This window comes from Ictidomys tridecemlineatus, chromosome 3 (genome assembly GCF_052094955.1).
Source record: "Ictidomys tridecemlineatus isolate mIctTri1 chromosome 3, mIctTri1.hap1, whole genome shotgun sequence".
NCBI lineage: Eukaryota > Metazoa > Chordata > Mammalia > Rodentia > Sciuridae > Ictidomys > Ictidomys tridecemlineatus.
This window is the reverse complement of record NC_135479.1, coordinates 5,568,036-5,623,926: the sequence shown is the minus strand read 5'-3', so window position 1 is coordinate 5,623,926 and position 55,891 is coordinate 5,568,036. Positions and strand designations below refer to the sequence as shown.

General features: G+C 52.6%; 3 protein-coding genes across 8 annotated transcripts; 1 reads left to right on the top strand and 2 right to left on the bottom strand.

Moving 5' to 3' along the window:
- Nucleotides 1–3,642: 3,642 nt before the first annotated feature.
- Nucleotides 3,643–36,456, top strand: Itgb4 (integrin subunit beta 4). 4 transcript variants are annotated; one of them, XM_021731222.3, is made up of 41 exons: nucleotides 3,643–3,996; nucleotides 6,995–7,083; nucleotides 8,677–8,759; nucleotides 9,004–9,105; nucleotides 9,255–9,459; nucleotides 9,975–10,071; nucleotides 10,215–10,386; nucleotides 11,339–11,602; nucleotides 11,835–11,924; nucleotides 12,218–12,340; nucleotides 12,739–12,903; nucleotides 13,085–13,161; nucleotides 14,184–14,386; nucleotides 16,213–16,316; nucleotides 16,449–16,547; nucleotides 16,694–16,823; nucleotides 17,511–17,633; nucleotides 17,724–17,827; nucleotides 19,315–19,348; nucleotides 19,492–19,683; nucleotides 19,956–20,059; nucleotides 20,319–20,377; nucleotides 20,574–20,597; nucleotides 21,689–21,837; nucleotides 21,912–22,091; nucleotides 22,636–22,784; nucleotides 26,147–26,351; nucleotides 27,332–27,489; nucleotides 27,852–28,032; nucleotides 28,167–28,304; nucleotides 31,221–31,403; nucleotides 31,489–31,620; nucleotides 32,655–32,846; nucleotides 33,437–33,673; nucleotides 33,807–33,965; nucleotides 34,385–34,534; nucleotides 35,038–35,226; nucleotides 35,300–35,455; nucleotides 35,537–35,701; nucleotides 35,786–35,896; nucleotides 35,983–36,456. In XM_021731222.3, exons 2-41 carry the CDS (start codon nucleotides 7,005–7,007, stop codon nucleotides 36,120–36,122), a joined length of 5,607 nt encoding a protein of 1,868 aa, XP_021586897.1. In that variant the 5' UTR covers nucleotides 3,643–3,996; nucleotides 6,995–7,004; the 3' UTR covers nucleotides 36,123–36,456. The 4 variants fall into 4 exon arrangements, with proteins under 4 accessions (XP_021586897.1, XP_021586899.1, XP_005332626.1 ...); XM_021731224.3 differs by lacking the exon at nucleotides 32,655–32,846 and having other exon boundaries at nucleotides 3,648–3,996; XM_005332569.5 differs by lacking the exon at nucleotides 33,807–33,965 and having other exon boundaries at nucleotides 3,648–3,996.
- Nucleotides 36,457–36,575: 119 nt separating this feature from the next.
- Galk1 (galactokinase 1) lies at nucleotides 36,576–43,424 on the bottom strand. 3 transcript variants are annotated; one of them, XM_078041674.1, is made up of 8 exons: nucleotides 40,938–43,424; nucleotides 39,811–40,000; nucleotides 39,223–39,342; nucleotides 38,894–39,029; nucleotides 38,587–38,678; nucleotides 37,084–37,234; nucleotides 36,847–37,009; nucleotides 36,576–36,761 (listed from the first exon to the last, which is right to left on the bottom strand). In XM_078041674.1, exons 1-8 carry the CDS (start codon nucleotides 41,100–41,102, stop codon nucleotides 36,690–36,692), a joined length of 1,089 nt encoding a protein of 362 aa, XP_077897800.1. In that variant the 5' UTR covers nucleotides 41,103–43,424; the 3' UTR covers nucleotides 36,576–36,689. The 3 variants fall into 3 exon arrangements, with proteins under 3 accessions (XP_077897800.1, XP_005332629.2, XP_021586901.2); XM_005332572.5 differs by having other exon boundaries at nucleotides 38,587–38,768; nucleotides 40,938–43,402; XM_021731226.3 differs by lacking the exon at nucleotides 39,223–39,342 and having other exon boundaries at nucleotides 38,587–38,768; nucleotides 40,938–43,408.
- A 7,149-nt stretch (nucleotides 43,425–50,573) lies between these two features.
- On the bottom strand, nucleotides 50,574–52,947 carry H3-3b (H3.3 histone B). Its single transcript, XM_005332573.5, has 4 exons — nucleotides 52,796–52,947; nucleotides 52,207–52,344; nucleotides 51,942–52,095; nucleotides 50,574–51,855 (listed from the first exon to the last, which is right to left on the bottom strand). Exons 2-4 carry the CDS (start codon nucleotides 52,332–52,334, stop codon nucleotides 51,727–51,729), a joined length of 411 nt encoding a protein of 136 aa, XP_005332630.1. The 5' UTR covers nucleotides 52,335–52,344; nucleotides 52,796–52,947; the 3' UTR covers nucleotides 50,574–51,726.
- Nucleotides 52,948–55,891: the final 2,944 nt, after the last annotated feature.

The following is a 55,891-nucleotide window of genomic DNA, read 5'->3' as shown; positions in this document are numbered from 1 at the left end:
TTAGGTGATATCACAGTTCTTGAGCTTGTGTGATGTTTTGGGCTGTTCTAGAGGGTTCTAGAGGCTGTTCTAGAGTGTGGAAAGATGAAATGTCAGGATATATACAACTTAAATCCAAATTAAAAATATGAACCTGTGGGCTGGGATTGTGGCTCAGCGGTAGAGCTCGGGCGAGACCCGGGTTCGATCCTCAGCACCACATAAAAATAAAGGCATTATGTTGTGTCCATCTGTACCTAAAAAATAAATATTTAAAAAAATATATGAACCTATAATGAATATATAAATACAGCAAATGTGGCAAATGTCACTCTTGAATCCAGGTGGTAAAAATAAAATTGATTTTTGTAACTTTCAATATTTTTGTATGATTGAAAAATACTCAAAGTAAAAAGTTAAGGAATCAGAACTCCCAAGGAGGCCTATAGGGGCTAGGATTGCAGGTTAGTGGTAGAGCACTTGCCTAGCATGTTCAAGGCCCATGTTCAAGGTTCCATCCCCAGCCCAGCAAATAAATCAGTACATAAATACATACATGCATAAATGAAAGAAGGGCCTAGTGAGCAAGCCCATACATCTCTGTGGAGAAAACAAACTCAGTGACTATCCCCTCTACCAATAGGTGATGTACATTAGCAAGCCTAGCACATGGCCTGGGAAGTTATTAAATGCATGTAAAATAAACAAGTGACTGAACTAATGACAACAACTCTGGCCTACTGGAGTCCACAGGGGAGTTGGCAGTAGCAGTAGCAAGGATTTGTGGTATTTGTTGTGTTTCATAGGCCTCACCTGCTTATCTTGTAGAGCCTTGAGAGGGAAGCCCCCACTCTGGCCTTAAGGCTGTAGAATGAGTCAGTGGAGTTTTATTTCATTTTTATAAAATTAACATGTAGGAGGCTGGGGATGCAGCTCAGTGGTAGAGCACTTGCCAAACATATGTGAAGTCTTAGGTTCAACCCCTAGTACCACACTACAACAAAATTAGCAGGTCATATAGTGAATGATTCTTTTTTTTTAATATTTATTTTTTAGTTGTAGGTGGACATAATATCTTTATTTCATTTTTATGTGGTGCTGAGGTTTGAACCCAGTGCCTCACGTATGCTAGGCGAGCACTCTACCACTGAACCACAATCCCAGCCCTAGTGAATGATTCTTAACGTTTTGTGGGTCTGTGACCTATTTGGGAATCCAATGTAAGCTCAGCATCCCCTTCTCACAAACTCATATTCCTATATCAAATATACCATGAATTTTTCACACAATCTCAGATGGCCCGCGGACCTTCCCTGACCACAAGTTCACGTTCAGCTCCAGGTAATGAATCCCTGCACTCCAAGAAGCCTGAAGAACCTCATGGCCCATCCTAAAAAACTGCCCCAGAGTGGATATCTCATGACACTCAGCTGCTGCAGGGTAGGGCTCCAGCCCCAAAGGCATTTTCAGAAGGCAGGAAAACGAAAAGGCTTCTGAGCCCCATGGAGTCTGGGGCATTGCCATCTCTGGGCCTGGGTCCTCTTCTCTAAGAAGATGCCTCAGTCCCCCACCTACAGTGGGATGTATATGCACCCCAGCCTCCAATGGAGGATGCTGATAGACACAGGCCCCTTGGCCAGGCTGAGTTTGGCTGCTCTGAGCCACTGCTCTGTTCTCCTATTTTCCAGGGTGATTGGATGCCTGATAGAGGGGCTCACATCCACAGGGAGGGCACTGTGCTGGCCCGGTACATACAGACATGAGTGCTACAGCCACACTGGGGCTCCTTCCACAGTGTTTCCATATTCCAGGAGCCAGCCCTCTCTGAGCACCTTGCCTGTGCAGAACAGTTCTCAAGATAACCTGGCAAGGGGGCTGGGGATGTGGCTCAAGCAGTAGCGCGCTCGCCTGGCATGCGGCCCGGGTTCGATCCTCCAGCACCACATACAAACAAAGATGTTGTGTCCACAAATAACTAAAAAATAAATTTAAAAAAAAAAGATAACCTGGCAAGGCAGGTGATGCACAAGGACGGTGACTGTGGCTCATGCATTTGCAACAAGCATTTCCTCAATCCCGCTGGGAGCTGGCAGCACATGGATCTGTTCATAGCTGAGGTTCAGGGAGGTTGACAGTCCCATACAGTTCAACTACGCTTTTATTGAGTACCTGCTATGTTCCAAGCACTGTGCTAGGTGCCAGGGAGCATCTGATCTTGAGGGGTACACTCATTTCAAAACAACATGGCAAATGCATGAAAAAGCCACAAGCTGGGCTGAGAGTGCAGTTCAGTGGTAGAGTGCATGCTTAGCATGCACCAGGCCCTGGATTTGATCCCCAGCACACATTAAAAATAAATACTATGTGCTGGGGTTGTAGCTCAGTGGTAGAGTGCTTACCTAGCATGTGTAAGGCACTGGGTTTGATCCTTAGCACCACATAAAAATAAACAAACAAAAGCATGCTGTTTACCTATAACTACAAAAAATGATTGAGAGTAAAAAAAAAATAATAAATACTTGGGCAGGTATCACAAGCCTGTAATCCCAGGGTGATTACATGGCCAGACTCTCCTGAGGCTGAGGCAGGAGGATCCTAAGTTCAAAGCCAGCCTCAGCAACTTACTGAGACCCTAGGTAACTTAGTGAGAACTTGTCTCAAAATAAAAAATAAAGGCTGGGGATGTGGCTCAAGGGTTAAGAGCTCCTGGGTTCAATTGCCAGTACCAACCCCAATAAATAAAGGCATGCCCCCCAAACTATGGGGACACATGACCCAACCCAGGGTGTGGGGAGGTCAAGAGAGGCTCCAGGGAACATGTGACATCAGCACAGTATCTTCAAGAATAAGGATAAATCAGGGCTGGGGTTGTAGCTCAGTGGTAGAGCGCTTGCCTAGCATATACAAGGTAAGGTACTGGGTTCAATCCCCAGCATAACATAAATAAATAAAATGAACAAAATAAAAGTTAATAAGGATAAATCAGCCAGGTGCGTTGACCCACATCTATAACCCCAGCAATTTAACAAGACTCTATGGGGGGAAATGGTAAATAAAAGACTGGGAATGTAGATCAGTGATAAAGGGTTTTAGATCTGAGACCTGTGAAGCCACAGGCTTTAGGGAAGCAGGTGCCAGCAGTCCCTGCTGTCTGGCAGAAAAATATAGACAGTTGGGGTCTTGGAGGCCCTGGCACTCTCAGCGTTGAACATGTGCTCCTGGTAACCAGCCTCAAAAGATTATCACTAGAGGGACATATATATGGACAATCACTAGAGACGACAGATTTGTGACAGCCCATGAGGTGCCTACCCCATGCCAGGCAATGCTGGCCTCTTGCTGGCCTCTATTATTCACATTTTAAGGGGATTTAAGTAATTGTCTGGAGGAGGCACAAGGACCCAGCCCTTGCTCCATGCTCGCTCTGGACACATCTGGGGGACCCAGTGAATAGCAGAGCAGGGACTTGGGGTCCAGGTCTCCCGACCGGCTGCACCAATCCCTGGGCCCATCCCTCGCGCTGGCACCGGGAGAAGGGAGGGCGGTGCGCTCCCCTGACGGCCGTCGGGGCCGTGGCTCACTGCCCAGGGTCTGGGAGGAGGGCGCCAGTCTGAGCTTGCGGCTGAGAGGCCGCCTCCGCCGGGGCAGCCCGGGCGCCCACCGGGAGCCGGAGGGGTGGAGAGGCCGGGCCGGGCCGCGCGGCAGGACGGGTGGCTCCTCCCCCGGTCCCGCCGCCGGGGCTCTGGGCGCGGGGCCGGCGCCGCGGGTGCCGCAGCCCTTTCCGGGGGGCGGGCCTGACGGCAGCGGCCACAGCGGCTCCTGCCCCGACAGGTGCGCGCTGCGCGCAGGAATGCGGCCCGCCTGACTCACCAGCGCCTCCTTCCCACCTGCGCCGCCGCCGCATAAAGCGCGCCCCTCTCTCCCCGCCACCGCCGCCCTCCCGACAGTCTCGGCCCCAGACGCCCCAGCCCGACCGCTGAGCCCGGCCAGGCGCGGAGGGCGCAAGGTAGCGCCGAGGTAGGTGCACTCGGCCCCTCGGGGCAGGCGCCGGGAACCCAGGCGCTGGGCGGGAGGGCAGGGGCGCCGGGGCTGGCCGGGAGAAAGTGAGTGCCCACCCCATCCCGGGCGATCGCGCTGAGGAGCTGCTGAACTTTTGTTTCCCCTTCTCCTCCCTGAAGTCTGGCAGACCCTGGTTCTCTCTGCCCAAGCTGCTCAGGGCAGGTGCCGGCGGCCCGAGTGTGCCCAAGGCACTGCCAGGAGCAAAGGGTAGGGGCAACTGGAGAAGGATGGTGGCCAGCAGATCTCCCGCTAGAGGAGGGAATTGGATGGATGTGCGAAATAGGTGGACAGAAGCCCCCGGCTGGCAGGCCTCTGGGTTGCACCCCTCTAGGGTTTGCAGAGAGAGTGGGAAAGCAGGCGCGCTGAGAGGCAGTCGCCCTCCCTGTTCCTTCGGGGTGTGGGGAGTCCCTGACTTTCCTCCTCTTGGCCAGCCACCTGCCTGCTCTCTTCCCAAAGTCGGTTGCAGATGTCTTTCCTCTGGGCAGCTCTCCTGACCTCACCCAGCAGCCCTGGGGTCGTGCCACCCTCATAAACCTCTTCCCCACAGCCTCTGGGGTGGCTCTTGGGCTGTCACTGTGGTTCAGGGGCTCCAGATTTCTCCCACGGACAGGGACAGGGTTCTTCTCCTCCCTCACACCCTTGCCACACCCTGAGTACAAGGAGGGGGCTGGGGTGGCATGGCTGTTGCTCTCCCCTAGACAGCTGGAAGTGAAGGCTGAGTCTTCAAGGGGGGTTGGAAGAGAGGGAGGATAGCTGCAGGGTCAGCAGGGAAGGGGTGTCCGTCTCCTTAGCCCTGATTTCCCAGGACCCCCAGGCTTCTAAGGGTGAAGGCCTAGGCCCTCCAGACCGAAGAGCTATGGTGGGCAGCAACGGGCTGCTTGGGTGGTCCCATGGGCAGGAGGAAGAAGAGGCACTGGAGACTCTAAGCCTGTGCTTCTGCAGTGTACTCCATTCAGGGGGGCAGCCCTATACTCCATGGACAGAGCTCATACAGGAAGTCCCAGCAGTACTGGGCCCCGGGGTGGCCTGTAGAACAGTACCCTGCGTGATGGGCCCTGCTTGCCATGGCCAATAAACCCATGATCCTAACTTACGTGAAATCTCCTTGTTTCCACAATTGGCAACTACTTTAAAAATTTTTTAAATGCAAGTTGAGTCAAACAAAACAGTGCCTAACCCCCGACTGCCATTTTATAGTCTCTGAGTATAACATGGAGGATCAGTGTGAGGTCTGCACTGCCTGGGCCCCGAGGGAAGCGCTGCCACCTTTTGTGCCTCATCTATGGCCTCAGAAATGGGCACATGCAAGCCTCTCCCTCTGGGGTCCTGAGTAGATTCGACAGTGATCCTGTAGATGAAGTGCTGGGTGCATGTTGCTGGTGTAAGTCAGCCCTGTGTGCCAGGTCTGTGGACACGTGGTGGGTGAGTGCAGGCTGGGCTTGGGCCTCCAGTGCCTGTACCTGCCTGTATAGTGGTGCCCCAGGGAGGCTGAGGCCGAAGCCTGTATTGTTTAGCATGTGGGTGTGGTGCCTATACCCCGAGGCCGCAAGAAATCATATCCCGGCTGACTCAGGGCTCCCTTCTGAGCCACTACCCTGGTAGGGCGGCACCTCCCCTGCAGCTCTGTCTGGAGCTGCTGTGCCTTGGGGTGGGGGGGCAGTGCCTTCCTGCAGTTTACCTGAAGGGCCTCTGCAGCACTGCAGGGGCTTTAGTCTCCCCCCCCATGCCCTGGGGCTGCCCCTGCCCCACAAGAGGAGGGCTGAGAAGGGATTCAAGGAGGGTAAGTGGGCATGGTGTCCTCTGGGCCCCTGGGAGATCTGACCCTAGAGAAAGAGGTGTGGCCCTGGCCTTTGTCCTCTGTTCTGCAGGCCCAAGTGTTCATATGGCTAGCTTCTTTCCTTCCCAAAACTTCAGGCTACCATTCAGGCCTTTGGATGCCTGAGCCTACCCTGAAGGTCACTGATGAGTTGAGATAGTTTAATAGTGGGGTTACACTGTTCAGGGGTCCTGACAAGTCAACTCTGAGGCCAGGGGAGGTATTTGGAAGGGCAAAAGGGCTTAGACCTGTGGGCTGGCTGTAACTCAGTGGTAGAGCACTGGCCACCTTGTATGCGTGAGGACTGGGTTGGATCCTCAGCACCACGTGAAAATAAACACATAAGACATGTGCAGTGGCACACACCTGTAATCCCAGCAGCTTAGGGGGCTGAGACAGGAGGATCGTGAGCCAGCCTCAGCAACAGTGAGGCGCTGAGCATCTCAGTGAGACCCTATCTCTAAATAAAAATCAAGATAGGGCTGGGTAAGTGGCTCTGTGATTGAGTACCCAGTTCTGAGTTCAATATCCAGTATCCAGAAATTAAATAAATAAATACGTAAAATAAAGATATTGTGTCTATGCACACCTAAAAACAAATAATTTTACAAAGGGGAGCTTAGACCCCACTCTGATGGGTCAGCAGCCAGCACAGAATTCGGCAATGTAGAGAAAGCCGTCTCACCCTATCCCTGGCCCCAGATACTGGGAAGGGCTCCTCTTCTGTTCCTGAGCTAGAACAGAGGGGGCAAAGGGTAGATCCATCCTAAGGAGGGCTTCTTTATTGGGTGACCCTGTCCTTGCCAAGCCTGACCAGGCCCACTGAAGAACAAAGGCAGAATAAGCCCTGCCCTGCTCTTGGGGAGACCAGTACCAAGAATCCTGGCACGGACATAAGCTTGGAGCCCAAAGTCTTAAAGACCAGAGAGAACCTTTCTGTGCAGGAAGGGGGCAGTGGAGAAGATGGGAGTGACATCCCTGGGCCTTTGGTGATCACAACAGCTCTCAGAGCCTCAATTTCCACACCTGCACTTTGGGGTGGTCTTGCCTGCTCTGAGGAGCTATGATGGAGATCCAGTGCACTGAAGGCACCAACCAAGGATGAAGAGGTGTCATGTGTCCATTGTTGTGGTTTTGTAGGAGGAAGAAGATGGCAGGGCCACATCCCAATCCGTGGGTCAGGCTGCTGCTGGCAGCTCTACTGAGTGTCAGCTTTCCTGGGAGCACAGGTGAGTCTACATGGTCCTGCAGCCCCCTCTGGGGGAGGAGCACCGCTCATGGGGCCTCTCCGGACTCTTGGCTGTCCAACAGCTGACCACTGCGCCCCTCCAGGCCTGGAGAACTTGAGGCTTTGTGCCCTGCATCAGAGAGAGTCGTGAGCCCTGCTGGGTGGCCTGGCACTGAGGGAAAGGAGCCTGTAGAGGAGAGAAAAGCTGCCTGCTCCGAGGAGGAACTGAGGCTCCCTGCTGGAGCTGAGGTTTCCCAGGGATTTCAGGGAGAGAGACTGCTAAATATCACCCGCTGTCTGAGTGTCCCCGTTGGCAAATGATGCGAGCCATCCCCTGCCAATCAAACTTCCCCCATTAAGCCAGGTATATTGGTGGCCCCCATAGCCCCAGCTCCCTGGAAGGCTGAGTGAGGTAGGAGGATCACTCGAGCCCAGGAATTCAGAGTCAGCCTGGGCCACATGGTGAAACCCCATCTCACACAAGCCCCCATCTCAAAAATAAATACACCAGCAGGGCGCAATGACACATGCCTGTAATCCCAGCAGCTGGGGAGGCTGAGACAGGAGGATTTCGAGTTCAAAGTAATTTAGCGAGGCCCTCAGCAACTCAGTTGAGACCCTGTCTCTAAATAAAATATAAAAAAGGGCTGGGAACGTGGCTCAGTAGTTGAGTACCACTGAGTTTAATCCCCGGTACCAAAAAATAAATAAATAAATACACAAATAAATTTTCAGTTGAGGTTGTATTGATAGCTTGAAATAAGCTTGAAATAGACCGCAGTAGGAACACTTACACCACAGAAATTGGCAAACAGCAAGTCAGGGCTTCCTCTCCCTGTTCAACAATGTTCCTCCCAATGTTCAGCAATGTTCAGTGTTGAACACTGACCAACACTGACCAACACACCATAGCCTGGAGTCCAGGAGACCACCAACTATATACACGGGTGCACATAGTAGGCCTCAGTGTTTTCTAACTGAACAGACCCAAGGGGAACCTCAATGCCCTTTGGGAGAACTCTGGAGTTTTCCTTACTGAGGACCTACTGTGTGTTGGGTTTTGTGTTAGGTGATAAACTTGACAGAACTGGTCCCCTGGACCCCAGAGGAGGCTCAAAATACAGATGAGTCCCATGGGAATTATTGTGTGGGAGAGCATGAACTACGATGGGAGAAACCCACAAAGGACAGTGGGTGTGGCTCACAGAAGGTGTTGGGGAAGATGGAAGTATCTCCGGGACCTGGGGAGTTAGTGGCAAGGGGGACAACCAGGCCCTGCCAGCCAGCAAATGATGGCCAGCACCTTCGTCCCAGCTGTGTCCTCCTTCCCATCAGACTTGAGTGGAGCGTCCAGGCTTGAGATCTGGCTCAGAGAAGAGCTGCCTGCTCCGAGGAGGAACTGAGGCTCCCTGCTGGAGCTGAGGTTTTATTTTCTGCAGAGCTCTGCAGCCAGCTGCTGCACCTCGGGTGACCATTTCCCCCTCCATAGAGTTGGGAGGGCATCCCCATTCCTGGTGGAGGGTGCAGGCTGGAGAGGGTGTGGTAACCAGAGAAGCCCTCTCCATGCGCTTGCCTCTCGCCCCTCTGCCCCCAGCCAACCTCTGCAAGAAGGCTCAGGTGAAGAGCTGCACGGAGTGCATCCGTGTGCACCCGGACTGCGCCTACTGCACGGACGAGGTAAGCTGCTGTGCAGGGCTCTGCGGGGCCAGCCCAGGGCCACTTCTCCAACCTGCACACACCCCTTGCCACACCCTGACTCTGGCTGTGGCCAACTCCACCCTTGCCACCCCCGCAGCCTGACCCTGGGCCGGGTGGGTGTGGAGAAGAGGCAAGGGTCAGGAACAGCAGGGGAAAATGAATTCAGGGTTGGGACAGCCAGGGGATGGGCACTACCCCCATGGACCCCTCTGCTTCTGGCCAGATGTTCAAGGAGCGGCGCTGCAACACCCAGATGGAGCTGCTGGCCGCAGGCTGCCGGCAGGAAAGCATAGTGGTCATGGAGAGCAGCTTGGAGATCACAGAGGTGCCTGGAGCAGGGCGGGGGCTGGGCTCTCCTGGCACAAGGCTTGCTGGTTGTGGGGGCCATGGTGCCCCCTAGCAAGGCTGAGAGGCTCCCCTCAGGTCTTCCAACCAGCTTTCCCCTTGACACTCAGTTCCTTTCCCTTTATACAGGAGACCCAGATCGATACCACCCTCCGCCGCAGCCAGGTGTCCCCCCAGCGCCTACAGGCCCGCCTGCGACCCGGCGAAGAGCGGCACTTTGCACTGGAGGTGTTTGAGCCCCTGGAGAGCCCTGTGGACCTGTATATCCTCATGGACTTCTCCAACTCCATGTCCGACGACTTGGACAACCTTAAGAAGATGGGGCAGGACCTGGGTACATCTGGGCCAGTGTGCAGGACAGTGGAGATGGGGGGCAGATCTCACCCAGCTGGCTCAGGACAGCAGCACCCACCTCACAAGGAAAGATGGGACATCTGATCCCCGGAGAAATATGTCTCCCCCCATTCTCAGGGGAGGGTCCCGACCAGATCCCTCACCACTCGACTTCAGACAGGTCTGGTGGGCAGCAGAGCCCTCTGGCCTTGACTAGGAAGGGCACCCCCTGCCACAGCTGTGGATAAGCCTCAGCGCTACAGAGGGAGCTGGGCTCAGTTCCCCTGCCAATCCCCTGCTTACTAGATACATTGTCCCAGGTCCCAAATTCCGTTTCCCTCAACTGTAACTAGGGACAAAAGCTACTGAGAGTACCAGGAAACGTCCAGTGTACAAAGGGCTAAGAGGTGGTGGCTCCTGTCCAGCTCCCCTCTTCCTGAGCCAGCCCAGGTGCCCCTGTGTCCATGGGGCGGGTACTAGGGCTCACTGTCCTCTCTTTTTCTGGTGCATGCCCAGCCCAGGTCCTGAGCCAGCTCACCAGTGATTACACTATTGGATTTGGCAAGTTTGTGGACAAAGTCAGCGTCCCTCAGACAGACATGAGGCCCGAGAAGTGAGTGACTGAACAGGCCCCGGGTGGGCAGCGGTGCTGGCTGGGTGATTCACTGCCTTCCCGCTGGCACTTATAGGGGCAGAGCGTGGAGGAGTACAGGGTCTCCCCCTCCCTAACGCTCTCTCCTTCCCACCTCTGCCCAGGCTGAAGGAACCCTGGCCCAACAGTGACCCTCCGTTCTCCTTTAAGAACGTCATCAGCTTGACGGAGGATGTGAACGAATTCCGGAGTAAGCTGCAGGGAGAGCGGATCTCAGGCAACCTGGACGCTCCTGAAGGTGGCTTTGATGCCATCCTGCAGACGGCGGTGTGCACGGTGAGCTCAGGGAGGGGCCCTGCTGGCCTCAGCCAGGGCCGCTGCTTCTTGGCGGGGGAATGAGCCGCCCACCAGCGTGTGCGGGTGTCCTGGAGCCTGTGATCCCATGTCCTGAGACAAATTCCGACCCTTTGGGTGGCCCTCATTTCTAGTCCAGGTTTGGATGGGCTGGGACCAAGGTCCCCCCTACCTAAGCAGTCACAGCCTGGTTCTGTGCGGGCCTTGGAGTTCCGGAATCTTCAGTGAACCTTCAGGCCAGCCTCCCAGTGAATCTTGCAGGCCCCACGGGCTGCCAGTCTCCAACTGTGCTGGCGGCCGAAATGGCGACTTCTTTCTATGTGAACAGTAATTTTTTCATTTTGAAAATAACATATCCACATTGAAGGCAATTTAGAAAACAAAGAACAGAAATTGCTCATTATCTTACCACGGTAGCCAGCCACTCCGTGTCCCGTCAGTATTTTGTCTCTTTTCCTTATTTCTCACACTCGGCTTGGCGTACTTATAATTCTGAAACTTGCTCTTTTTTTCCCCACTTAATGCTCTCATAAACATTTTCTCTTGCAATACACAGTTTTCAAAATCTTCAGAATCACCCCCCCCCCCCGTGTTTTTCTGACAGAGAGCTAATACACTGCTGTGCCTATTTCAACTGGCCTTTTGCATTTACCGTTTACCACTGATGAGGTTAACACACTCTTGCAGGGTGGTTAAGAGCTTGGGGGAGGGGGAGTCCCACAAGCCTGGTTGAATCTGCCCACTGTGTGCCCACACTGCAGCCAGTGCCCTCCCCCATCAGCACTTCCGGTTTTCCTCTGTCGTTGCATGCTGTCACAGGCTCTTCTCATGTGCCTTAAACCCGGCCCCGTGTTGGGACCTGCTTCCCCTGCCCTACATGGCACTAGGATGCAGGTCCTCAACAAGCAGCCCATGCCCTTCCTGCCTTCCCCAGGGGGCCATCGGCTGGCGCCCCGACAGCACCCATCTGCTGGTGTTCTCCACTGAGTCAGCCTTCCACTATGAGGCCGATGGTGCCAACGTGCTGGCTGGCATCATGAGCCGCAATGATGAGAAGTGCCACCTGGATGCCACGGGCACCTACACCCAGTACAATATGCAAGACTACCCTTCAGTGCCCACGCTTGTGCGCCTGCTCGCCAAGCACAACATTATCCCCATCTTCGCTGTTACCAACTACTCCTATAGCTACTATGAGGTACAGGCCTGGGCCCCACCGGGCAAGAGGGACAGGGCAGGGAGTCCCCGGAACTTCCCAGCCACCCATCCCTCTCCTTCTTCCCTCCCAAAGCTGTGGGCCCCTGGAGGGAAGGTCATGTGCCCGTCCCCTATCCCAGCTCCCAAGGAGGTGGGGGCTGAGAGGGAAATTCTGGAACATGCTGTCAGGTTCAAAGAGACGCTTAGTCTGAGGCTGGCCCTCTCTCCTACAGAAGCTTCATACATACTTCCCGGTCTCCTCGCTGGGGGTGCTGCAACAGGACTCATCCAACATTGTGGACCTGCTAGAGGAAGCCTTCAATGTGAGGCACAGCGCCCGCTGCAGATTCTGAGCCCTCCTGGGGCTGGGCTAGGAAGAGGGTAGAGTGGGCGAGGGGTGGAATAGGCCAGTAAGGAAGGGTCTCTGGCAGTCCCTGGGAGCTTGAGGGTCATCCGGATCTGGTGCCAAGCTCCTGGAAGCTCTGCCGCTGTGATCCCACACATATGCCCACACATGCCCTCCATCTGGATGATGCAGAGCTCAGCCAGACCAGGCCAGGCCAAGGTGGGAGAGCCCAGGCTGCCCCCAGACCACTGATTGTCTGCCTTCCCTTAGCGCATTCGCTCCAACCTTGACATCCGGGCCCTAGACAGCCCACGAGGGCTGCGGACAGAGGTCACCTCCAAGATGTACCAGAAGACAAAGACAGGGTCCTTTCACATCAGGCGGGGAGAAGTGGTATGTTCCTGTGGGTGCAGTGGGACAGGGATGGACGTGGCACCCTGCGAGGAATGGAGTCCTCTAACTGGGTGTGAGCTTGGTGCTGGGGTCAGGTGGGCCTGGGTTCAGGTCCGCAGGGTCTGCCCTTGGGGAGCTTGGCACATGCCTGGACTCGTCTGTACCCTTGTCCACACTGTGGGGATGAATCAGAGCATCAAGCTGAGACATGGCTTTTCTTATTGTCCTGTGGTTGTGACTGACCAGAAGGAAGGGGTCCCCAGCCCCAAGGAAGGATGAGCAGGGACCTGGGGGTCAGGAATTCAGGCCCATCCTGAGAGCCAAGGACCCCCAGGCACAAACAGCCCCCTGGTCTATGCGGCAGGGGCCTGCCGTGGGTGACCTTGGGATCCCTGCAGGGAACTTATGATGTGCAACTGCGGGCCGTGGAAGACGTGGATGGAACACACGTGTGCCAGCTGGCGGAAGAGGACCAGAGGGGAAACATCCACCTGAAGCCCTCCTTCTCCGACGGCCTCTGGATGGACGTGGGCATCATCTGTGACGTGTGCACCTGCGAGCTGGTACAAGGCAGCCCCCTGGGTGGGAGAGCAGAGCTGAGCTGAGCACTGGGCCCTGACTCAGGGAGCAGAGCCTCCTGGGCCACACCTCCCTTGCAGGCTGTCCCAAGGCACAGAAGGCAGCAGAAGTGCCCAGTGGCTCTGGACCCCCTCCCTGCACACACTCCCCATGGTCTTGTTCTAGCAAAAAGAGGTGCGGTCAGCTCGCTGCGACTACCACGGAGACTTCATGTGTGGACACTGTGTGTGCAACGAGGGCTGGTGAGTGGGGGAGGGCAGCCCAGCCCCCAGGATCTCCCCTGCAGGCCCTGACCCTGGGCACACCTTGTACACTGAGCTGTGGCGGGGGGCGGGGGCAGATCTCAGAAAGAGCTGGAAGAGGGGTACACTTTTACCAGTTGTTGGGTGAATCCAGTTCAGAGCATTTAGAATGTCACAATTTAGGATTTTTCAGGTTGCTTTTTTCGCTCCACACACATGGGATTAGTCCCAGATTGACCACTGAGCTACCTCCCTAGGGTTTTTTTTTTTTTTTTTTTTTGAGCAAGTTCTCACTAAATTGCTGAGGGTCTCACTAAATTGCTGAGGGTCTCCCTAAATTGTGGAGGCTGACCTCAAACTTGGATTCCTCCTACCTCAACCTCCCCAGTCGCTGGGACTGCATCACACTAAGCAGGAAGAGCTTTCAAAGCTGCAAGATACTGGCAAAAACGAAAACAAGAGGCAGGTACACACGCTGGTAATCTCAGCGACTCAGGAGGCAGAGGCAGGAGCAGCTCAGCAACTTAGTGAGACCCTCAGAAACTTAATGAGACTAAGACCCATCTCAAAATAAAAAATAAAATAAAATAAAAATAAAAAAGGACTGGGGGTGTAGTACAGTGAAAGAGTGCCCCTGGGGTCAATCTCCAATACAAAAAAAAAAAAAAAAAAAAGCTTTAAGACACGGGCTCTGAATGATGACATGGACCCATTGTCCCAGTTACTCTGGAGGACAAGGTAGGGAGAGTAACTTCAGCCTGGGAAACATAGCAATATTTTATCTCAAAAAATTAAAAATAAAAGCTTTGAGACGTTGAACAAGTCTGTCATGACTCGAGGTAGACAAATAGCAAGGAAGGGACTCTGTGGGGGTAAGGAAGCCCGGAGGCTCATTCACTGTTCTCTGGGTGACTTGGACTGCCTCAGCCCTCTCAGAACATCAGTCTCTTCATCTGTAAAATGGGGCAGTCAAAGCCCAGCTGTCTTCCCAGGCTCAGGAAAAGTGTCGATTCCTCCCCCAGGAGTGGCAAGACCTGCAACTGCTCCACCGGCTCGCTGAGTGACACTGAGCCCTGCATCCGCGAGGGTGAGGACAAGCCATGCTCAGGCCGCGGGGAGTGCCAGTGCGGGCGTTGCGTGTGCTACGGTGAAGGCCGCTATGAGGGTCACTTCTGCGAGTATGACAACTTCCAGTGTCCCCGCACCTCCGGGTTCCTCTGCAACGGTGAGTTCAGCAGCTTCCACCAGTGCCAAGGACAGTGACCCTCCCTTCAGTACCCAGGCTGGGGAACCAGGCCAGGGGCCAAGATCTGCAATTCAGACCAGGCCCACTCCCAACTCCATGAGGGACTCTCCCAAGTCCTGCCCCAACCTGGACCTCACCTCCCTCACCTGCAAGGTCCATGCCCAAGGGCCCTGTCAGGATGACGTGCCTCCTGTTTTTAAACCCTGATTCACCTGGATTAGTGGCCATGTCTACAATCCCCTGCTGAGTCAGGAGGATCCAAGTTCAAGGGCAGTCTCAGCAACTTAGCAAGACCCTGTCTCAAAGTAAAAAGGAAACAAGGCTGGGGATGGAGCTCAGGGGTGAAGGGCTTGCCTCACGTCATTGCCACCTCTCCACCCTCTCAACTCATCCTAGGGTAGGGACCACCCAGTTCAACACTCTGGTTGGCAGGCATGTAAGAAGGCAATCTTTCCTCTCCCCATAGACGCTCAATTTCTAGAGTTAGGCCTCCTCTGCATCTCCACAGGGCCTACACACTCGGGCCCAGGCCATGTGCACATAGTCTGCCCAGGGCTGTCAGAGCTGAGCCGAGGGCACACAGAAGCACTGGTCCTGAATGGAGGAGGTGGATAGTTAAGCCCCGCTGCTCGCTTGCCACTGCAGGTCGAGGGCCCTCCTTCTGACCCCTTCTCCATTTTTGTTTTTCCTCCGTTTCTTCTCTTGAACTGTCCATCCCAGAGTGTGGTCAGAGGAACAGAAGGGGAACCAGGTTCAGCTAGAGAATGGCAGGCACTGGGCACAAGTGGAAGGGTCAGAGAAGACGAGAGGAGATGCCTCTAGGAAGGGGCCAGACTGCACGGAGCTTGGGTTCTAGTCATTTTGTCCAAAGGACTTTATCCCTGGACAAAAAGAGTTGATGTCATTTTTTAATACATTTTTTTTTAGTTGTAGGTGAACATAATACCTGTACTTTATTTTTTATATGGTGCTGGGATCGAACCCAGTGCCTCACACGTGCTAGGTGAGCACTCTGCCACTGAGCCCCAGCCCCAGCCCTCAATGTCATTTAATTTTTTTTCTTTTTGTAGTTGTAGGTGGATAGCATACCTTTATTTTTTATGTTTTGGAGGGTACTGGATATTGAACTCAGGGACACTTGACCACTGGGCCACATCCCCAGCCCTATTTTGTATTTTATTTAGAGACAGAGTCTCACTGAGTTGCTTAGTGCCTTGCCATTGCTGAGGCTGGCTTGGAACTCACAATCCTCCTGCCTCAGCCTCTCGAGCAGCTGGCATGCCCATACTTTTATTTTATTTGTTTATTTTTATGCTGTGCTGAGGGTGGAACCCAGTTTTTCACACATGCTAGGCAAGTGCTCTGCCACTGAGCCACAAGCCCAGCCCGAGTTGTTGACATTTTAATTTCATTTTTGGTTTGTATGTTTACCTTGTATCCAGCCACTGATGCAAACTATTTATCTGTAGATTCTTCTGGATATCTTGTGATAAGTTCCTGATAATTATAAATAATGACAGTTTTTTTCTTACTTTCTAATACCCCGACATTTTCTTCTTACCTATTGCATTGGCCAGGACCTATTAGAGATTCTTATTGGATTTATGTTTTGAGATATTCACTCCAGCTGCAGAATAGAAGGTAGTAGGCAGAATGATGGGTGGGGAGAGATGGACGAAGGCGATTCCAGGAGCCTGAGAGAGCGGTGGCCTTTGCCCCTGGCTCCCCCAGACCCTCCCAGCAGATGGGTCACCTGGACCGTGATGCGATATGGCCCTCCCCTCCCTTCTCTACCCTCTCTGCAGACCGGGGACGCTGCTCCATGGGCCAGTGTGTGTGTGAGCCTGGTTGGACGGGCCTGAGCTGTGACTGTCCCCTCAGCAATGCCACCTGCATCGACAGCAATGGGGTAGGCCTGGGCGTGGGGCAGACACTGGGAGGGCCCCAGTCAGGGCCATTCATCCTCTCACGAGGTGAGAAAGGGGAAAGGAACAGGCAGGGATGGGGCACAACTGGCTCACTTTGATCCCTCCTGCCCCAGGGCATCTGTAATGGGCGTGGCTACTGTGAGTGTGGCCGCTGCCACTGCAACCAGCAGTCGCTCTACACGGACACCACCTGCGAGATCAACTACTCAGCGGTGAGGCCAGGATCCCTGGGGTGTGGGTGTGGGAACCCCAGGCCCTGGGCAGGGTGGGCAGGAGTGGCCAAACCTGCTGCCACAGGAGGTGGCACGAGGCTGGGGGAGTGGCCTCCACGCAGCACAGTCTCCCCCTCGTCTCCCAGATCCGCCTGGGCCTCTGCGAGGACCTGCGCTCCTGCGTGCAGTGCCAGGCCTGGGGCACTGGGGAGAAGAAGGGGCGCACGTGCGAGGAGTGCAGCTTCAAGGTCAAGATGGTGGACGAGCTCAAGAAAGGTAGAGGGCAGGGTCGGAGAGCTGGGGTGCTGTGAGCCTAGGCAGAGCTAGTGGGTCCTCCTCTGGGCAAGGGCTTCCTCTGGGCAAGTTGAGGTCACCCAGTCTGAAAAAGGGTTCCAGAGCTGGGGGTGGGCACAGAACACCAGCAACAGTGAGCCCAAGAAAGGGGTAGAAAGTCTGAGCAAGCGGCATAGGACCCAGGCCGTGAAGAGAATGGCCCAGAACACAGAATGGGGGCTGGGGGCACCTGATCAGGCCTGAGGGCACGCAGCTGGGTCAGGGACAAAGTCTGGGGAGGAGGCATCTGGCCTGGGCAGGGACGTGACCCGGCAGAGGCCCAGGGCCCAGGTGGGGCCCACAGTTGGGCTGTGGAGTGCATGGCCTCCTCCCTCTAGGCCAGATGTGTGGCCTGGATGCCACGCTCCCAGGGGTGCTCAGGTCAGGGAAGTGGAGACAGCTTTGCAGACTCCCGTGCTGCTGGGGCCCACACTGGGCGAGGTGCCCCTGCCACCGTCTCTGTGGCAGGGAGGGGCAGAGCTGGAGAGATCTTACAGCCTTCCCCAGGGAGACGCCCCAGGCCCTGCAGTGGGCAGGGTGGGCCACAGGTTCGGGGGTGCCTCACTGGGCCCCGGGGTGCTCCAGGGTGGAGGGGTGGGTCGGGTCCCTGCTGACCGCCTGTGGGTGCAGCTGAGGAGGTGGTGGAGTACTGCTCCTTCCGGGACGAGGACGACGACTGCACCTACAGCTACACCGTGGAGGGCGACGGCTCCCCGGGGCCCAACAGTACCGTCCTGGTGCACAGGAAGAAGGGTGAGCTGGGGGCCTGGGTGCGGGCGCTGTCGGGTCTGGGCCGGGCGTGGCGGGCATGGCGGGCACTGCCTCCCTCCACTCTCTCTGCAGACTGCCCTCCCGGCTCCTGGTGGCTCATCTTCCTGCTCATCCCCCTCCTGCTGCTGCTGGCACTGCTGCTGCTGCTCTGCTGGAAGTACTGTGCCTGCTGTAAGGTGAGCCCCAGGGTCCTCCCGGGTCCACCTGGGATCCCACAGAGTCCCCACTCTCCCCATGGCTCCCCTGTAGCCCTCCCAGAGACTTCAGCGCGTGGAGCCAGACTGTCTGGATTCTGGTCCCAGCTGTATGACTTTGAGCAAGTTACTTAATCTCTCTGGGCCTCAGGCTTCCTCATCTGTACAATGGAGCTAGCAGCATTGACGAAAGTGCTGACAAAGTTTGGATTAGTTATGGGAAGTTCTTAGAAAGGGACTGGCCTTGGGGAAACACCAAGCTCTGGCTTCTTCCCACCCCTTTCGGAGCCTGGCTCCTGAAGACCCTACTAACCCAGCCCCAAGCCTGTGTGACTCCTAAGGGACAATGGTGATGAAGCCTGTGAGTCTCCCTGTGCTCTGTTTTCCCTGGAGCCTGCTCCCAATGTAATTCCCCTGTGGCTCTCTGTGCCATCACAATGGTGTGTGGCCACGCAACTTTATTTTCTCCTCTCAATTGTCCCATGAGGTCAGTGGCACTATCCCCTATGACAGGTGGGGAAACTGAGGCTCAGAGGGACAGGTGATAGAGACAAAGTCAATGTTCTGCCGGATAAGGTGGCGCATGCCTGTAATCCCAGTGTCTTGGGAGGCTGTGGCAGGAGGATCACAAGTTCAAAGCCAGCCTCAGCAACAGCAAAGCACAAAGCAACTCAGTGGGACCCTGTCTCTAAAAGAAGTACAAAATAGGGCTGGGGATGTGGCTCAGTGGTCGAGTGCCCCTGAGTTCAACACCCAGTACCAAGAAAAAAAAAAAAAAAAAAAAACCAAGGGGCTGGGGTTATGGCTCAGCGATAGAGCGCTCGCCTGGCACGTGCTAGGTCCTGGGTTCGATCCTCAGCACCACATATAAATAAAATAAAGTTAAAAAAAAAAACTCAAAGTCCTCCTAAGTGTCAAGGTGAGGTGAAGCCACATCCCTGGTTCTAGCATCTCCCGCCACAGTCCCTCCCTCCACTGACCACCAGTGGCCACACTCCAGGAACATGGGTCAGCTCCCAGGGAACAAGCAGGAGCTGACAGCCTGGCTGCACAGAAAAGCCCAGAGACGGGAAGTGTGGAGGGCACAGAGCACAGAGGCTGATTGTAGGGCAGGGCAGCATGCTGTCCTATCCCGGGGTTAGCGGACGTTCCTGTCTGTGGCATGGAAAGGGAGGTCTGTGAGTGGGTTTCTTAGCCGGGCGCAGTGGCACACGCCTGTAATCCCCGTGGCTCAGGAGGCTGAGGCAGGAGGATTGCGAGTTCAAAGCCTGCCATCATCTAAATAAAATACAGAATAGGGCTGGGGATGTGGCTCAGTGGCTGAGTGCCCCTGAGTTCAATCCCTGGTACCGACAAAAGAAAGAAAGAGGTTCCTTCTTGGCAGGGCTTCTTAGAGCCAGGTGGCTGGAGGAGCTTCCCTGGGCTGGGACAGCTCTTCAGGTGCTCACACCAGCCCCCTTGTCTCCTAGGCCTGTCTGGCACTTCTCCCTTGCTGCAACCGAGGTATGGGCCTGGCATGGGCAGCTAGGGTGGAGGGGCAGTGGGGCCAGGCTGGGAACAGGGGAGGTGGGAGGCCCCGCACCCACCTTTCTGGGTGCGACTGGGCAGGTCTGGGGAGGGCTTGTGCTGAGGACCCTTCCCAACAGGTCACATGGTCGGCTTTAAGGAAGACCACTACATGCTGCGGGAGAACTTGATGGCCTCAGACCACCTGGACACACCCATGCTGCGCAGTGGGAACCTCAAGGGGCGGGACACGGTCCGCTGGAAGATCACCAACAACGTGCAGCGGCCTGGCTTTGCCACCCACGCCGCCAGCACCAACCCCACAGAGCTCGGTGCGGGCCCAGGCTGGGCACTGCGGACCTTGGCAGTGCCTTTGGGCCCTTGGGGACCTCTGTTCTAGATTGGGGATCACACTGATCCTATTTGCTCTGGGTGCTGGGCACAGGCCTCAGCCTCTTCTGTCCCTTCCTGATGTGCCTCAGGCCTGCATGTGGCAGCCCTCTGCCCCCCCGCTGGCCAGAGGTCTCCAGGATCCTGGGGTGGGGGGTGTTCAACCTGCCCACGGGGCAGGGGCTGATGAAGCCTCCATCCCACCCGCCCCTAGTGCCCTATGGGCTGTCCCTGCGCCTTGGCCGCCTCTGCACCGAGAACCTGATGAAGCCTGGCACTCGAGAGTGTGACCAGCTGCGCCAGGAGGTGGAAGAGAATGTGAGAACCCTTGCGGCCGAGCCAGGGCCCTGGGCTCGGGTGCGATGGCGGGGTGGGGGGGAGCGAGGTGACCTGGACCTCTCTGGGCAGGAAAGGGGCTCTCTGGATACATGCCTGGTGTGGTGAGGTTATCCTGGGGGGCACCAGAGCCTGGTCTCGGGACCTGGCCCCCAGCTTGCCCCAGCCAACTCTGAGAGGTCCCAGGGTAGGGTGCGTGCAGCTCTCCGGGTGCAGACTGACGCCCTCCCTTGTCTGGCAGCTCAACGAGGTGTACAGACAGGTCCCTGGTGCACACAAGCTCCAGCAGACAAAGTTCCGGTGAGTCCCAAATGCCCAGGGCAGGGGCAGCCAGCTGCTCTGAGCCCTGCCAGTCCGGGCCATGCAGCAAGGGTCCCTGGGGTTGGGTGACCGCTGACCGCTGCTCATACACAGACTACGGAGCTCAAGCCCCCAGGCAGATCATGCACCCACCCCAGGGAACATCTGGTTCACAGTCTCCTCCTTGTCTCCACAGGCAACAGCCCAATGCTGGGAAAAAGTGAGTTGAAGAGACATGTGGGACGGCCCCCTGCCTGCCCCTCTTGCCCCAGCCCTGCCACCTGCCCTCTGCCCTTTGCTCCACCCCAGTCTCCACCCCGTGGGAAGGGAGGGCCATATGTGCCATCATGGGTGAGCCTTCCATTGGCTCCTTTACTGGACCATTCCTCTAACGAATTCCAAAGGAAGCGCTTGCCTGAGTGAGCAGCCCCAGGTTGGCAGAACCACCCAGACCAGTCCCCACCTTTGGTCTGGTGACAGTCTACCCCCCAACCCCAAGGACAGTCCAGGCTTGGCTCATCCTCCCCTGGGTCAGAGACCCTCCAACCGAGTGAGAGGCAGATGGGCCAGCAGGTCACACAGTCCTTTCCCCAGTTCTTGAGTCCTGGCCCTTTGGGAAGGGGGAACATGAAACGGAGGTCACACTGCAGAGACAGCAGAACCAGAACCACAGCTCAGCACCTTCAGGAAGAAGCTTCGGCTGATGCTATTGAGTGCTTACAAGGGCCAGGCATTGTTCTAAGGGCTCCCTGTGCCTGGCCATCTTTACCCAGCCCTCTCAGCAGCCCTGCAAGAGAGGTACCATTGCTGTTCCCATTTTACAGATGAGGAACCTGAGGCTCAGAGAGGTTGAGTAACTTTCCCAAGGTTACCTAGCTATCAAGAACCAGGTCAGGGGCTGGGGATATAGCTCAGTCGGTAGAGTGCTTGCCTCGCATGCACAAGGCCCCAGGTTCAGTCCCTCCACCCCCAAAAAAGGAACCAGAGCCAGGACTTGAAGGCAAGCAAGTCTGATGTGAGCACCTGCCCTCAGCATCTCTGCTGTCCCACATCCAATCCTCCCACCATCAGCCCTTGTTGGTGAGGTGGACGGAGAAGCCCATTTCTCAGATGAGAACACCAAAGCTCAGGGAGGTGCAGCAACGGCGTGGATGAGGCCGCAGAGTGAGAGCATTGGGGCCAGCAAGGGCCCCTGGCACTTTTAACTGTCCCACATTCCCCTGATGGGGAGAGGACGGAAAGGGAGAGGACGGAAAGGTACAGGCAAGGAGAATGCCAGGCTGACCCCTCTCCTGCTGGACCCCCACCCAGGCAAGACCACACCATTGTGGACACGGTGTTGATGGCGCCCCGCTCGGCCAAGCAGACCCTCCTGAAGCTGACAGAGAAGCAGGTGGAGCAGGGGTCCTTCCATGAGCTCAAGGTGGCCCCCGGCTACTACACCCTCACTGCAGAGCAGGGTAGGTGGGGCTCCCCGCGCCACCCCTCACCCCGCCCACCCACGTGGCCCTGAAACCCACATCTGACCCCCCAGACGCCCGGGGCATGGTGGAGTTCCAGGAGGGCGTGGAGCTGGTGGATGTGCGCGTGCCCCTCTTCATCCGGCCTGAAGACGACGATGAGAAGCAGCTGCTGGTGGAGGCCATCGATGTGCCCGTGGGCACTGCCACCCTTGGCCGCCGCCTGGTAAACATCACCATCATCAAGGAGCAAGGTTGGTCAGGGTGCAGGAGGAGGGAGGACGAAGCGGGGTCGGACACTTTGTTCCCCCATATCCAGCTGTAGTGGGACCTGGCTGTATGGCCTGGGCCAGTCCCTCGGTGGGCCTTGGTTTGTCATCTGTCAGCTGGGTATAGCACCTGGGTGGGTTCTCTATCCAGAGGAGGGCTCAAGTGTGTCACCAGTCACCACACTGAGGGCACCTCGGGTGCTAGTGATGTCCTCTGGACAACCAGAGGACCCCCTGGCCCCTGACCCACCCACCCCTTACTCCAGGATCCACAGGGCCTGCTCTGCCCTGGACTCATCCATCTGGGGCCTGCCCCTGCCTGCCCCTTCCAGATTGCCTGATGGACACTTTGTTCCAGCTCCTCAACTTTTTCTTGGAGAATATTCCATCCCATTCCTTTGCCCTCCCCATGAGGGTGGTGGGGTGTGGGTAACAAACAGACCCCTGGAGTCTGGACTGGGCCAGAGGGAGGGGGAGCCAAGAGGGGACTGAGGCCAGGATCCCTGAGCAGCACCTGCGCTCCTTGCAGCAAGTGGTGTGGTGTCCTTTGAGCAATCTGAGTACTCAGTGAGCCGTGGGGAGCAGGTGGCCCGCATTCCTGTCATCCGGCGAATCCTGGACAATGGCAAGTCCCAGGTCTCCTACCGCACACAGGACAACACAGCACAGGGCAACCGGGTAAGGCTCCACCTCAGGGTCAAGGGCATGTCCCTCAAGTCGAGAGGGCATGCACTGGGTTCCTAGGACAGAGCAGGATGTGGCAGCTGCCACCTGGGTCCCTGGATGCTTACCCTGGCTGGCCTCCCATGGACACCTGCTCCTGCCACCCTTGGCAGGGACTTCTCACCCAAAGTTCCAGTGACACCTTAGATGAGGCCCCATCACTTCCAGGGACTCAGACCAAGGGAGCCATTTCCTCCTGGATTGGCCAGGAATCTGTCCAGCCCACTCCTGTCCATCCTCCAGTGACCCAGGATGACCAGGACATTCAGATATTTTCTAGGAAAGTAGACTCCCTTTCTGCCCATCCTGGGGATTTTGGCTTCTTGAGCTGGAATTTCAGGGCCCTGGTTCTTGGGCCAGGCTCCCCAATTCTGTCACTCTTGGTTCTTGCTGGGCTCACAGGCAGCCCTTCCAGGCAGGGATGACCACAGCCTAATGTCCCCTCATTGCTGAGCCCCAGTATCAGCAACAGGTGGTAAGTATGCTTGGTTATACCTATCGGGGTTTTTTTTGGTGGGGGGGTACCTGGAATTGAACTCAGGGTCTCTCAACCACTGAGCCACATCCCTAGCCCTATTTTGTATTTTATTTAGAGACAGGGTCTCGCTGAGTTGCTTAGTGTCTCACCATTGCCAAGGCTGGCTTTGAACTCACGGTCCTCCTGCCACAGCCTCCTGAGCTGCTGGGGTTATAGGCGTGCACTACTGTGCCTGGTTCACCTATCAGTTTTTGATCTGTTGATTGCTTGATTATATGGGGACCAAACCCAGAGCCTCTTGCATGCTAGGCAAGCAGTCTACCACTGAGCTACTTCCCAGTCCTTGGCCACAGGTCTAAATTTATAACAGTATTTAAAAACATTCATATTGGGGCTGGGGTCATGGCTCAGTGGTAGAGCACTTGTCTTGCATGTGTGAGTCACCGGGTTTGAGTGTCAGCACCTCATATAAATAAATGAATAAAATAAAGGTCCATCGACAACTAAAAATATTTTAAAAATTCATATCAAAAATTTTTTCAAGGTAGTGAAGTCTAGGTTCTTCAGCAAATACATTACCAGGCCCAGGCAGCCTGGTCACACCCTAGTTTTATTTCATTTCATTGGTAGGAACAGTTCCCATCACTATTCCAGTGCTCCCAGGAAAAATTTTCAAGAGTTTGTATGGCCATAAACCCCACTGTTTACGGCACATTATAAGAGAGATTCTAGCTGGCTGGCTACCCTGCTCTGTATGGAGATGCTTGGGTATTTAATTCTTTTTTTTTGAGGGGGGAGTACTTTGAGTTAAACCCAAGGGTGCTTTACCACCGAGCCACACCCCCAACCTTTTTATTTTTTGTTTTGAGACAGGGTCTCACTAGGTTGCTAAGCCTTGCTTCAAACTTGCAATTCTCCTGCCTCAGATGCCTGAGTACTGGGAATATAGAAAGGTGCCATTTCTTGGCTTATTTAACTGTTTTTAAAAATCATTTTTATAATTTCTTACCTTTTAAAAAAACGTTTTTTAGTTGTAGTCAGGCACGATACATTTATTTTATTTATTTATTTTTTTATGTTGTGCTGAGGATCAAACCCAGTGTCTTGCACGTGCTAGGCAAGCACTCTACTGCTGAGCCACAACCCAGCCCCATTTCTTTTGTACTTTTTATTTTTTCTTTATCTTCTTTTCTTTTTAGTTGTAGATGGACACAGTATCTTTATTTGTATTTATTTATTTTCATGTGGTGCTGAGGATCGAACCCAGTGCCTCATCCTTGCAAGACAATGCTCTACCCCTGAGTCACAACCCCAGCCCCCCAGCCCCATTTCTTACCTTTTTATTTTAAAAAACTTCAAATGTACATAAAAATGGAAAGACTGTAAAATTAAAATCCATTTACCCTTTACATAGGTTCACATATTGTGAATATTTTCCTTCTCTCCTTATATGAGTATCTTTAGCTAATTTACATAAAGACGTTCAGGCAGGGAGCAGTAGCACATACCTGCGATCCCAGTGACTCAGGAGGCTGAGGCAGGAGGATCACAAGTTCAAGGCCAGCCTGGACAAATTAAGGAAACCCTGTGTCAAAGTAAAAAATAAAAAGGGCTGAGGATGTGGCTCAGTGGTAGAGCACCTTTGGATTCAATCCCTGATTCCCCCGCAAAAGTCATTAATATCTTTATTTCTGTATCTCTGGGTGTGGAGAGACGTGTTGTCTGCTGAACTTTTCAAAGTAAATTGTAGACATCACATAGACCCTAAACCCTTCTGCTGGGTCATTTTTCTACATAAGGACAACATGATTACCAAACCGAAGAAAGTTCACATGGATTATACTAGTTCTGAGGGATTAATCCATATGCAGATTTCCCCTTGTCCCAACTGCTTTACGGCTTTTTCCCCAGTCCGCGAACCAATCAGGTTTCTGGCAATACAGATTCTGATCTTGTGTCTTGAGTCTCCAGAACAGTTCCCTGACTTCCTGTTTTGTGACATGAACATTTTTCTAAGTGTCGACCTCAGTTGCTTGTAGACAGCTCCTCTTTGTGTGTGTGTGTGTGAGAGATATTGGGTGCCGGGGCTTGAGCCCAGGGGTGCTCTACCACTGAGCTACATCCCCAGTCCTTTTTGTTTTTCATTTACGTTTATTTTTTTATTTTGAGGCAAGCTCTCTCTAAATCACCTAGGCTGGCCTCCAATTGGCCATCCTCTGGCTGCAGCTGCCAGGGTCACTGGGATCACAGGCCACAATTCTGGTTGTCTTCACCTGCGAGCTTCCCTTTCTGAGCCTGGTGATATCGTAGTTTGAAGCGCCACCTAGTGGTCATGTGAGAAAAACTTTTTTCTACCAGTTTTACTCATGCCCTGGGCACCTTCAGGAAAGCTGGAGCTGATGGAAAGGTCCCAGCAAACAGGATCTGCCACCAGGAAGGAACCCAGATTTCAGAGCCACAGTGGGGGGGACATCTCTTCCCTGTCTGCCCAGGGCTTGTGTGATGGGCTCTCTGTGGTGCCTTCCTGTTCCCTTCTGGGATTGATTTAAATCCTGGCTCTGCCACAGCTCCCTGCGTGAGCTTGGGCAAGTCCCCTAGCTCTCTGTGGGACTGAACAATTTCTTCATCTGTAAAATGGGACAATCATCTCTCTGCCTCACCCAGCTGTGAGGATTAAATGAGCTGATGTCTGTCGTGCTTACTGCCAGGCAGCGCCGTTTCATGTCCACATGGGACAGTCCGTGTGGGTGTGGCTGTGACTCTGTCTTCTGGAAAGCTCTAATTCCTGAGAAGCCTCATCCCCCAGCCCTGAGCTGACCCTGACCCTTCCCGTTTGCAGGACTACCTTCCCGTGGAGGGCGAGCTGCTGTTCCACCCTGGAGAGACCTGGAAGGAGCTGCAGGTGAAGCTCCTGGAGCTGCAGGAAGTAGATTCCCTCCTTCGGGGCCGTCACAGCCGCCGCTTCCATGTCCAACTTAGCAACCCCAAGTTTGGGACCCGCCTGGGCCAGCCCCACTCAGCCACCGTCATCATTGGGGACCGAGGTAGGCAGAGCCTGGGGTCAGCATACACAGGTGGAGAGGGAGGTTGGAGGGCCTCTCAGCAAACACCAGCCCAGGAAGCCCAGTTTAATGTGAATTTCACATAAACAGAAACAAAACATACTTGTTGTATAAGTATGCCCCTGCATTTGTGGGACATACTTGTCCTTAAAAAAAGTATTCTTTGGGGCTGGAGTTGTACTCCAGTGGTACAGCACTTGCCTAGCATGTGTGAGACACTGGGTTCAATCCTTAGCACCACATTTAAAAAAAAAAAAAAAAATGAAGGTGAAAAAAAAAAGTGTTCATTGTCAAAGCCCAGTGGCGCATGCCTATAATCCCGGCTACTCGAGAGGCTGAGGCAGGAGGATCGCGAGTTTGAAGCCAGCCTCAACAACTTAAAATAAAAAGGATGGGGATGTAGCTCAGTCGTGGAGCACCTGGGTTCATCCTGAGTACTGCAAAGAGAAAAGTGTTCACTCCTTATGTGAAATTCAGATTCAACTAGGTCCCTTGCACTTCAGCTGGCAGCCCCTCCTCAACCAGACAGGCTGAAATTAATGGCCACAGGACCTGAATCCATTTGTCCTCAGCCTCAAGTGGGTGTTCCTATCAGTTCTTAGCTTCCATTGTCGTGGTGGCTCTGAGCCCTCCCCTGAGAGCTTCCTGACCGGAAGATGGGAGGAAAGGGCAGGGGAGGGAGGAAGGGAGCAGAGGTTCCGTGGAGGACGTTCCCTTGGCTGCCAAGGGAGAAAGAGGGGCAGATGAGCTTCCTCCTCCTCCTTCGCATTCCAGGAGAGCGCCCCCTGGCCTCCACCCAAGCGTGGTGTGATGTCCTGTCGGGCACCAGCTCCCCAGGGAGGGGCCAGGCAGGTCTCCGCTGACTCTCGGGAGGGAGCCAGGGTGTTTAACTGAGTCTCTGGCTCCCCCTCGCGGTGAGGGCGTGTCTAAGCCAGCTGTCCCACCCTACCTTGGTCCACTAGATGAACTGGACCGGAGCCTCATAAATCAGACGGGGTCATCACCGCCACCTCCCCGTGGGGACCTGGGAGCCCCACAGAACCCCAATGCCAAGGCTGCTGGGTCCCGGAAGATCCATTTCAACTGGCTGCCTCCTCCTGGCAAGCCCATGGGGTACAGGGTAAGCCGGGGGGGGGGGGGGGGGGGGGCAGTGGGCAATGACGGGTGGCTAGGGAGGTGAACTGCTCCGAGGGAGGGGGAGGGCCTGCGTGGACCCAGCAGGTCCAAGCGAGAGTAGATGGCAGGACCCCAGGAGGAGAGAGGAGCCATTCCTGAGGTTTTCAGATTTTTTCTCTCCTTCTTAGAATGGGCCTCCTCCCCTTGCCCAGGAGATGCCCTGCTCTGCCCAGCTGCCCCGTGAGCACCCCCAAGCCTCAGTGTCTCATCCTGTTCAAAGAGAAAAATAAGGGCCAGGGGTCAGTGGAGGGACAAGTGGCTTCGGTGCCTGTCACTTCCCTCTGACCAGTCCCCTCCCTTGAGCAGGTGAAGTACTGGATCCAGGGTGACTCCGAGTCCGAAGCCCACCTGCTTGATAGCAAGGTGCCCTCGGTGGAGCTCACCAACCTCTACCCGTACTGCGACTATGAGATGAAGGTGTGTGCCTATGGGGCACAGGGCGAGGGTCCCTACAGCTCCCCGGTGTCCTGCCGCACCCACCAAGAAGGTGAGGCCTGTTCATGTCCCTGCATCTGTCCCCAGCTACCCTGATGTCAGTGTGCCCAGCCCTCCCCACTCCCTACCTCCCAGAGCTCTGCCCTCCTTCTGCCACTAACAGAGCTCTTCCTGCCCCCAACGCAGTACCCAGTGAGCCTGGGCGTCTGGCCTTCAATGTCGTCTCCTCTACGGTGACACAGCTGAGCTGGGCTGAGCCAGCTGAGACCAATGGCGAGATCACAGCCTACGAAGTCTGCTATGGCCTGGTCAATGAGGACAACCGTAAGGATTGGGACTCTCCTTCCTGGCCCCAGGGACAGCATCAGTGGAAGGGGAATGGCAAAGAACCCGAGCTCTGGGTCACTCCTGGGTACTTGAGGCCTATCGTTCTGGTCAGTGGAGAAGCGTGAGAGGCATTGTGTGGTTTCTGGTCACAGATGAGCGCTGCATCCCAAGGGAGGCAAAATTATATATGTACATGGAGATCACAGACCCCAGGGCCCCTTCCTGTACAGGTAACCAGGGTGCCTCATTTTTACATGTTCTCTTAGGCCACAATAGAGTTGCCAGATTAATCAAATAAAACCACTAGATGAGCCGGGTGCTGTAGCGCACAGCTGTAACCCCAGAGACACGGGAGGCTGAGGAGGCTGAGGCAGGAAGATCACAAGTGTGAGACCAGTTTGGGCAACTTAGGAAGACCCTCAGCAGCTTGGTGAGACCCTGTCTCAAAATAAAAAGTTCAAAGCAGCCCAGGCACCGTGGTGCATGCCTATAATCCCAGTGGCTCTGGAGGCTGAGGCAGTAGGATCTAGAGTTCAAAGCCAGCCTCAGCAAAAGTGAGGTGCTAAGGAACTCAGTGAGACCCTGTCTCTAAATAAAATACAAAATAGGGCTGGGGACGTGGCTCAGTGGTTGAGTACCCCCCACCCCAATTAAAAAAAAGTTAAAAGGACTGAGGATGTAAATCACCCCTGGGTTCAATTCCCAGGATAAAAAAAGAGAAAGAAAGGAAAAGAAAATAGGATGAACTGGGACTGGGACAGCTGCTTATAGTCCCAGCAACTCCAGAGGCTGAGGCAGGAGAATCACAAATTCCTGGCCAGCCTGGGCACCTTAGGGAGACTCTGTCTTAAAATACGAAACTAAAAGAGCTGGGGTTACAGCTCAGTGTTACAGCCCCCTGGATTTAGGGGGAAATCCTAAAAAATGAAACACCAGATACCAGAAAATTTCTAAACACATTTTATTTTTTTAGTTGTTGATATACCTTTTTAAAAAATTTATTTATATGTGGTGCTGAGAATCGAACCCAGTGCCTCACACATGCCAGGCAAGTGCACTACCACTGAGCCACACAGCCCCAGCCCACTCTAAACACATTTTTAATAGAATATTTCATACATTTTTTTCTGGGAATCCTAACCCAGAACAGCGGGGAGAAGTGTCTTTGTCTTCCCAGTTTACCCTTCTCAGTCCTGGAAGGGAGGAGAGAGTGGGGGACTCCTGCCAACTGTCATGATGAGAAAGTGTCCTGCCTCTCACCTGGCTCAGGGACCTCTGCACACCCTGACTCTGCCTGGTGGGTCCTAGTGATGGAGAGCAGACCACCCTCACACAGCTTGTAGGAGCAGCGGAACCCTAGTGCTAGGGTTCTGATGATTTTGATTTAATTCACTGAGGGGGTTCTAGGAGTCTTCCTGTTGAAGCACCGCATTCACATCTTCTTTCCAGACTCTGAGGCCAGTGCACATTATAGCTGTGCTGGGGAGGGTGCATGCTTGTAATCCCAGTGACTTGGGAGACTGAGGCAGGAGGATCACAAGTTCAAAACTAGCCTCAGCAACTTAGTGAGGGAGGCCTTAAGCAACTTGACAAGACCTGGTCTCAAAAAATAAAAAAGGCTGGGGGTGTGGGTAAGTGGTTAAGCACTCCTGGATTTAATCCCCAGTACCAAAAAAGAAAGAGAAGGAAGGAAGGAAGGAATAAATTTTAAAATTAATCAATTACTTCAGAATAGCAGTGAAACATTAGGGCCACGACCCCTATGCAGGGCAGTCGACAGTGGGACTCTCTGAGCATCAGGCTTGGGGCAGGGGGAGGGGTGCTCCTCACTCTTCACTGACCAGACCAGCCAAGCATCAGGTTTCTTGGCAGCCACATCACACCTCAGCTTGATGTGAGCTTACAACACTTGGTCCACTCTTAGGCCACAGCTTGGGTGGTCTCCTCTGACTTGGCCTTTTAACCCCAGGAGTGACCCATAGCCCAGGACCATCCATCTCTGAAGGCTTCAGCACTTCGTATGCGAGGCAGCCCCCCAGGATAGGGGCATTGCATTTTGGTGTGTGCCCTGTTCCCTCCCGTCCATGAGCTGACAGAGATGCAAGGAGGGTGGGCCAAGGCCAGCCCTTGCTACCTCCAGGCTGACCTGGCTTTCGAGCAAAGCTTTTTGAGCACAACTGTGTGCTGGGGGTGCACATCAAGTTTCTCAGTTGTCATTTAAAAGAATTTTCCTTTGAACTTTTTGGGAAATTGGGACATTTTCTAGTCTCCATTCTTTTGTGTCTTCTCGGGTTTTCTGTGTCTTCCAACAGTGGGCCCACCCTGCTCTCACGCAGAGCTCACTGAGTGCCCTCCCAGGCTGAGTATCTACCCTAGGTGCAACTGGCCTCTGCCAATGTGCATTGCCAGCCCTCCACCTTCACCCCACCCTGTCCCCATTAGCCTGTTCGTCCTAAATCGTAGCCTCTGTGCGTCCACTTGTGTCCTCCCCTTGGCTCCTGTTGCCACAGCACCCTGGGGGCAACAAGGCATGCAGGTGTCTCAGCGTTTGGGGCTGAGCTGTCAACCATGAGCATGGGTGGGAGGATGTTCTCCTGAGAGCCCCCTCAGCTCCTGAGCCAGCCTCCTATGGAGCCATCTGGATATAGGACTGTTTGCTAATTGGTAAAGGTGACAGCAGGGCCATCTGGAGTCTAGTGTTGACCCTGGCACTTACTTAGCAATGAGTCCTTAGATATCTGGTAGCACCTCTATAAGCCAGCCATACCCAGGTTCAAAGGGCTCAGCAGTAGACTGGGGCTCAGCAGCTGCTTGCTCCCCTCCGCATCTATACAACTCTGCTGGGTCAGGGATGGGGCTGGGACCAGGCTGGAACCTGGGTGACCTACCCCTGAAGCACCCTCCCTGCCCTAGGACCCATTGGACCCATGAAGAAGGTGCTGGTGGACAGCCCCAAGAACCGGATGCTGCTCATCGAGAACCTACGAGAATCCCAGCCATATCGCTACACCGTGAAGGCACGCAATGGGGCAGGCTGGGGACCTGAGCGGGAGGCCATCATCAACCTGGCCACTCAGCCCAAGAGGCCCATGTCCAGTGAGTGCTGGGAAGGGATGTGCAGGGCGGATGGGGGGACAGGAGGCTGCAGCTGGGGCCCTGACTCACCTCCCCTATCCTGCAGTCCCCATCATCCCAGACATCCCCATCGTGGACGCCCAGGGTGGGGAAGACTATGAAGGCTTCCTTATGTATAGTGACGATGTTCTGCGCTCCCCAGCAGGCAGTCAGAGGCCCAGCGTCTCTGATGACACGGGTGAGTGGGATCCATGAAAGACAGTGGGGGTGATGGGCATGGGGTAGGGCTGTCCCTGGTGTCCAGAGAGAGTGAAGTGGCCAGCAACTATTGGGCATGGAGGTCAACACTAGAAGTCACTTCTCAGCCTCAGATATATATCCACAGAGCCCATGATTTGGCACTGGGGATATGGAGAGGACACAGCTATTGTGGCCCACTGCAATCATGTGCACTACCATGTGTGAGAACACATGGATGTCTGCTGGGGGCAGATGCACACAGGCCTGGGCACGTACATGTGGATTATGCACTGGAAATACTGCTTTGTGATCCGAAGGTTAACCTGCTACGCAGTGGAGTTATCATTCCTCCCAGAGGCAGGCCTAAGTGAGAGGAGGCAGGCACAGACCAGGAGCCCTGAGCAGCCACTTCACAGGGGTGGGGCCAGCTGATGAGGCAGAGATGCCACAGCAGGCTCAGTTCTCCTGCTTGACTCCTGGCACAGTATATTGCAAAAAGAGCCCTTAGCAGGGACTCCTGGGTGCAGCTTTAGCTTTGGCTCCACTGTGGGACACACACCTGCCCTGTGCCTGTTGTCTGATCTATAAAATGGAATGTCAATCATACAATGCCAGGATGGGATCTTCTAGGGAGTATGGTTTTGAGGGTCTACTATTAGTGTCCTGGGGCTTCTGGAACTGTCCCTGGGAGGCTGGCAGGGGAAAGACTACTCTTCTTTGCACAGTCCGGAAACTGAAGCTCAGGGCATTTAAGCAACAAGAGAAACCTCACAGCGGGTGACAGGGCCCAGGCTCCATCCACAAGGTCTGTGGCTGGTACCGGGTCTTTCTTCCCGAGCTGTGGCCAAAACTACACAACCCTATTCGGAATCAGGACAAGGGTTTCTCCTGTCACCGGGCTTTCCCATCGCTGCAGCACGGGGACACCCAATCCTGACGCCGGGCTCTGCCGCTGGCCTGGCTCGGTCCTCCTTGGCGCCACCAACCCCGGCGCCCCCGGCGGTGCCAACGCGGCCCTTCGTTGTTCCCAAGGCGGCGGCTGGAAGTTCGAGCCCCTGCTGGGGGAGGAGCTGGACCTGCGGCACGTCACGTGGCGGCTGCCCCCGGAGCTCATCCCGCGCCTGTCGGCCAGCAGCGGGCGCTCTTCTGACGACGGCGGCGCGGGGAGCGCGGCCGGGGAGGGCAGCAGCCGGGCCCGCAGCGCGACGCCCCGGCCCCCCGGAGGTGACCACCTTCCTGGGCTGCGCACGGCCTGTGCCGGCTCGTTTGCGCAAGCCGGCTGGGACCTGGGGCCGCCATTTGCTGCCCCAGGGCCCCAGCTTCGGCCAGGCTGCTCATCAAGATGCCAGGCCAGGCCAGGGGCCTGCAACTGTGTGCACACAGCACCGGGTAGCCAAGGGATGCCCAGGGCAGGCATTTGGGCGCCCCCGGAGGCAGGACAGGAAGTGATTCTCATGATGCCTACCCCAACTGGGACAGCCAGCTTCAGAAACTTGTGTCAGGGGAAGACCCTCAGGGACCTCCAGGATTTGAGGACAGACAGGCTTTGGGCTCTCCTGGAAGGCCAGGCAGGTCCCAAGCTGGGTTGGCTGTGCTCTGATAATCCATAGCACAGAGCTAGAGGACATGTGGCTTTCTGGACTCCTCTGGGGACATAGGGGCCCTAACATGGTAGTTTGGGGGAGATTGGTGGTATTTTATTCCCAGGCTCCCCAGAGGGAAGGGAACCCCAGGAATTCTCAGGGCCACATCTTGCCCCTTAGGCCTCCAGGTCTGGTGCAGGTCTGACTGACCGACCCTCTCTCCTCCTGCAGAGCACCTGGTGAATGGTCGAATGGACTTTGCCTTCCCAGGCAGTGCCAACTCCCTGCACAGGATGACAGCGGCCAATGCCACCTATGGCACCCACCTGAGCCCACATCTGCCCCACCGTGTGTTGAGCACCTCCTCCACCCTCACTCGGGACTACCACTCGCTGACCCGCACACAGCACTCACAGTCGTCCACACTGCCCAGAGACTACTCCACCCTCACCTCCCTCTCCTCCCAGGGTGAGCAACCTCAACCAATCCTGCCTTACCTGTTCATCACCTCCATTCCAGCTTCTGGAGGATTGGGCCGCTGGCCCCCACTGCCCACCCTCCACATCCTGTCCCTCACACTCCTTGTTTTGTCCTGCCCTAGGCCTCCCTCCCATCTGGGAAGACGGGAGGAGCAGGCTTCCGCTGTCCTGGGCCCTGGGGTCCTGGAGTCGGGCTCAGATGAAGGGGCTCCCCCCCTCCAGGGGCTCCCGAGATTCTATAATCCTGGCTGGGCAGCCAGCAGCACCCTTCTGGGGCCCAGGTAGTTCCAGGCTGGCCATCCTGTCTCTGTGGCTGTCCTGCTCCATCTGCCATCCATCACAGCCGCTGCCTGTGCCCACCCACCACCTTGGCCTCATTCCATTCACAGGACCCTGCCCTCCCAGAGGAGCTAACCCCTGTCCCACACTCATCAGCGCTGATGCCTAACATGGCCTCTGTCCTGCCAGGGTGTGGGCTGGGGTGGGTCAAGGAGAAGGGGCCCTGCCAGCTAAGCAGGGAGCAAGGTGGGAGGTGGCAGACTCAGAGGGCTGACCCTCTTTCATCATAGGCAGGGTCTGTAACTAATCCAAGGACTTGTGGAAGGTTCTGGGTACAAGCTGCCTGGCTACCTGAGGGGGTAGAATTGTGACAGCAGGAAGATCCCAGCTCCTTCCCCTGACTGTGATGTCCTGTCTCCAGATTCTCGAGGTGCCATGGGTGTGCCTGACACACCCACCCGCCTTGTGTTCTCCGCCCTGGGACCCACGTCTCTGAAAGTGAGCTGGCAGGAGCCTCAGTGTGAGCGCCTGCTGCTGGGCTACAGTGTGGAGTACCAGCTGCTGAATGGCGGTGAGGCCGGGCTACTGCTGCCTGCAGGGGTGGGGACCTTCCAGGCCTGGGCCCATGCTCAGCACCCCAGTGGGGGCAGGAACCTACCCAAGGCTTTGTGCATAAGCCTACCTCCAGTCTTCTTGAGGGTCTCACTCCATTCCCCTTCGTTCCCTCACCTGAGGTCTCATCCATCTCCCTGCGCCTCTCTGCCTATTTCCTCTGCTAGGTTTCCCCTAACAAGGCCTCGCGGACCAAGGCCTTCCCTGGTCTGTGTAACCTCTGTGGGAACTAGGCAGTGGAATGACCTAGATCCCTGACAAGGGGTTAGGATGGGCGGGACTGCAGGCTCCACTCATCTCTTGTATAGTGCACAACCTTAACAACCAATCTTATCACACTGTACCCCCCACAGGTAGCCCTGGGTCAATGCTGACCAGATGTTGATGGCAGCTTAGGGAATTGGGGATCAGGACAGGGGTGGGGTAAAGCTGCTCTGCTGTCTGCCCTCACCCAACCTCCAGGCGAGCTACACAGGCTCAACATCCCCAACCCTGGCCAAACTTCTGTGGTGGTGGAAGACCTCCTGCCCAACCACTCCTATGTGTTCCGTGTGCGGGCCCAGAGCCAGGAGGGCTGGGGCCGAGAGCGTGAGGGTGTCATCACCATTGAATCACAGGTGCACCCGCAGAGCCCACTCTGCCCCCTGCCAGGTGAGTGGTCCCCCACAGCTGCCACCTTGCCCACCATACTCCCACCCACTGACATTCTCTCTGCTGCCTCCAGGATCTGCCTTCACTCTGAGCACCCCCAGTGCCCCAGGCCCATTGGTGTTCACTGCCCTGAGCCCCGATTCACTGCAGCTGAGCTGGGAGCGGCCACGGAGGCCCAATGGTGACATCCTCGGCTATCTGGTGACCTGTGAGATGGCCCAAGGAGGAGGTACTGCCCACCCTGAGGCTAGGGGTGGCTGTGGAGTAGTGGAGAAAGGACCACAGGAACTGAAGACATCCTCCCATGCAGGGCCAGCCACTACATTCCGGGTGGATGGAGACAACCCTGAGAGCCGGCTGACCGTGCCTGGCCTCAGTGAGAACGTGCCCTACAAGTTCAAGGTGCAGGCCAGGACTACCGAGGGCTTCGGGCCAGAGCGTGAAGGCATCATCACCATTGAGTCCCAGGATGGAGGTGGGGCATCTCTTCTTTACCCCAACTCTTCTCTGGTCACGCCTTCCCCTGCCATCCCCTAACAGGCCAATCTCCCCTCTCCAGGTCCCTTTCCACAGCTGGGCACCCATTCCGGGCTCTTCCAGCACCCACTGCAAGGCGAGTACAGCAGCATCACCACCACCCACACCAGCACCACTGAGCCCTTCCTAATGGGTGAGTTACCACCAGGAGGTGGGGATCCATAGCCAACATGGAAGGGCAGGGACCACGCAGCATCCTTCAAACTTCTTCTCCCACAGATGGACTGACCCTGGGGTCCCAGCATCTAGAGACAAGTGGCTCTCTCACCCGGCACGTGACCCAGGAATTTGTGAGCCGGACACTGACTACCAGTGGAACCCTCAACGCCCAGGTGGACCAACAGTTTTTCCAAACATGATTCACCAACCTCACCAGTGTTCTGGAACCTGGGCCCCCTCCCTGCCTCCTCTCCCCAGCACTCCCTCAGCTACTCCATCCTTGGACCCCACCCTGGGGCCCAGCCCCACCTTCATGCTGACCATCTTCATGCTGAAGATGACAAGAGCCAGCACCTCTTGCCATAGAACAGGGGCCAGGTATCTTGTAGGAAGCATGAAGGGGGCAGAGGTCTCAGAAGGCCCTTTGGCTGTCCCTGCCCCATGCTGGCCCAAACTTATTTGTAACCAAAGAGCTGGGACCAGGACAAGGACCCAGCCTTTGTTCTGCACTAAATAAAAAATTTTGCTACTGCTTGACTCTGTCCTATCTGTTCCTCAGGAGCCCCAAAAGTGCCAGCCGGACAGAGCAGTGATTCTGACAACCTCCCCTTCTCTGACCCCTAAGCACATACCCACCTCTAGAAGCAGGAGGGTACCACAGTCAGAGGCATGTTTATTAAGCACCCAAATGAGGAAGGTGGGGCCAGACACAGAGCTGTATGACCTGCCACCTCGGCCCATGCTTGCATATGCTGTCCAGAGGTGCCTCACAGGCACAACACCTTGGCTCCATCAGCAGCCTGGGAGAGGTAGAAGGTGGCAGTACCACTGTACTGCTCCTGGGGGAGAGATGAGCAGTCTGAGCGATGGGGGAACCCTGGGAATCCACCTCTCCTGCCCTCCAAGGCTCTGGTGCTTACCAACCTGTATGTGCTGCATGGTGCGGGAAGCAGCAGAGGCCTCCAGCAGTGTCACTGTGCAGCCACCAAAGCCACCACCTGTCATGCGACTGCCATAAACCCCAGGCACAGACAGTGCAGCCTCAACCAGTTGGTCCAGCTCAGAGCAGCTCACCTCATAGTCATCCCTGCAGACGATATAGAAGAGGTCAGCCTGGGACCCACCTGTGCCCAAGAGATGCAGGCTGCCCTAGGGCCTCACCTGAGTGAGTAGTGACTCTCCACCATGAGGCGGCCAAAGGCTCTGTAGTCCCCGCGGCTCAAGGCAGCTGCTGCCTGGGCTGTGCGCTGGATCTCACCGACCACGTGCCGTGCCCGGCGGAAGCCCTCCTTGCTCACCAGCTCTCTGCCAGCTAGGGAGGAACAGCAGTCAGCAGTCCCACATCCCACTCCTAAGGGCCCCAGGGTTGTCAAAGAGGGCCCTGCTAGGCAGGACAAGGCTGATTACCCCAGGCCTGGCTCTGAAGAGCTCCCTCATCTCAGAGCCTCCCCTCCTCACTGAAAAATGGGACAATTGTATCATTTTGTCACTCAAGGAGCAGGGAGGACTGCAGGAGACTGCACAGGGCTTCCTGCAGGGAGCTGGCATGGTAGGTACTCAATAGTCAGCTGTTTAAGCACCAAACTCCCACCTGGACTCTTGGGGCTTTAAAGGTGAGTAGAGGGGCTGGGGATATGGCTCAAGCAGTAGCACGTTCGCCTGGCTTGTGTGCAGCCCAGTTTCGATCCTCAGCACCACATACAAACAAAGATGTTACGTCTGCCGAAAAACTAAAAAATATTAAAAAAAAAAATTCTCTCTCTCAAAAAAAAAAAAAGGTGAGTGGAACACAGTGCAACCTTCAAGAGGACACAAAAGCTGGACAGAGTAACACATGCCTATAATCCCAAAGGGTTTGGGAGGCTGAGACAGGAGGATTGGGAGTTCAAAGCCAGCTTCAGTAATGAGGCCCTAAACAACTTAGCAAGAACCTGTCTCTAAATAAAAAATTCTTTTTTTTGGTATCAAAGATTGAACTCAGGGGCACTCAGCCACTGAGCCACATCTCCAGCCCCATTTTGTATTTTATTTAGAGACAGGGTCTCACTGAGTTGCTTAGCACCTCACCATTGCTGAGGCTGGCATTGAACTCATGATCCTCCTGCCACAGCCTAAGCTGCTGGGATTATAATCTTTTTTAAAAAGATGGAGATGTGGCTCAGTTGTAAAGCACCCTGTGTTCAATCTTAGTACCCCCCACTTTCTCCCGCCAAAAAAAACAAGAGGATGCAAAAAAGCAATCTTAAGATTTCAAGGAGGGCTGGGAGTGTTAACTCAGTGGTAGAGCACCTGCCTGGCACATGTGGGGCCCTGGTTTTCAGCCAGCACACGCCTATAATCCCAAAGACTTGGGAGGCTAAAGCCGGAGGATCAAAAGTTCAAGGCCAATCTCGGCAACTTAGTAAGACCCTGTCTCAAAGGAAATTTTTTTAAAAAGGGTTGAGGATATAGCTCAAACAGAGCACCCCTGGGTTCAATCCCTAGCACTGAAGGGATAAAAAGAAAAATGATTTTAAGCATCTGTGATGAGGCTGGAGCCCTATACTTGCAGTGCTTTGGGGGAAGAGGGCAGAGCATGACAAATGGCCCTGAAAATAAGCAGAGTAAAGGCCATAGAGAGCAGCAGGGAGCCCAGCCATATTTAGAAAAGACTGATGTTCTCACCCTCCAGCTCCTCCAGCCGCACCTCCCGAAGGCTCTCCTTGCCCAGTGCCCTGGCCACTTCTTCACACTGGCGTCGTCTCAAGGGGTACTCGCTGGAACCCAAGGAATGGCGGACGTTGGAATTAGTGATGAGCACGGCCAGCTTGGGGTCTGACAGTGGCACCAGGCTTGTCTCCAAGGACCTAGTGTGGAGTTGGATTAGGGAAGATGACAAGGCCAAGGATCTGTTTGCCAGGCCAGGCAGTAGGCATGCTCCACCTAGGAACTCCTGATTATGAGGTGGGAGGGTACAAGGGGAGCCCCTGACCTGCAGTCAATGAGCAGCGCGTGGCCCTTCTGCCCCAGCAGTGCGATGAGCTGATCCATGATGCCACAGGGCACCCCTGCAAAGCTGTGCTCGGCCCGCTGACACACCTGGGCCCGGGCAGCTATTGCCCCCGAGTCTGTGGCATAGGGTGAAGTAGGGAAGCCAGGGCCCAGGAGGAACACAAGAAGTGGCCACATGGGAGCAGCAGTAGCTCCAATGACACTCTGTGGAGACTCCCCACTCCCCCTCCCTAAACCACAACATGGGAAGAGTTCTGACCAGAGACTCAGGCAAGGAGGGCTGGGCTGGGGCTAGGGCCTATGTAGTACCTGGGCAGAGTTGCTGGAGGAAGGTGTACGTGGCCACTTCCAAGGATGCGGAGCTGGACAGCCCACCCCCCAGGGGCACTGAGCTGACCACCACTGCACTGAAGCCAGGGATGGGGGAAGCTGCAGTAGAAAGAATGGTGATGTTAAGATGGACTGCTAGAAGGATGGACACAGGAAGAGCATGTGTCCTTATAGGAAGGAAGCCTGGTAGCCACTTTTAGGACATGTCTCTCAATTGTTAGGCCACCAACCTGCTGGTGACAAAGAGCCTACTACCCTCCATCTTCTGGCCATCTGAGGTTACTGGAACAATCTTTCTAGTTATCCTCTTGATTTAGAACTAGCAAATTGGGGTTTGATTCCTGGCTACTCTAATCATGTAAAAGGAAACCCAGGGCAAGTTCTGGAACTTCTTAGGGCATCAGTTTTCTCATTAATACGGTAGGGTATTCCTCCTTGCAAGCTTTCCCCAGTGTATTAGACAGGTTAATGGACTTGTGGCTGTAAGGTGACAATCCTACTGGCAACATAAATTTGACCTACAATCCTAGTGGCAGCATGAATTTGACCCATGCCTGGGCCCCATACCTGGGTAGTGCTGAATCACTCCCTTGACATAATTGGCCCATCGGGGAGTCCCAGGCTCCAGTGACCGGTGGACTGTGGGCAGTGGAAACTGCAGCCGCTGGGGCTCATCAGCATCTTTAGAGGTGGTGAGGAGAGAGACAAGCCCATCTGTTCGGGGGCTGCCTACCAGCAGGGTCACCAGCTCCAATGCCTGAAAGAAGAGATAGGAGCATGTGGCGCTTATACCAGCAAATGGAATAAGCCCCTCCAGAGACACCCTCCAACTACATGGACTCCAGCCAAGGTTCTGCCCCCTGGGACACACAGGGAGGTGGAGGGAACCAGGTCAACTTGAAGGGAATGAGATGTGGCTCAAGGAGGAGCCTGAGTGCAGAGCTGGCCTTAGGGGCTTGGAGCTCTGGCCCCTAGGTATTCAGAGGTGGAGCCAGCAGCAGCAGGAATGCAAACCTGGACTCTGCCCTGAGCAAGGGCTCCCAGCTGCAGGGAAAGAGGGAGAGAGAGAGCTAGCTCAAAAGGAAAACAGGATCAAAGGGGCTCCTCGCCTTCCCATCTGGGGATGACCTCCAGAAGGATGCGGATGGATTTGCTATAACTACTCACTTCCCAAGCTGCAGGGTAGGACTGAGAGCCCAGGTTAAGAGCTGGAAGGTAACACTCAAGGTCACATACCAAGAACCAGCTGTGAGACCCTGAGCAGATCCCCAACCCTTTCTGGGCTGGCTTCCTCCTCTGTAACCGGAATGGGCTGGGCCAGAGGCTGAGGGGCTCCATTTGCCCAGGCGTATGGTTTTGGCCTCACCGAGGCCAGAAGCCGGAAGTGTTCCCCTTCTACCTGCTACTTAGGGCCCAAATTTGAAGGGGTACACGCCCCCCCGGCTGAGGTCCAGGACTAGCAATCCCCAGAAGGCGGTCTTGGGTGAAGAGGTGCCCGCATACCCTCTCCTGTCTGCGTCCGTCTCTCTTCGCACGTGAAAACCTGTCTGTCCCAGAGTCTCCCGCGTGCGCGACTCCCACTCCGCTGCCCGCCCCACATTCCAGCGGGAGAGAGCGCGTCCCTGAGCCCCAGCCGCCCGCCCTTCTCCGCGGCGGGGCAGGGGGCGCGGGGCTCCCCCTGCGCAGCCCCTCACCATAGGCAACACCAGGCCCTGGTTGTAGTCCGTGTGTTCCCCGATGAGGTTGACGCGGCCCGGCGCCGACACGGCCAGCTCGGGCTCGGCCCCGAACTCCTCGCGGAAGGCTCGCCGGGCCTCGGCCAGCAGCTCCTGGACCTGGGGCGGTCTCGAAGCAGCCATGACGCTGGTCTGCAGTTCGGCGCGCCGCGGCGCGGGATGCTGGGGGTGGGGCCTCGCATTCCTGCCCGACGCCCCGCCCCCGCCCCCGCCCGCGGAGTGCGACCGAATCCACCTGCTGGGCTATGTTCCCGATGATGTCCTTCTCTCTGGACTTTGGGGAAAACCAGTGACGACCGTGTGAATGAATATGGCCTTGAGTGGCACTTTGCACAACTGAAAGATCTGAACAGCCCTTCCCTACCCTGGCGACTGTTGATGGGTCCCCATCTAACCTCCACCAACACACAGCCAGAGCAATGGAGATGGCAGTCGGCAAACCTGGATTCCCAAAGGCATCTCCGAGGGCTTCAGGGGCAGAAGCTATGAGAAGTCATGGGTTTCTAATAGTGGCACACAGTGTAGAGAGAGACAATCAGGCAAGTTTGGTAGGAAGTCGTTTTTTTACAAGCTCCTTTTCTAGGGTGGACCCATCCAAGTCCCTAGCAATGGAGGACTGAAGGAGGATAGCCATGGCCCAGCCCCTCCTTGAAGTACCAAACAACTGCTGCTGCTAAGGTAGGTCGCACTGTGGGCCCCAGGAGATGCTTCCTCACCCCGAAGCCTTGGTCTCAAACGCATGGTCCCAACCTTTGCCGGGATGCCTGTTCACACCTGCCTGCCCTGTATGTGCATATGGTGTGTGGATGGGGCACTGTGGCCAGGATATAGCTTGGGGCCTGCTGAGTGGTTTGCTCAGAGAACTGCATTCAAAAGGCTGCTGGAGGGCTAGGGTTGTGTCTCAGCAGTAGAGTGCTGGTTTCGATGCTCAGCACCACATAAAAATAAATAAAATAAAGGTATTGTGTCCAATTACAACTTACAAAATTAAAAAAAGAAAAAAGGCAGATCAAGGGCTGAGGATATAGCTCAGTTGGTAGAGTGCTTGCCTCTCTCATGCACAAGGCAGTGGGTTCATTCCCCAGCACCACCAAAAAGGCACACCTGTAATCCCAGGAGAAAAGGAGCTTGTAAAAGGAGCTTCTCAGGTGGCTGATGGGAAAGAGGGGCTGGCCTTGTGGCTTGTAGTAGAGCATGTGTGAGGCACTGGATTCAATTCTCAGCAGCACATAAAAGTAAAATAAAGGTATTGTGTCTATCTACAACTAAAAATATTAAGAGAGAATGAGAGCAAGCACTGGATGTAGCTAAGTGGTTAAGCACCCCCTGGGTTCAATCCTTGTGTTTTTTTTTGTTTTGTTTTGTTTTGTTTTGTTTTTAAAAGGCAGCTCTGGCCAGCCTGGTAGTACAGGCCTGTAGTCCCTTCAACTGAGGAGGCTGAAGCAGGAGGATCACAAGTTCAAAGACATACTCAGCATTTAGGAGAACCTGAACAATTTAATGAGATCTTGTCTTAAAAACAAAGGGTTTGGGGGCTGGGGATGTGGCTCAAGAGGTAGCGCAATCGCCTGGCATGCATGTGGCCCGGGTTCTCTCAGCACCACATACAAAGATGTTGTGTCTGTCAAAAACTAAAAAATAAATATTAAAAAAAAATTCATTCTCTCTCTCTCTCTCTCTCTTTTAAAAAAAAAAAAGGGGGGTTGGGGTGTAGTTTAGGGTAAAGTGCCTCTGGGTTCAATGCCCAGTAACACCTACATCAAAAAAAAAAAAAAGGAAACTCTGGCGCTGGGGGGTGTAGCTCGTGGTAAAGCATAAGCATGTTCTTAGCAAGTGCAAGGCCCTGGGTTTGATTCTGCATTAAAAAAAAAAAAAAGGCCTGGGCTGGAGCCCAGTGGTAGAGCACTTGCCCACATGCATGAGGCACTGGGTTTGATCCTCAGCACTACATATAAATAAAATATATTGTGTCCACAAATATTAAAAAAAAGGGGGGGGGCTGGGGATGTGGCTCAAGCGGTAGCGCACTCGCCTGGCATGCGTGAGGCCCGGGTTCGATCCTCAGCACCACATACAAAGATGTTGTGTCTGCTGAGAACTGAAAAATAAATATTAAAACAAAAAAATCTCTCTCCCCCTCTCCTCTTTCTTAAAAAAAAAAAAAAAAAAAGGCAGTTGGGAATGGAGTTCAGTGGCAGAGTGCTTGCCCAGCATGCATGAGGAAAATGCCTCCCCCCACATACACCCTGTGTGACCTTTAGTTAGGCAATTTTTTAAAAAATTTTATTTTATAAATTTTTAGATGGATCCAATACCTTTATTTTATTTATTTATTTTTATGTGCTGCTGAGGATTGAACTCAGGGCCCCACACATACTAGGCAAGTGCTCTGCCACTGAGCTACAGCCCCAGCAAGCAATGGTTTTTAGATATGAAACCAAAGGTACAAGTGACTAAGAAAAATAGATAAATTGTACTTCATCAAAAATTAAATACTTTCTTCCAGGTGTGGTGGGCACATGCCTGTAATAGCTTGGGAAGCTGTAGCAGGAGAATCTTTCCAGCCCAGGAATTCAAGGCTAGCATGGGCAACCTAATGAAGCCCCATTTTAAATATAAATAAATCAGGTCTGGTGGTACCCACCTGTAATCCTGTAATCACAGTGGCTCGGGAGGCTGAGGCAGGAGGATTGTGAGTTCAAAGATAGCCTCAGCAATTTAGCAAGACCCTATCCTTAAGTAAAAATACAAAAAAGGGTGGGGGTGCACTCAGTGTTTCAGAGACCCTGGGTTCATTCCTTGGTACCAAAAAGAAATAAAAAGGACAGAGAATGTAGTTCAGTGATACAGCACCCATGGGATCAATCCCCCCAGTACCACAAAAATAAATTGGTAAAAAATTAAATTAAAAAAACAACTAGGGGGGCTGGGGTTGTGGCTCAGCAGTAGAGCATTTGCCTGGTATGTGCGAGGCCCTGGGTTCGATCCTCAACACCACATAAAAATAAATAAACAAAATAAAGGTATTGTGTATAACTAAAAAGTAAATTAAAAAAAAAAGAAAACTAGAGATTGAACCCAGAGACACTTTACCATTGAGCTACATACCTAGCCCTTTTTTATTTTTTATGTTGAGACAGTCTTACTAAGTTGCCCAGACAGGCCTCAGATTTACCCAGTTTCCTGCCTTAGGCTTCTGAGTTGCTGGAATTACAGGTGTGTATCACCATGCTTGGCTGAAAACTGACTTTAAAAAGGGGCATGGCCTGGGGCTGGGGGTGTGGCTTAGTGGTAGAGTGCTTGCCTTGCATGCGTGGGGCACTGGATTCCATCCTCAGCACCACATAAAGATAAATAAAATAAAAGGTATTGTGTCCATCTACAACTAAAAATATATATTTTTTTAAAAAGGGGGGGGCATGGCCTGTGGGTGGAGCTTAGTGATAAAATGTGTGCTTAGTATGAGACCCTGAATTCAATCCTCAGCACCACAGAAATAAAGGGTGAATTTGTATAGTATGTGTACTATATCTCAATAAAGCTGTTTTTAAAAATAGGAAAGGGGGGCTGGGTTTGTGGCTCAGTGATACAGCACTTGCCTGGCATGTGTGAGGCACTGGGTTTGATACTCAGCACCATATAAAAATAAAGATATTGTGTCCATCTACAACTTAATTTTTTAAAACTGTTACATTAAACAAAAAAAAGAAAAAGAAATAGGAATGAGGGCCTGGAGACATAGCTTGTTAGTGGGGCACTTTCCTAGCATGCATGAGCTCCTGGGTTTAATTCCTAGCACTTAGGGAAAAAAAAAAAAAACAGAAATAGGGATAGCTCACTGGTGAAGCACTTAACCTGGCATGCATGAGGCCCTGTGCTCCATCCTCAGTAACTCTCTCTCTCTCTCTCTCTCTCTCTCTCTCTCACTCTCACACACACACACACACACACACACACACACACACTCTACTGTGTGCCACTGGCCAGAATGATAAAACACCTCAGGCTCCCACCATCTGATTGAGAAAGACACCACAAATCTGACCTCCTGTGATTGAGATAAATGCTTAGATGGAGGAGCATAGCTTTCTGAGAAGGAGAGGAAGGAGTGTCATGCTTTGAAATCCACACCTTCACTTTTACTTGGTATTGAAAACATGCCCATTGGGCTCCATCTTAATTATATTGTTTCAGTTTTTCTTGGAGAAACTTGATTTGGCCTAAGGAGAAGGGCTCCTGTGTGTTTTAAATGGACTCTGAAACATTGATTTTTATCTTGGAGATGTGTTTGCTTTCCTTTTTTTTTTTTTTCCTTTTTTCTTTTTGTGGTGCTGGGGATGGAACCCAGGGCCTCAGCATGCTAGTGGGCAAGTCTTTACGATTGAGCTACATCCCAACCATGCTCCCTTTTTTGAATCCTATCTAGCTTGTTACAGGAAATTTGTTCAGAAGGAAGTCTGCTTTGACATCTGACTTTCCCTCCCATTTGCTAGCCAGATGTCCTAGGACTGGGGAGAGGGACATTGCACCCTAAGGTCTGTCCTCTGCTCTGTTAGCCAAAGATCTTATCAGCATAGCCAGCACTGGTGATCTAATTGGGCTATGGTAATCTGATCAAATTCCTGGTAGCATGCACTACAAGGTGTTGGGGGTGGGGATATCATCCACACAAGCCAGGGTTCTGGTGGTCTAGGCAGGCCTAGAGGTTGCCAAGGAATGTTGTTGCCAAGGGTCCCCATGGAGGACAGGAACTCCAAGGATGCCTCTTCTCTGAGAGTCATTTCTATCTCCCAAATCAAAGCTAGACTCTCACCCTGTGGGCCCTCCTCACGGGACTTTGTCTTTTTTCATTCAGGGAAGGCATATGCTTGATACAGCTGTGGTTTCTCCATTGCAAGCACAGCCTAGGTTCCCTGGTGAGACTTGGGTCCACATCTCCCAAATGAATCTCCCTGAAAATGTTTGCTTTCAGCAGATGGCCCACTATCTCACCCATTCTGGGAGGTTCTTTTTGTGGTTTCCAGAGGATTAATCCATTTCCTGATTTGGGCTCCCTTTGCCCTTCTGTGATATTAATGGTGACAGTTTCTATAGCACTGATAATACTGACATTGGGCACATGTCAATTCAGACCTCAGGGCTGATATCTAGCCAGAATGCACCTTCAGGGCACTACTGGTTGTTTATCACTAATGTCTGTTTTGATTAATTGGTGCCCTGGATTTCTGTAGTCAAGTGTCTTCATAATCACCCCTAGAGCTTATGTATCTTGAGTTTTGCAAGGATTGTTTTATTAAATTCTTACTAGTATATTGGATAGATATTTTTATTACTCTCATTTTATAGATGAAGAAAAGCAGCACAAATAAGTTCAGGAACTCATCCAAGAACTGAGCCAGGTGTGGTGGTGCACACTTGTAATCCCAGCAACTCAGGAAGCTGAGGCAGGACGATGGCAAGTTTGAAGCCAACCTCAGCAACTTAGCAAACTTAGTGAGACTCTCCCTGTCTCAAAACAAAAAAAGGGGCTGGGAGGCTAGGGATGTGGCTCAGTGATAAAGTGCCCCTGGGTTCAAATCCAGTACAGAAAAAAAAAAAAAAGTGGAGGAACTGAGACTTGAACTCCTGCTGCTTAACCCTAGGCCCATTCTCTCAGCCACCATCACATCCTCATGAGTACACTAGACTGCTGCAGCCTTGACTCTGCCATCCTCTGCCTGCAAAAGTGCCAGGATATAAAGCTTAAGTCTTTTCTCAGAAGATATTAGCTGCTCTCCCAGACCATTGGAGCCCCACACTTCCTACATGGGACACTCTCCATGTGGAAGCCAGGCAAGTAACCAAAGCTCTTGGGAACCAGACTGATTCTTTGCTATCCATGCCAGAAGAGCCAGCCAGCTGTGCAGTGGGGCTGCCAGGGCCATTTGGTTTGGTCAGCAAACACTCTTGAGCCTCTGTTGTGTACCAGGGTTGACTCTGGAGCAGGCAAGAACTCAGTGCCTACTTTTGGAACTTCAACTTTGTCTTTCCAAGATTGATTCCCCTGCTCAGAGAACTCCAAGCCTTCTCTTTTTTTTGGTGCTCCCACTCTGTCCCTGAAGTTCCTACCCTGTAGGCTGATGACCAACCTGTTGATAGCCAGGAGACATCTAGACTTATGTGGCTAACAGCTCAGGGCTGCTTCTCTTCTGGCCCCTTGCACTGGCCAGAAAGCTGCAGCTGGCACTGCAGCTGCCCCAGGCCACTGGAGATGGGCAGGAGGACTGAGATTAGTTGGAGGCTAAAGAATGATGCTGGGGCCCATGATGCCTGGGTCTTGGGCCCCAAACCCATCCTGCCACCTCTACTTGATAGCTCAGTGTAAGGCAGTGAGAAGCTTAATAGAAAATCCTGCAGCCGTGTCCACCAGAGGCAGTAGAAAGGGAGTAGGGGTTAAAGGAGCCCAACTACCATCTCCATGAGGACATGCAGTCCCTCACATAGATCCCCTCAGGGGATCTTAGGGCCATCTGCCCTAAGCATGCAGCCCATTTGCTGCTCCTTCCCAGGGTCTAGTTGTAGCATCTGAGATGGACCTGTCCCTTTCTGCCTACTTTCCATCCTATTGTGTATTCCTGGAACTGCAGGATCCTAGATAAGAGTTGGCAGTTTCTGGTGAAAAGGTCTCAGTATGTTCCTTCCTCTGCATCCCTTTCTAGATCATATGTGGCTTTTTAGCCTCTCCAGGAGCTACCACCTCACTGAAGCCACCTCTTTTTTGCTTTCCCAGTAGGATTAACTGCAGCACCTCTTAGCTTCTTCCAAAGGGAAGGGGAATTGGGTTTTGGAAGAGGAATTGGGTAAGTGTGGTAAGGGGTGTTCCTCCTAGGTGTGTCTAACCTGCAAAATTAACCCCCACTGGACTCTCAGCATGATGCTCAGGAGAGGACAATAGGCTGGTACATACACATCACATGGAAGTTCTGTGGTTCTTTGGAGTAATGGTGATGTCAGGATGAGACTTCCAGGGACTGGTGGATAGGACCACAGAGAACAGAAACGGGAATCCTCTGGCCCCTCCTCACTGCGTAGCCCTTAGACATGCTGATGAAGAGGTAACAAAGTCATAACAGCAGCCAACTGACCCAAATTGCTGGTGAGGCACCCCGAGGTTGTGTGTGTTGTGGAATTTGAGTTGGCAACATAGATAGGGGCCTTGCTCTTGAGAAGGTAACTGGAAGGCTGTGCGCACTGAAATTGCTGGCCAAAAGCCAAGCCAGGCTAGATGGATAAAGGTCCAGGCTGGCAACATCCTTAAGTTGAAGGCATCTCCCTGAGGAATGCCTATGGAAAGGGGCAAGTAGGAGCACCACTGGGTGAGGGGAAGCAGCAGCTACAAGGACCGTAGGTAAGGAGCAATCATAGGCTGACACACAGGGAGTAGGCATTAATTCCTTCGGTAACTGAAATGCTTCCATCCCCCCAAAAATGTTGAGGGTAGGGGGGCAGACAACAGAATGCCAAGAGTGTGGGGACTTCAAGACTTTCATGCCCAGTGAACCATACCACTCCCAATAAGACAACAGCTGTAGAAGCGGGAGTAGAAACTCACCTGTCCCCTCTGCTGGGGGTGGGGGTGAGGGGTGGGGTGGGCTAGGTTAGCCAGAGGCCTGGATCCCAACACAGGAAGGCTGGGACCATCCAGGAGAAGCTGAAGATCAGCCTCTGATGCAATGGCAGTGGCTGTTTCACCCTGTTCCTCCCTGTGCAGCTCTAATTCATGATGCTTCAATAAGGTCCTGCTTTCCAACTGCTCCAGGCAGACTCCTGACACCAGGTAGAGGCAGCAGTAGCAACAGAGACCACTGTTGGGGAAATCTGAAATGAGCCAGGCTTAGGCAGTGAGGGAATAGCTCAGTGGAGTACTTACCTAGGATGCAAAGGCCGCAAAACAAAACCACCTCATTCTTTCCCCCATTACCCAAGCTACTTCTATTGGATACCTAGGTCCTTGTTTCTAGGTAAAATATCCTTGCTTAATCGAAGACCAACCGAACATGCACAAAGTAGATATAAGGGACAATGTCTTACAACTAACAAGGGTAAGGGGGCAAACACTTTGAACTTCCAGTTCATCTGTCCTTAGATGGTTCACTGGGTTCCCCCTGCACATCACCATGCTGTAAGAATGATGGCCATGTAATTTGCCAAATTGGAGTTGTCAGTAAACATAGGCACCATTTATACAACAGTTCTACAGGAATAAATTAGCACTGTCCTGAGCAAAGGTCTGACAAGTATCATTTTTCCAGTTCTGCCTCTAGTGTGCTCCCCTCCCTGACTCTCCCTCTGACATCAGAAAGGCAAGGCTCTCCAGATAATTCCCTTGTGTGAAACAATTATTGAAATGAAAACCATTAACAAAATGAGAAAAAAATCTCAAAACTTAAAAAAAAAAAAAAAAACAACTTTTATTTTTATTTTTCATCTCATCCATCAAGGGCACAGGTTACACCATCAGCTTCAACTTTGCTTTCCTCCTTACAGATTCTGGTCCATTACTCTTATCCAGGGACATGCTGTTAGGGCAGGTTCCTAGAATCAAAAAATATCTTCTAGGTTGTGTCCAAGTGTGGAAGTCCACATAGAGCTGTTTCAGCAGTACCTTCTAGCCTGCCCAAGCCTTCTCCGAGACTTCAAAACTGATGAGAAGGCTCAATATTGTCACCCACTTGGATTATCCATCAATTCAGCAAGCTTACTCTCCCCATTCCTGTGGCTGGTTCTCTTTTAGTTACTGTCACTTTTGGGAACACTCCAATGCCTAGTATTTGTCTTGTTCAGAAGCACATAAGGAAATTCTCAGAATTAGTAAGTATGCCTGGTTCCAGATCTGGATCAGATGGGACTTTGTAAAAAATAAAAAAACTAGTTGAAAGCTGGATAAGCAACCATACATCTTACCTCTTTCAAGCACTTCAAAATCAGAAATTAATCCAAACTTTAGTAGGGCAAGAACTTCTATATAGCTACTAGCTTCATTGGAATGCTTTAAAAGGGGTGGCTCTGGAGGTCAAGTCTTGCTGACATGCATGCATTATGCCTTGCAAGCAGCCCTCATTGCTCAAGACTTGTTCCATGCTGCTGAAAACAGCTTTGATAATTCCACACCTTATAGATTTGTTTAAAATGATTTCTAAGCCTGCTCCAAGAGATGCATGGAATAAACCCCAAATGCAAGCCCTACAACTTTAACAAGAACTTCCCTAATAAATGCAACTTAATTTTACTTTGTCAACATTATGGGGATGGGGTAAAGCTATTAATATACTTTGCTATAAAAAGCCCATGGTACAAAATATAGCAGTATTCTTTTGCACAGGTGCTGCAGATCAAAACCAAGGCCTTCCTGCATGCTAGGCACATATTCTATTACTGAGCTACATCATAGAATTTTTATAGATCTAAGGGCAGTTTTACATGCTTTCTTTGTAAATAAATGTTTCATCTACCAAGCAAGAGCTGAAATAAAGCTCAAACTTTTAAAATGTGTAGAATTTAAGTTATGGACATATTAAGGTTCTATAACATTCAATTTAGGTTTTTGACACTTAGTTGAATAAACAAGTTTATTTGTAAATTTAGTCAACATACATAATTGACCTAAAAACCTCAATAAAGGATAAATTTAAAAACCACTTGGAAGGCCATCTCTTATATAAAAGGGATTTTCCCAGGACAGTAAATAACCAGATGTAATCTATCCCAACACTATCGTAATTTGCAGAGGGTCCAATAAACCTGGAGCTGCCTGCTCCTCCCCCACACTAAACTCCATAAGGTAAAGAACCAACCCTTGATATTATTTCCTTAGAAGAAAACCTAGATTTAAAACCAACCACAACACTATGAAAAGCTAAACTAGAATATTAGTTAACAGATGATGCTGGTGTGAATAACTTGTTATTTTATTCTAGAGCCCTTATAAATAAAATCCCCCAGTTAGTGTTTGCATTATCAGCTAGAGGGTTAGTTAACATGTGGTAGAATGAGGACTTATGCAAGGTATATTACACATAGCATTTTACTACTATGAAAACAAGTGCAGTCTCTAGTTAAGAGAAAACCAACTGGACTCTAAATTATACACACCTTAATGACAAGACTCCCCACCACTTGTGAATGTAAAACATTTAATTTAAAAATGTTGACACTACAATATATAAAATAGCTATTATAAATGCACATAGTGTATTCTATAGCTGCCAGGTTTACTTTTTTTTTCTTTCTTTTTTTTTTTTTTTTTAGGAAACTGTAAGTTACACTGTGGTTAAGACTTGTATCTTCACCCTTGAAAAAGCCCGCATTCTATCACAGTGATGTATGGTCAGACTTAACAGCCCCAATTGTTAAACACTTGGATCAAGTCATAACCAGTTTTATTGCAAAAGGACCCTGTACACATTTATCAATTCTAGTACCTTAATAACTACCCAACAAGTCATTAACATACAGAAACATGCATCATGAGAAGCAAGAAATATCACCCATCCCTTCTGCATATTAGCAACTTGTCACTCCTGAGCAACAGTGCTCACATCACTGAGGTCTGTGAACAGTCACTTTTCGCATTCATCCTGAGTGAAAGATGGAATGACTTAAGTACAAATGCAACATATTATAAACAATTTCTTACAAAAAAAGTCACAAATTAAACCAAAGTATTTTACAGAATTTACTACAAAACGCCATTAAAAACTGCCTTCACTTAAGCTCTCTCTCCCCGTATCCGGCGAGCCAACTGGATGTCTTTGGGCATGATGGTGACTCTCTTAGCGTGGATGGCACACAGATTAGTATCTTCAAATAAACCCACCAGGTACGCTTCACTAGCCTCCTGTTGAGGACAAGAGCCACACTATTAACTTCCCTCCAGGAGAAGCCACGCAGCCCTCCCCCATACTACAGAGCCTGTCTCCTTACCTGAAGGGCGCCAATGGCTGCACTCTGAAACCTCAAGTCGGTTTTGAAATCCTGGGCGATCTCTCTCACCAATCTCTGGAAAGGCAACTTCCGGATGAGAAGCTCGGTCGACTTCTGGTAACGACGAATCTCTCGAAGAGCCACAGTCCCGGGCCTGAAGCGAACAGGAGTGTGTAAGAGGACACGGCGGAGCCTCGGCGCGCTGCCGCCCCGCGCACAGTTGCCCACCGCCAAGTCATTGTTCCCCTGTTGCCTGCCTACCTACCTGTAGCGATGAGGTTTCTTCACCCCGCCGGTAGAGGGGGCGCTTTTCCTGGCAGCCTTGGTGGCCAGCTGTTTGCGGGGGGCTTTCCCACCAGTGGACTTACGCGCGGTCTGCTTGGTTCGGGCCATTTTCTCTTACCTAGGATGCAGAGTGGATTTGAGGCCGTGAGATCCTCCCGCCCAGCCCCCAGGGAGGTGGCGGCGGGTGCCGTGGGCTCCGCGCGTCCGCGAGCCCTCCCGCCTCTGCGCCCCACCTTGCGGTGGCAGATGGCCGAGGGCTGCCGCCGCCTCCTCCTCCCCCTCCCCTAATGACTCAGGCTGCGAGCAGTGGTGGCCTCCCCCGGGAGGGGGGGCGCGGGGAGGAGTCACTTCCCGCCCGCGTCGGGCGGAGGCCTGGCTGCCCGGAACCCGGCCTCCGGACCTCTGAATCACCACCGGGAAGGAGGTGTAAAGGCGGTTCCGGGGCGAAGCCCAAGGAGACAGGCGCCCGAGCAGCCCCCGCTGGCTGGCAGTGGGCTCTCAACGGCCGCAGCCCGTGGCATCAACGGCTGGAGGGGCCGGCAGTCACAAATAACCCTGCGAACGCTTACCCAACGCCGAAATCTTAGGCCGCTTCTCCGACCGCCGCGCCGAGCTGCTGCCCAGTGAAGACCTGCAGCTGCGGAGCAAAAGAACGATACTACTCCAACGAACGACCAAACCGCTCTGCGCTCTAAACCCCCCCGGCGCTTCTGCTTTTATACCCACGCTTCACGCTGCGTCTCTGCGTCATAGGGCCCTTATTTGCATACACCAACGGCTTTTTCTATTGGCGGGCCCTTTCGCCGACGCACTGACATCCCCCGACACAAAGGCTGTGCTTCGGCCCCATTCCGTGATTGGCGGATATTTAGGCCCCTGATTGGCTGTTAAAGTTGCCTCTTGATTGGATAGATGAAAAGAGGAATGGACGAATCAGAGTATAGCACTAAGCGGCTCTTCTGATTGGATAAAATGGAGCTATGTTTGGATCCTTCCCTTGGTTCCAAAGCTCCACAATAGAAAGTCAATGCAAATGAACTGCATTGGTCCCTATCACGATTTAAGAGGATCCGGATGGGCAGGCACTAACTTGTTTGCATTTAGCTGATGCAAGGAGGAAGTGTAGAAGTTATTTTAACAGATTTTTTGTAAATATTTTCTAATGTAAACCAAAATATGTCCCCCAGATTATTTACTTTTCAATAACATTTTGATCGTTTAAATACACAGTGCTAGAATTGGAACTGTCATGCTATCAAGTACAGTATTTTATATATTACAAATAATGCTGCTTTTTTTGTTGTTGTTATTGGGAATTGAACCCAGAGGCCCTTTACCGCTGTGGTACATCCACAAACCTTTTTAATTTTTTGAGACAAGGGCTTCCTCAGTTCCTTAGGATCTTGCCAAATTGCTGAGGCTGACCTTGAATTTATGATCCTCATGCCTCAGCTTCCAGATTCCCTGGGTTTACAGGCGTGAGCCAATAGACGCCTGACTCATGCATGTACATTTTAAACCAACAAGCAGTTCTTTTAGTTTGGTGGGTCAGGGAGGGGTGATAGATACAAAGAAACAAATAGCAATAAATGATGTTAGAAGTACTGTCTTGTTTAACTTAGGCTGTCATAAAATATTTTGTGACTTAAAGGAGGAATGACCAACTTGGCAACATATTTCCCTCCACAAAATGACTGTAGCAGGAGGGAAATAATCACGTTAGAGAATTGGCATCAATAATGAATAAATAAAAGATAGCTAAATATGGGATCTTCTGTTTAATGCTACACCTGGCAGATAGTACATCGGAGAAGAACACGACAAATGTGTAAAAAGACTAATCTTTACCTTTGTCTTAACTCTTTGAAAGACCGAAATACGCAGTTCTTCAGAGGCAAATGTATAAAATACCAAACCTGACTTAAAGTTAAGACCAGCCAAGCAAAGCCCAAAAAATTGAAATAGAGCTTCAGGCATTCTACTCCATATTTCTGACTCTGATTCATCGAATAGTTTAAATTATTAAAACAAAAATTGCTGCTGGTCAGGATGGTGGCACACACCTGTAATCCCAGCAACTCTGGAGGCTGAGACAGTAGGACCTTCTAATTTCAGACCAGCCTTGGCAATTCAGAGAGTCCCTGTGTCAAGATAAAAATAAAAAAGGCTAAGGATGTAGCTCAGTGGTAGAGCACCCCTGAATTCAAACCTCTACCTTTGCCAAAATGCTTTGAATAGACTGAAATACTCAGTTCTTCAGAGGCAAATATATAAAATACCAAACCTGGCTTAAGGTTAAGACCAGCCAAGCAAAGCCCAAAAAGTTGAAATAAAACTTCAGGCATTCTACTCCATAGTTCTGACTCTGATTCATTGAATAGTTTAAATTATTAAAACAAAAATTGTTGCTGATCAGGATGGTGGCACACACCTGTAACCCCAGCAACTCTGGAGGCTGAGATAGGAGGACCTTCTAATTTCAGACCAGCCTTGGCAATTAAGAGAGTCCCTGTGCCAAGATAAAAAAATAAAAAAGGCTAAGGATGTAGTTCAGTGGTAGAGCGCCCCTGAGTTCAAACCTCCATACTAAAATAATGAAATAAATAAAAAGTTACCAAGCATGGTGGCACAAGCCTATAATCCTCTCTACTTGGGAGGCTAATCCAGGAGGATAACAAGATCAATGTCATCCTGGGCAATTTAGCAAGACTGTCTCAAGATTAAAGGAAAAAAGCTGGCATGCTTGTAATCCCAGCAGCTCAGGAGGCTGAGGTAGGAGGATCACAAGTTTGAGGCCAGCCTCAGCAATTTAGTGAGGCCCTAAACAATTTACTGAGACGCTGTCTCAAAAAGGACTGGGGATGTATCTCAACTGTCATTCAATGATAGTAAAGGGCCCTGGATTTCAGTCCCCAGTACAAAAAAAAAAAAAAAAAGTTTAAAAGAAAAAAATTGACTGAGGACCCAGCTTAGTAGTTAAGTACCCCTAGGTTTAATCCCCAATACCAAAGGGAAAGACAAAGCAGAACCAGCTGAATAGAACCAGTTGAATTATACCTAAGTACAAATATCTCTACACAAAAGTCTCCAACAGCTTAGTAGTGCAGAAACACTGTACAATTTTAAAACCTACGACAGAAACATCTTTGGCCCAGTCTCTGCTACCAAATTCCTCTCATTTTGTCAGACCTCTGGATTGAACTCAGAGGCACTCAACCACTGAGCAACATCTCCAGCCCTATTTTGAATTTTATTTAGAGACAGGGTGTCACTAAGATGCTTAGTGCCTTGTTGTTTCTGAGGCTAGCTTTGAACTTGTGATCCTCCTGCCTCAGCTTCTAGAACTGTTGGGATTATAGGCATGCACCCTATGCCTGGCTTTTCAACCCTCTTAATCCCCTCCCTCCACCTATACTGGGGACTGAATCTAGGAGCACATTACAGTTGACCTATAGTTCCAGTCCTTTTTACTTTTTTGAGACAGGGTCTTGCTAAATTGCTGAGATTCTTGTTAAATTGCTGAGGCTGGCTTCAAACCTATGAACCTCTTGCTTCAATCTCCCAGGTTGCTGGAATTAGAGGCATGTGACATGGCACCCCACCCAGCTTCATCCCTCTTAAACTTAACATGTACAATATATATTTAATCATCATATACACAAACA

Coding starts and splice junctions, on each gene's coding strand:
- Galk1 (XM_005332572.5), bottom strand. CDS start 41,102: ATGGCTGCTTCGAGACCGCCCCAGGTCCAGGAGCTGCTGGCCGAGGCC. Junction 39,343..39,810: donor AGTGATTCAGCACTACCCAG/GTATGGGGCCCA, acceptor TTTCTACTGCAG/CTTCCCCCATCCCTGGCTTC. Junction 36,762..36,846: donor GCACCATGCAGCACATACAG/GTTGGTAAGCAC, acceptor TCTCTCCCCCAG/GAGCAGTACAGTGGTACTGC.
- H3-3b (XM_005332573.5), bottom strand. CDS start 52,334: ATGGCCCGAACCAAGCAGACCGCGCGTAAGTCCACTGGTGGGAAAGCC. Junction 52,096..52,206: donor AAGAAACCTCATCGCTACAG/GTAGGTAGGCAG, acceptor TGTTCGCTTCAG/GCCCGGGACTGTGGCTCTTC. Junction 51,856..51,941: donor CAGCCATTGGCGCCCTTCAG/GTAAGGAGACAG, acceptor TGTCCTCAACAG/GAGGCTAGTGAAGCGTACCT.
- Itgb4 (XM_021731222.3), top strand. CDS start 7,005: ATGGCAGGGCCACATCCCAATCCGTGGGTCAGGCTGCTGCTGGCAGCT. Junction 31,621..32,654: donor CAGCGTCTCTGATGACACGG/GTGAGTGGGATC, acceptor GTTGTTCCCAAG/GCGGCGGCTGGAAGTTCGAG. Junction 33,674..33,806: donor CACCTCCCTCTCCTCCCAGG/GTGAGCAACCTC, acceptor GTCCTGCCCTAG/GCCTCCCTCCCATCTGGGAA.